This window comes from Rattus norvegicus, chromosome 1, assembly GCF_036323735.1.
Source record: "Rattus norvegicus strain BN/NHsdMcwi chromosome 1, GRCr8, whole genome shotgun sequence".
NCBI classification, from domain to species: Eukaryota; Metazoa; Chordata; class Mammalia; order Rodentia; family Muridae; genus Rattus; species Rattus norvegicus.
This window is the reverse complement of record NC_086019.1, coordinates 9,034,564-9,100,094: the sequence shown is the minus strand read 5'-3', so window position 1 is coordinate 9,100,094 and position 65,531 is coordinate 9,034,564. Positions and strand designations below refer to the sequence as shown.

General features: G+C 45.6%; 1 protein-coding gene, 1 long non-coding RNA gene and 1 other non-coding gene across 11 annotated transcripts in view; all 3 read left to right on the top strand.

Annotated features, from left to right (window-relative positions):
- Nucleotides 1–7,014: 7,014 nt before the first annotated feature.
- Nucleotides 7,015–33,813, top strand: LOC134482578 (uncharacterized). Of its 6 annotated transcripts, none has more exons than XR_010058831.1 (5): nt 7,015–7,943; nt 8,573–8,680; nt 14,569–14,647; nt 22,275–22,376; nt 25,422–33,813. It is a non-coding gene; the product is annotated as an uncharacterized LOC134482578 (long non-coding RNA). The 6 variants fall into 6 exon arrangements; XR_010058829.1 differs by having other exon boundaries at nt 17,595–22,376; XR_010058830.1 differs by having other exon boundaries at nt 22,275–33,813.
- Trnal-uaa1 (transfer RNA leucine (anticodon UAA) 1) lies at nt 7,864–7,946 on the top strand. The gene has a single exon. It is a non-coding gene; the product is annotated as a tRNA-Leu (tRNA).
- A 21,794-nt stretch (nt 33,814–55,607) lies between the features above and the next one.
- Utrn (utrophin) overlaps nt 55,608–65,531 on the top strand; it is a 503,427-nt gene continuing 493,503 nt past the window's right edge. The window contains exons 1-2 of one of the 4 annotated variants that reach the window (NM_013070.2): nt 55,608–55,706; nt 63,621–63,788. In NM_013070.2, the coding sequence (NP_037202.2) occupies nt 63,710–63,788 (79 nt within the window). In that variant the 5' untranslated portion in view covers nt 55,608–55,706; nt 63,621–63,709. Of the gene's footprint in view, nt 55,707–55,780; nt 55,909–56,164; nt 56,382–63,620; nt 63,789–63,842; nt 64,721–65,531 lie in introns of those variants that run through there. The other 3 variants (XM_008758594.4, XM_008758593.3, XM_063281961.1) reach the window with 3 other exon arrangements.

Here is a 65,531-nt window from a genome sequence, read left to right as displayed (position 1 = left end):
CCCCAAAAGAACAACAATATCAACCAGCCAGACTCCCCAGAGTTCCCAGGTACTAAACCACCATCCCAAGAGGACACAGGGATGGACCTATGCCTCCAGCTGCATATGTAGCAGAGGATGGTCTTGTCTGGCATCAATGGGAGGAGAGGCCCTTGGTCCCCAGTGTAGGGGAATGTCAGGGTGGGGAGGTCGGAGGGAGTGGGTGGTGGGTGGGGGAGCACCCTCATAGAATCAGAGGGAGATAGTGGGTTTCTGGAGGGGAAATTGGGAGAGGGGATAACATTTAAACCATAAATAAAAAATCCAATTAAAAACAAAACAAAACAAAAAAGCAGGGGCTGGAAAAATGTCTCAGTAGTTAAATACACTTGCTACTTTTACAGAGGACCTGAGTTTAGTTCCCAGTCACCACATGGGGTGGCTTACAATCATTTCAGGGGATCCAACGCCACTGATGTCACTTAATGTGTATATACCCATATGAAGACACACATGCCTGTGCATAATTTAAAATAAAAACAATTAAACAATTACAAAATCCCGCAAATCCAAGGCTGAGGAGCTCCCAAGATCTAGGTGTGAACTGTTACTTTGCTCACTGGACACAGTAGCAAGATGCACTCTGTGTTCACCTGTCTCTAACCACGCTTAATTGTAGTTCTCAGACAGAATTGGAGAGGTGTCTTTGTGTGGCGGCTGGTGGCTAATCCAGAAACCCGCAGCTGAGTTTGTGAGTTTAAAGTATGGAGAATAAGCGACTAAGTAGTGCTCAGCCACAAATGACACAGCTGTATTATACCTCTGGTCCCTAAGACTCCAGGACCATCAAGGAGGAGGGGCAAAGGATATGTGTTAACATTCCTTCTAGGTTCCGCCCCACAGTTACTTGGCAACAGCTAGGTGTGCCTGACTCAGTAAAAAGGGGGTTATTTGACCCCTCCTCACTTTTTACCGTCTTACTCTCCTACTCTCTTATCTTTTCGGTCCCTTTTCTCCCCATTCCCCTCCCCCTTCTCTCTTCACATATTCCTGGCTGGCCTCCCTCCCGCCCCCTCTCCCGCCCTTCTCTGTCTCTACTCTCTCCTTCACTCCCCTTTCTCATGCCCTAAATAAACTCTATTGCATAGTATACCCACCGCGTGTACTGAGTTTAGGCCTTTGTTTATAGCTGCCATTTCTTCTGTTTACCCAGTCAGAGTCCATCCTGAGCCGAACCCAGACTGTCATTCAGAACACTGTCAGAAACACTGCCATTTTGGGAGCCCGTTTTGGACCTAACATATTGCCTCGCTATAACACTGGCCAGAACCAACTTAGTGAAGAAATGCCTTGTGTGGTTTGTAGGTCTCAGATCATCACTGAGGCAAGTCAGAGCAGGAACCCAACGCAGGAACCTGAAGGCAGGCACCGAAGCAGAAGCCATGGAGGAACCTGCTTACTGGCTTGTTCTCACGGCTCACCCAGCTTGCTTTTCTATACAGTGCTGGACCCCTTGACCAGGTGTGTTAACACCCACAATAGGCTAAGCTCTCCCACATCAATCCTTAAACAACACCCCCCCCACCCACACACACACACTTGTCTACAGGGCAAACTGACAGAGGAATGTTCTCAAAGGATGCTTTGCCTCCCCCCATCACTCTAGCTTGTGGCCAAACTGACAAAAAGTTAACCAGCTTAAAGGAGAACATTATGAGCAGACTTAGGAAGACACACATTCTTTCTCTCAAGTGTAGTCTAGATTTGAATCGCATTCTCTCTGTCTCTGTCTCTGTCGATCTCTGTCTCTCTTTGTCTCTGTCTGTTTCCCCTCAGCCCCCCACCCCGGGGTGGCATGGGGGAGTAAAAAGAGAACCATGAGAGAGGAAGAAGAGGCTTTAGGGGAGGGAAACAGAAGAAGAAAGGACAATAAAATACATCTAAATGAAACAGAAAGGTGAACTATTTGGGGCAAGAATGAGAGCCAGAAACGGAGGGTCATGGAGTCACAACAGGAGGTCCATTGGGAAGAGGGATGAGCTGTCACACAAAGTACAAGGACGCATATGTATTAAAAGGTCATGATGAAATTCATTGCTTTGGATGCTAATTTTAACATCTTTTTTTTCTATTTGAGTATTCTTTTTTTTTTCTCCATCTTTATTAACTTGGGTATTTCTTATTTACATTTCAATTGTTATTCCCTTTCCCTGTTTCCTGGCCAACATTCCCCTAACCCCTCTACCTCCCCTTCTATATGGGTGTTCCCCTCCCCATCCTCCCTCCATTACCGCCCTCCCCCCAACAGTCACGTTCCTGGGGGTTCAGTCTTGGCAGGACCAAGGGCTTCCCCTTCCACTGGTGATCTTACTAGGCTATTCATTGCTACCTATGAGGTTGGAGCCCAGGGTCAGTCCATGTATAGTCTTTAGGTAGTGGCTTAGTCCCTGGAAGCTCTGGTTGCTTGGCAGTGTTGTTCATATGGGGTCTCAGGCCCCTTCAAGCTCTTTCAGTCTTTTCTCTGATTCCTTCAACGGGGGTCCCGTTCTCAGTTCAGTGGTTTGCTGCTGGCATTCGCCTCTGTATTTGCTGTATTCTGGCTGTGTCTCTCAGGAGAGATCTACATCCGGTTCCTGTCAGCCTGCACTTCTTTGCTTCATCCATCTTATCTAGTTTGGTGGCTGTATATGTATGGGCCACATGTGGGGCAGGCTCTGAATGGGTGTTCCTTCATGTTAACATCAATTTTAAAAATAAATGTAAAACCAGAATCTGAGTCACACAGTGTGTGTGTGTGTGTGTGTGTGTGTGTGTGTGTGTGTGTAAATAAACACACAAAGCAGTAACATAGCCATTTATCATTTTTATTAATGCTGATTGCTGTGGGTAAATATGATGAATCAGTTATTGCACCTCTGGCTAAGACAGAGAGAGGGTGTGTTCACAGCAGCCTCACTACCAATGCAGGAGTCACATGCACAGTGGCAGCCACCACATCCTTGGCCATCAGAAACTCAGCCTCATTCTCCCTCGAGAGACCACTGCTTCTTATGCTACCCTAATGGAAATACTGTTGTATGGACTGTGCCTCAGTGAAATCACAGACACAGACCACAAAGCCTTAACCCTCCCTTCTTCTCGTCCCTTGTTCCCAGTAGCCTTGTTATGTGGTGATGCTAAAACCCAGCCCTTACTTCCAAGGGATTAAGAGTTTATTCTGCAGCCATAGCTGAGTAGCCATAGCCCAGGAAGACAGATTTGCATTACTTTGAATATCAGATTCCAACGTGGTAAGGGTTGGTGAAGTTTTTTGTTTGTTTAATTAAAGAACAAAAGAAAGTCATAAATCAGACACTTTTCAAAGACATCGATAGGAATAACTGGTGGGCTGTTGCCACAAGCATGGACTCTTTATTTGCCTCAAATGATACCTGATGATTTTAAAAATATATTTAATGCATTGGTGTTTTCCCCACACCTATGTCTATGCAAGAGTGTCAAATTCCCTGGACCTGGACTTACAGAGCTGCTATGTGGGTGCTGGGACTTGAACCCAGGTCCTCAGGAGGAGCAGCCAGTACCACTGAGCCATCTCTCCAGCCCCTCTGGCTGAGCTTCAGTGGATGTAGAAAGCATTGTAGAAGCCACATTTGGGAAGTTTGAGGGGCAAAAGTAGAGAGGTAGAGAGAGAGAGAGAGAGCTCTGTAAATTAGAGGCTAGCCTGCTCTACATAGAGAATTGTAGGCTAGCCTGACCTACATAGTGGAAAACCCAATTAATAAGAAAGACCCATGAAGAAGATTCTAGAAAAAGCTAAGGATAGGTGCGTAGGCTTAGAAAGTACAAGCGATCAATTCACTCACGAGTCTCAAAACAAATGAAACAGGAAAGTTGAATGTTAGGGGCTCATCACAATTGACATTGCGAAAGAACATATATCAATGCTAGGGAAATGCATTAACGATCCACAGGCATGTAAGAAATGATGCAGACAAACAATCACAAATGCTGGCTTTCTTTCACAGTTCTTGGGGGCTGGGGAACAGAGTCTTAGCTGGATGTTTCCAGCTCAGGGTCACTCACCAGTTGCAGGCAAAGTTTTGGCTACAGCCATGGCTATCTGAAGGTTGTACTGAGCTGGAGAATTCTAGCCAAGCTTGCTCATGGAAATCTTGAGTTCTGGAGTGGGGACCGGGGGCTGGGGACTGGGGACTTGGAGCTTCAGGTCCTCACTGTGGGAGCCTCTACAGTTATTCATGACAGAGCAGCTGGCATCCTTTGCAGGGAATGATCTGAGAGCAGGCCATCAAGACGGCATTGAAGTAAGTGCTTTTGATGATCATCTGCCTCTATCTGTTTAACTCTATTGTTTAGAAATGAGACCATGCAGCCAGTCCAGGCTCAAGGGGGAGAGGAAGTAAGCTCTGTCTATTGAAGGGGGAAGTGTCAACACATTCATAGACTGTGTATGACTGGATATGCCAGTGTACACCTGTCATCCTAACAATAGGGAGGCTGAGACAGGAGGATTAAGGGTGAAAGGCCAACTTGGGCCATGGAGTAAGACTGTCTAAAACGCACTCAAGGCCATTTTAAAAAAATTTTCAAGACTAGATTTCTTTGGTAGTCCTGACTGTCCTGGAACTAACTCTGTAGACAAGACTGCCCTCCAACACAGAGATCCACTTGCCTGTGCTTCCCCAGTGTGGGAATTAAAGGCATAAGCCACCACCTCCTGACTAGGGGCAAAAATTTTTTTAAACCAATTTATACAGCATATCATAGCTTAAATAAACACACCTGCATAATGGAAATAATTTATCAGGAAACTTCTTTTTAAGAATCATGCCCAAACAGCTTCTTAACCTGGCGGTCATTACAATGTTATAAAATCTAGCTAATGTTGCCATCTGTAGCAAGTGCCATCATGAAAGGCTTTCCATGTTTCCTTCAAACACTAAAGTGGGTATTTTTTACACCTTCAGATTCTTAGCCTCACTTGAACACCCTTTCCCTGTACTTGGGGAATTTCTCACACTTGAGGACAGCATCCTAAAACAAACACTAGAACTTGTGCTTCCTGGACTCCCTTGCAGCTAGTGGTTAGGGATGAGACTTTTGTTCTCACAGAAGATGTAGATATGGAGAGCATCTTCCCTCAGAAACAGGTTTCCAGTGAAGATGGTGGGCATACCTCCCGTGAAGGATTCTGGCCTTTGGCTCTCTGCATCTCAGAGTGGTGTCATCCCCTGCCTTGCCGTATTCTTAAATCGCCTGTCTCCCATAATACTCCCAGTGCTTCATCACAATGCTCTGAGATGTCGGCCTCAGAACTGCTTCACTTCAGCACACAAACTTAAGTGTCACCAAACAACAGTGATTTTTATTATGTCACAGATGCTGGAAAAAAATCAAGAATGAAAAAAAATGTACAGGGGCTGGAGAGACAGCTCAGAGGTTAAGAGCACTGGCTGCTCTTCTGGAGGTCCTGAGTTCCATTGCCAACAACCACACGGTGGCTCACAACCATCTGTAATGGGATCTGATGTCCTCTTCTGCATGCAGACAGAACACCATAATAAATAAATAAATAAATAAATAAATAAATAAATAAATAAATAAATCTATCTTTAAAAAATGTACAGTGAGGCCAGTGGATTTCTCTTCTAATGGTCTCTGGGCACGTAGAGGATTCAGTGGCTGGGGGTGAGGGGCTGTCACTTGAGGATCTGGGACTGGAATCTGAAGACTTTTAAACACAGCCGTTAGAGCAGCTGATGGCTGAGGGCTTTTGGCTAAATAACTGCAGGAAGCTCCATGGGCTCTTCATATCACAGAAGAACATTGTATGGGGTGGGCATGACTGCTGTGGTGCCCCTTATACGACGTGCTCCATCGATGATTGACTGACATCTCTTCCCAAGAAATCCAAACCTACTTGCAACTCTGATAAAAAAAAACAAAACAAAAAACAAAACAAACAAACAAACAAACTCGTGCTCCAGACCGGTCCCTGAACCGTGGCCAGAAGAACGAAATGCAATCTAGAGCCTCAGAAGGAGTATTTCTGAGGAAAGTCCTAGACCGAAAAGCTGGGCTGGCAGTGAAATTCTGCAACACAAGGCAACGCCAGCAGTGTCCACAGGGAGCTCCCTCTAGTTGAGCAAGTCTGTAAGAGATAGCTACGGCCTCATCCAAAAGGAGGATAGGAAGGCCTACTTTACAGTTGTTGAGAAAATTAACTGAGCCGGGAGAAGTAGTGCTCACTTACCTTTAATTTTTTTTAATCTTGACATTTGGGAGGCAGAGACAGACAGATCTCTGTGAGTTTGAGGACAGCCTGGTCTATATAGTGAGTTCCGGGACAGCCAGAGAGCGGCATAGTGAGAACCCATCTCAAAAAAAAAAAAAAAAAAAAAAAAAAATCAACTTGTGTAGGGAGCTTAGAGCAATACTTAGGGTAGAGAGAGTACATGTTTCGTTATCATTTAACACCCATTGCACGAAGCTCAAGGCCTCTGATCATCTGATGGTGTAACGTGGTGACGATCCCACGTTATATTTATTCCTCATGCTGCCTCCAGAGTGTAGCAGAGTGTCCGCACAGCGCGCACGGCCTGAGGACCGAGGCTCCTGGGGTACTTCTCTGGGTACTACGCTCGATGCCCTAAAGGTACTCTTGAGAAACACGCTCAGGCAAAGGTCTTTGGAGTTCCCACCACTGGGTGGTAGACAGGAGCTGTGTGGGTTGCTGTAGTAGTGGCCCTCCTTGGACAGTCCGGTCAGACTTAACCAGGACTCAAGAGAACCAAAAGCTAGGTGTTCCCAGGGGCCGCGGGAGCTGTGAGAGCAGTTGGATCATTACAGGGAAACCGAGAAAAAGTTCCAAGGAGGCCTGAAAGAGTGAGGCGAGTGAGTGAAAGCTCCTGCTGACCTAGGTTCACAGTCAAAGACTGAAGCCACTGGACCTGTATAAACCAAACTTCGTGTGGGGACGCGGGGTTGGGGGAGGGGGGTTGGGGAGGAGGGGGACAAGATAGGACAGCCGGGGTAAGGCTTAGCCACCAGCTCCCTGCCTGCAGCTGCAGAACACCTAGGCTGGACCCTAGGGCAGAGCCAAGGTTTTGAGTGACAGCCGAAGTAATGTAAATAAACCGCTGTCCCCCTAAATTGCCTTTTGTTGAGGATATTTTTCACAGCAACAAAAGCCAAAGTAAAAGGTGGAACAAGTTAAAGCCAGGCAAGGGGTGGCCCTCTAGGGGAGCCATAGAGGTGGCGGGAACTCCGGAAATCTTGACCTTGCATCTGAAGCGCTGCAAAGGGGATAGTGCCAACTACGACCAGGGAGGGAGATGGGGGGTTGGGCCACACTGCCCTGCCCAAACAGTTTTCTCCAGAACCTCCTTCCGGCGGTCTAAACCGCACTGATGAGGAAGGAAAGGAGCGCACGGGTGCCGGGCCCCGGGAACCCATTCGATTTAGAAGAAACACTGAGGGTGGACTTGGCGGACCCGTGCTCACACCACCCGTGGGACTCCTTCCCACGCCCGCTCCGGAGCCCAGAAGTTTGCTGTGGAGTTTGTTTGTCGCGCCCGCGCACCTACTGTGGGCAAGAAGAGCCAGCGCAGGCCCGCCCGCTCGCCGGCCCAGAGTGCTGCCCCGCGCGCCGTTCATGCAGTTCCTTCGCCACCGCCGAGAGCTCGCGGCGACGGCGAGTCGCTACGGCGGCGCGAAAACCCGGCGGCAGCCACCGAGTCTCTGTAGCCGGGCCGGGAAAGCCGGGAGCGCCGCGCGACCCGCTCAGAAGCGTCCTTGAGTAACCAAGAAAACGAGGACGACGGTGTAAGCTTTGTAGGAAGAGCAGATGTAGTAGTGCACGCCTGCACCAGGATGGCCGAGTGGTTAAGGCGTTGGACTTAAGATCCAATGGACATATGTCTGCGTGGGTTCGAACCCCACTCCTGGTAATGTGAACTTTTGTTCTTTTCCGCGGTTCCCTCAATGTTTTCAGGTCCAGATCCCTGATTTAAAACCTGTTTTCTGTAGGAAGAAATGTTTAATCCTTGTAGGGCGCCGCTACAAGCCTAGTTTCCCCGCACTGAGGCCTCAGTGTTCCCGGAAACCTGTGCACGGCAGGGGAATACAGACGGAGACCCTGCGTGGAGCTCTGCTATTGGCCAACTTTTTGCAAATGTACAGAAGGAAAAAACAAGTCCCCTTCTTCCTTTCTCGTCCTCTGTCCCCGCTCCCCACTCCCTTTTTTTCCCCCTTTCCTTTCTTTTTTTTTCTTTTTCCCCCTCCAAAGGGAACTTGTTCACATGCATTCTTTCAAAAATGTGTACCATTTGACCGTGAAGACCCGGAATTTGAAATATTTTCGATTTTTTTCTTCTACTCTTTTCTTCAAAAGTGTTTTTAATCAAAGCAATGTAAGAGCTTAAACAGATTTTTGTAGGTGTGGCTCAAGGAACTACCCCGGCCTTTTGAATAAATTGAGCGTGCGACACTGATTAAACCCCTCACTACAATCAATCGCAAAACCTAAAACTTTGATTATTAGCACTGACCACTTATTTTCATCTCTTCCTCACAGCCATTTAATTATCTGGAGTCGCAGAAAAATATTTTTTCCGAAAAGCTCGGAACTCCGTGGGAAATAGTATCAGTCTATTTAAACAGTGACACCTACTGGTAAACTGAGGTAAATGTATTTGTTTGAATAAACCTTGGGTTTTGTTTTTTTTTTTTTTTTTGTTTTTTGTTTTTTTTTTTTTCCAGTTTATATCATAAGTTTTATTCCTGATGCGGGACAGATCTTTCCATCCCTCACATGTATTACATGTCGCCATGGAAGGGCCTAGGAGCAGCTCCCATCCCCCAGGGAAGGGTGAGAAGGTACAAAATGCTCCGGAGTCAGCCCAGGAAGGTTCTGCAGTTCCTGGTTCTCTCACCCTCCCTGCTCCACAGAGGGATTCTCTCTCATCCATTCAGTTTAAAAGAAAAAAACAATCATTAACAAAACAAAACACACTAAGTATTGGGCAGGGGTGTCCTTGTCCTCAGTTGGACGTCAAGTTATGGGTCACCAGTGGGGAAGTGGGGGGAGGGGAAGGTGCCATCACTGTCCTGCTGAAGGGCTTCCTCCCTTCCTTGCTGCATCCCGTGGCAGCTGTGTGTCCCCCCCATCTGCCGGCAGCCGCACATAACTGAGCCCCGGATGAAGCGGTTCTTGACTTGATAACACGTGAGGATATTTTTCAGGGTCTGTGAGTGACACTGATGTGGGTCCGCAGAGTGGAGGGTTGGTTCCACAGATGCTCAGGTCCTTCTTGAGCTCCACGACTACATTCTTGCCCACAAGGGACTAGAAAAGGGAGGAGAAGAAAACGGTGCTGGCGCCACGCGGGGCGGCCTGGACCGCGAAGGAAGGAAGGCGGGAACTGCGACTGCGGGGAGGCAGGGCGGAGCCTGAGCGCGAGCCCACGCGGTTTTTGGTTTTTTTTTTTTTTAACGGTCTTAAGGCGATGTCAGTCACAGACAGAAAGTTGACTTCCCTCCCCCCTTCTTTAAATCTTTTTTTTTTTTTAAAGAAATCTTCCATTAAACAGAATCACTCACCACTGAAATAATTTTCATGAGCATTGCTTTAACTGTATGACGGAAACCTTTCTCTGGCTTCAGTGATCTTTGTTTCAATTTAGCATTTTCCTTTCAAATGCTGAAGAGGACTGTGAAATTAGGGGGTATGTATATCTGTGTATGTATATCTGTGTGTGTGTGTACGTATGTATGTATGTATGTATGTATGTATTGGCCGTCAGTGTTAAGACAGGCGTCATGGTCAGTTGGAAGATTCCTACACATGGAGAAAGAACGCTTTCTCCATTCTCCTCAGTAGTAAGTTAGAACCTGGGGACTTTGTTTAGCTTTCTCATTTTTTTCACTTTTATTGATTTCTTTTTTTCCTAAATACTTTCTTTTTTTAAATTTATTTATTTAATGTATATGAGTACACTGTAGCTGTCTTCAGACACACCAGAAGAGGGCATCAGATCCCATTACAGATGGTTGTGAGTCACCATGTGGTTGCTGGGAATTGAACTCAGGACCTCTGGAAGAGCAGTCGGTGCTCTTAACCACTGAGCCATCTCTCCAGCCCCCTTATTCGTTTATTTTAAATGTGTGTGCACGCTTACCTGAATGTCTATAAGTACACTCACTACATAGGTGCCTACCTACTGCGGGCCAGGGGAAGCTATGGAAGCTCTGGACCTGGAGATACAGTGTGTAAACTGCCCCGTGGGCTCTAGGAACCAAACCCAGGTCCTCTGTGGGAGCACCAAGTGCTCTTAGCTACTGATGCACCTCCTCCGCTCCATCCGGGCCGTCGTTTATTTTTAGGTACAGTTCCAATTAGTCGATAAATACATCGAATGCATGCAGTGTACCTCAGGCATGTGCTAGTTATTCAAAGGGAGTAAATCTTAATGACTCCGATTCTTAAATGTTTTCTTAGCCTATTCAGAGCACAGCATGATGTAATTCATAGTGACATTTTTTTAAACTTGTGCGTCACGTGGTTTGCTTGTGCGCATGCCTGCTAACTCCATGTTGCTTGACCAACCCCTGCCCCAGTTCCATTTCTCTTCCCATATACCGCCCTGTTTACATTCAGGCTTTATAGATATCCGTTTCCAAAGTAGATTCCACACGAGAGAGAACCTGTGGTATATGTCTTTCCCAACTGGCTTATTCCAGTTAATATGAGCTCCAGTTTAATTTTTCTTCTGAAAATGGCATAATTTTGTTCCGCGATAGGGCAGAACAAAACCCCATTGTGCATGTACACTGAGTTTTCTCTATTCACTCATGCACCGTTCAGTGCCTGGGCTGACCCCTTTCCTTAAAGGCCGGGAAAAATGCAGCTGTAAACACATCTGCACACGTATCTGTGGTTGCTGACTTAGATTTCTTTGGTACATACCCAGGAGTAGTATACTATATGGTAGTTCTGTTTTTAGGTGTGTGTGTGTGTGTGTGTGTGTGTGTGTGTGTGTGTGTGTGTGTATTTGAGACAGGATCTCTCTATGTAGTCCTGGATATTCTGGAACTTAATATATAGACCATGCTAGCGTTGAATTCACAGAGATCTGCCTGCCTCTGCCTCCCAAAGCTAAGATTAAAGGCATGGGTTACTATGCTTGGTTTTGTTTTGTTGGTTTGGGGTTTTGTTTTATTCTGTTTTTGGTTGGTCAGTTGGTTTGGTTTGGTATGGTTTTGTGTGTGTGATTTCTTTTTTTTTTTTTTTTTTTTTTTGGTTCTTTTTTTCGGAGCTGGGGACCGAACCCAGGGCCTTGCGCTTCTTAGGCAAGCGCTCTACCACTGAGCTAAATTCCCAACCCCGTGTGTGTGATTTCTTAATGGTAGCCTTTCTGAGTGGGATAAAATGGAAATCAAGAAAGTTTAACTGTAGGGATGCCACCAAAGAGACAGAGAGCACACATCTCTTCACATCTGTACAATTAGGCACAAGATTATTGTAAATCTCGCCTACGTTTAATTTCCATGAACTAAATGTCAGTGTTCATCAGAGTACTTAGAAGGAAGTTATGGTTGTTTAATCATTTAAAAGAATGGTGCAAATGAATGTCTTTAATTAAATGTCTGTGCTTTTAATTAAACACTTGGGAGGCAAAGGCAGGTGAACTTCTGTGAGTGTGAGACCAGCCTGGTCTACAGAACACATTTTAGTCAAGCTAGGGCTAGATAATGAGACCCTGGTGAAAGGAAGGAAGGAAGGAAGGAAGGAAGGAAGGAAGGAAGGAAGGAAGGAAGGACAGACATAGTAACTTAATCCTAGGCGATAGAAGGCAGTGTTGCACACAGACTAAAGTCTGCGTAGAGATTTATGAAGTGGCCTGCCCGTGTGAGCAGACTGCCCCGGGCAGTGATGATCTGGGACACAGGAAATGAGTCAATCAAGGGCTGCACCAACTGTTCTGTCAGCCCTCTCAGTCCAGGGTCAGCACTGGGTGCCCACCAGTGTGTGTGTACTGGAAACTACACCTAACAGAGTGCCTCTGGAATGCTATATACACCCGCTCTCCACACACCAAATAAATGAATGGCCTCAAATGACCGCTGGAAATAGTTCACACCTGATTCTGTTCATTGTGTCCTCAATCGTCCTCACCCGGGAAGGTGTGGTAGAAATGTGCCACAAATCCATTCTAATCAGGTTTGGTAGACACACAGACACAAAAATGACTGCTGTATTAAAGCCAGCGAGGGGCTGGAGAGATGGCTTAGTGGCCAGAAGCACCAGCTGTTCTTCCAGGGGACCCAGGATCAAGTCCCAGCTCACAACCGTTTACAACTCTTAATTCCAAGGATCTGGTGCCCTCGTACATATTTACATGTAGGCAAAATGCCAATGCACATAAAATTCTTTAAAAAAAATAATTTAACGATGGCCTGGACCTAGTGGAAGTCTATAATCCCAGCACCCAGGAGCCCGAGTTACGTAATAGATTCCAGGCCAGCCAGGCTATAGTAATGCCTGTCTCAAAGGAGGAAAAGAAGACAGCAACAGTAATAGCAACAGCGACAGCAACGTCAACTACAGAAAGGGTTGGTATTTGCCTCCTGGACCTGGAGAGATGGCTCAGTGGTTAGGAGCTGGTTTTTCTTCTAGAAGACACAGGTTCAATTCCCAGCATTCACTTGGTGGCTCACAACTGACACTCATGTACATATACCTGCATGCACACACACACACACACACACACACACACACACACACACACACACACACACACACACCATTAAAATTAAAAGTAAAAACAATTTAAAAAACATTTATCTGAGTTCTCGTCTCCCTCCTACATAAGTATACATACTTAAAGAAGTAGGCATACTTGTAAAATCCACAATTCCTACACGCCCCATAAGGCCACACAGAAATGTGATTAGCAATCACATAGCACAAGAGATTTGGGGGGAACCAGGGTTTTTTGTTTTTGGTTTGTTTTTTGTTTTTTTTTTGGTTTGGTATTTTTTGTTGCTTGGTTGGTTGGCTGGCTTTAAATAAGGTCTTACTATTTAGCCTAGGACAGCCTCAGACTCACTATATAGCCCATGCTGGTCTTGAACTCAAGGCATTCCTGTCCCCTGCTGCGGTACTGAAGAACTGGATTTGGTGTAGGACACACCAAGACCAAGTTCTCAGCACAAAGAAGACTTATTTGCCCCCAGGAACAAAGGGCAGGGGGAAAAAAAGACAAAGACAGGGAATGTGGGAAGGAAAAGGGAGCAAGGGAGAAGGAGTTTAAAAGGGCAGGGGATATTTGCCCACAGGAACAAAGAACTGTCTCAGATAGAGACAGACCATGGCCATAGGCAGATGATGCAGTTTATAAAGGGAAAGGGGGAATCTGTGTTAGGGTGAATTGGTTTGTTTTAATTGGGCATGTTAGTTAGGTCAGCCTAAAGGTGGCTTTTGACTGTTGGACCTCAGTACTTCGATAGCTGGACCTTGGCGATCAGCCCTAGGAGGAGGGAGTGGATATATAAAACCTTGGAGGCTAGCTTCAGGAATATAATCTAATGGTTTTTAGCAAAAGGGGAGAAGGCAAACCTGTCGGTTCCCTGTTTGTCATGCTCAGGCCTGTTAGGCCCCCTCACTGAGATCCCGGCCCTGCTGCCCCGGGTTCTGCTCAGCTCAACTTTAACCCTAGATCCACTTCTCCTTGGAGGGGGCTTTGGAATCATCCCCCTTAGCCAGGCTCTTTAGCTTCTCCAACACTATGTGGTCTCGCCTATAAGATCTTCCTAACAAGGGATTGGGGGGGGGGGGGATCGGGATCGGAGGGCGTGGCCTAGCAGCTGTGACGAGGGCGTGGCCTACAGAGATAGCCCGCAGATTAAAGTATCGTTGCACTTGCAGGATTTACAAATCAGTTTTTAATACAACGGCAAGGTTGCTCACGGAAACTGTACGTCGTATCTTGTATTTCCATAACAATTTCAGGGCAATAAAAAAAAATTTCATTTCAAAAACAGGACTCTTGGAGGAAGGCATGGATTGTTTTTCTGGTTTGTCTATCGAGTTTCTTGTTTCGCTTAACAGCCTTTAAATGCCTAGTTTTCCAGCAGCGGCATCTTCAAAGGCAGAATTTTGGGTAATTCCTTAAATAATTCCTTGTTTTAAAAAAATAATAAAAAACAGTAACGTTCCGAAGTCTAACTTGAAAAGAAAAGAAAAATAAACTCTGAGTTTCCAAAGACACAGTGAGTGAGTTTATTGTGTCCCCCCCCCCCCCGGGTAACACACACCCACTGAGTTAGTCACAGATAGCTACTATATTAAGGATGTTGTCCACATTTTTTAAACACTAGCAATTCTAACCCACCCAGTTCAGTTATTTGAAATGTAACCTGACCTTAATATTTTTATTCTACATAAGAAAAAATAATAAATCTATTTCACTGAGAAGATGTAAAAAAAAATTATGTAACATTCTCCTTCGAATGTGCCAAGGTGACTTTGAAGTCCGATACTATACAGGCTTTCCTTTTTTCTGTGACTAGGTGTCAAACTTAAAATCCATCGGCACACGACAAAGAACGGCCCGAAAAAAGGATCATCTCTTAGCCTGAAATAACAAGTGTAAGTAAGAGTCTATGGTTTACTGAAGAATGATACCCCTGGACTCAAATAGAACGCAAACGCCAAGAGTGTTTTATTCCGCAGAAGTCCAGCATGCTGGGGTCTCCTAAGATGTAGACAACCTAATGAGCTTGCAGGCCTGATTTAAAGCACATTAGGGGACTCTGGGGTAGGTGATCTCTATCTCCATCCATCTCTAAGGGCATTCCATTACTGGGGTGTGGGGGCTGGAAACTGTTACTGAGGAAGTTCAGGAGAAGGTAGCCTTTATCTCACTCCTTCTCATGGGACATTCCATTACCCGGGTGTGGGGGGCTGGAACTTGTTACCCGGGAGGTCTGGAAACTTGCTGAGGACCCATTGTCCTGCTTTAGGCTAGGTGGCTGGGCTGCCTAAAGCCTGAGGTGTTTTTTAAAAAACTGACTTGCCCCGGTCTTGGGCCAAAGGTCAACTTTGGTGTCCTTTCTCCCAAGCCATCCACCTCATTTATTTATGACAGGGTCTTTCGTTGGGACCTAGAGCTCACCAGGCTAGGCTGTCTAGAGCTAACGGTACAAGTAGGTGCCAGCTGGCTTCTCACGTGGGTCCTGGAGAACCCAGGGACTCATGCTGAGCTATCTCCATAGCCCAAGGCCTGGCCGGATTCTAGAGCTTTGCCCTCCCCAGATCATCTCTCATAGCCATTCCTGGTTTTACCTTAGTCCAGTTTAACAGCTACTGTCAGGTTTGAGACTTGTCTCAGTTTTAAGGGCAATACACGTCCAATCTGGCTTTGTAGTTTTTTGTTTTGTTCTTTTTTTTCCGGAGCTGAGGACCAAACCCAGGGCCTTGCACTTGCTAGGCAAGCACTCTACCACTGAGCTAAATCCCCAATCCCAACCCTCAGTTTCTAAATGACATATAAGCAAGTCCTCCTTCTCGTCCCCTTCTTCCTTCTGCTCTTCCATTTTGCCACCCTCCTCCTCCTCATGTCCACCCGCCCCACCTTTCCCCCAACCCCTCCCCCATGAGGTCTCACGGATCTTAGAGGATTTCTTCTTGTAGCTGAAGAGGACCTTGAGTCTCTGATGTTTCTGTCTTCACCTGCCCAGTACTAGGATCACAGTTCAAGCCACCTGGCTCATTTTATGGGGTTCTGGGGAAGTCAGCCCAAGGACTTAAGCGTGCTACACAAACTTGCTAGCAACTTAGCTTAAGTCCCACCTCCATAGACAGCCATTTTGGACGGTGTCTTGGGTCTTTATCTGTAGGTCCTGCTGAATTGTCAACCATGTTCTTTTTAAGAGCAAATTGTGGCTAGAATATAACTATGAAAATAAAGTACTTGTAAATAGAATATCGGCATCCCAAATACAGATCTCAGGGGCGCTTGTAGTTCAAGGGAAGTTTTAAAATGTTTTGTTAGTGCTGTTTTCATACCTTTGTATGATTGGTTTTAATTTTTTTTTTCCGGAGCTGGGGACCAAACCCAGGGCCTTGCGCTTGCTAGGCAAGTGCTCTGCCACTGAGCTAAATCCCCAACCCCGTATGATTGGTTGTGTGTGTGTGTGTGTGTGTGTGTGTATGCGCGCGCGCGCGGGTGGCATGGGGGTGTTTGCTTTTGAGACAGGATCTCTTGCCTTGTAATCAGGCTGACCTCAGATTCGTGGTTCTCCTGCCCCAGCCTCCTGAGTGCTGGGATTGTAAGAGTCTTGTACCACACCCAGTTTTAATACCTTTAATCTAGGCTCCGGAAGTTTAGAGAGGTGATGAAAGTCACTAACCCGATAAAGTCTCTTTGCTCGACAAAAGGAGGAAGAGGAGGAGCAGGGGGAGGAGCAGCAGCAGCAGGAACAGCCGCGTAGGAAGCCTCTCTCTCCTTAGCTCAGAGCCACCCTTGTCTGATTTCACAGTGTTGTGTGCAAGCATCACATTCTTGAGGTTGTGGTTGTGTGGGAAGGGCAAGTACAGAGGAAAAGGGAAGATTCTTTCTAAATAAAGGGAGATTTGGGTGGACAATCGGAGGGCACGCTCCCCACAGAGGCGTCCGAACTTGAGTGGGGGAGGCAGCCCTCTAGAGGGAACTTGGGAGTTGAGCAGTGGGAAGTAACAGAGACGTTCTGTAGGGACGATGACAGGCTGGCAGCTGTTCAGAGAAGTCTGCCCACTGAGACTGCCACTTCTGCCTAGCTCTCTGGGCTCTGTGGCTGGGGTGCTCTGCCTGCCCTGCGACCTCTGCAGAATGCGGCTGGGGAAATGCCACACACTAGCTCTCCACAAAACCTCTCTTACAAAAGGAGCATCTTTATTCTCCGTCGCCATCAAATAAATCTAGACATTTTGCCCTCCTCCCCACCCAACCTCCCCCAATTATTTAGAAAATAACAATGACCAGACTGTTGGCTGTCTGTGCCTCTCCCGTCTACCCTCCGTTTCTTCGATAGAAATCTAAGCACTTTGTGTTTGGACACAAAGCCAAGGAAGAAGGCCACCTTGCTCCACTTTTTCTTTTAGTTCTCATCAGCCGTGAGACTAGGTCCTGCTCAGTGACCAAGCAGAAGTGTTTAACAGCTTCCAAGGGAACGTCCTAGAAAGACTTTGTGCGCATGCTCTTTGCCTGTTCCTACACAGACAAGCCGGCTGGCGCTTTTAACATAAATTACACCACAAAGATAGAGGGCACAGGGAAAGTAAGTTAGGAAAAGCTTCTTCTTAAATCTTACTAGACCACAGCGCCACTCAACCTCAGCAGTCCATTCCCTGAGCATCCACGAGGACTTACACACAGGAAAAAAAATGTCTTAAGAGAGTCTTCGCTTGCAGCTTGTGAATGCTAAACACTCTACCACCGAACTAGATCCAGCTCTAGTTTTTTTAGTTTTGTTGTTGTTGTTGTTGTTGTTGTGTTGTTGTTTTTTTTAATCACGTGTCTTCTCAATTCTACTCTGAAACTGACTTGCAATTTAAGGGCACTTATCAGATCTTCAATCCAACTACCTGAATATCGACCTTGAAGAAATTTTATCAGACTGAAAATACAGCCAGCGGTACCAGCAACAAGGCATCGGGACAAAACAGACAACAGCCTGGGCATGCGTTTATCTGACAGTTTCCGAGGACACTACAAGGGACAAAACTGCAGGATATGGTCCCAGTAATGCAAAGCCCTCTCGAGATTTCCCATTCTCTGCTCTCCTCAAAGACTAAATATGCAGGAGAGGCTAGAAGGGTAGAGAGTAAGAGTCAGAGTCATGAATCACATGTGGTAATAAAAGCTAAACAAAACAAAATCACCCTCGTGCGCACACACGCGCGCACACGTACACACACACACACACACACACACACACACACACACACACACACACAAAACCCAAAACAATCGGAGAGCTGGAGATAAAGCTCAGTTGGCAAAGTACTATACCCAGCATGCACCAAGCCCTGGGTTTGATCTCTAGACCAAAACAAACAAAAAAACAGTGTGTAGTAATTCATGCTTACCATATGAGCACTTGTGTGTGTGTGTGTGTGTGTAAATATGTGCATATATCACATAATACAATACTGAGAGGACTGATTTAGCCAGAGCTCCCAGATCCAGGAACTCCCGGTCATCGAACCACTGCCTCAGGCAGCCAGTCTGAGGACTTCTGGCCTAAAGTAAGAATACGTAGCTAGAATGAGTAAGCCACTCCCTGGAAAGTCTCCAGAGCCTAACCAATTATAGAATCAGTCAGATGCCCTAGAGACAGAACTAACTTATCAAGGTAAAAGGGCACTCACCTCTCCCTGGAATTCCCCTAACTGACAATAAAGGCTGGGCCTGCAAATCCACCAGGTAACTCCATTCCCAAATGGGGAGACACCTGCATGTGGGAGATTCAGCTGAATAAACATTCTTTGCTTTTACATACTGTTTGAGTTCAGGGTCTTCCTTCAGCGATCCTTGGACCCTAACAATACCATTTAATATATATTTTATGTCATATATGTGATATAATATATATATCATATAACAAGTATATAAGCAGAAGCAAACTTACTTCTGATGACATTATCCATTATTTGTCTACTGCTTTTCATCATTGTCTTAGATTATGCTTTTCCCAATTTCTCAGTTGCTTCATTTTCTCTTATTCTTGGTTTAATCTTATTTTGCTCCTTCTGGCTCTAGGAGCAGAAGACTGATATATTTAAGTATATAAACACATACGTGTATACACTGTGTGTGTGTTAGTATGTGTGTGTGTGTGCTAGTATGTGTGTGTATGTGTGCATGTGAAAAACACTTAAACTGGCAGTCACACGGTAGGCTATGGAATCAGGTTTGTGGGCATTCCGTCGTATAGCAACTTCCTGCAAACTGAAGCATTTCACTCTGGAGAGAAACTCCTCTAAGACTTCGGAAGTTTGAAACTGAGTGTGTCCCACGTTCCTTTAATCCTAGCAGCCAGGAGGCAGAAGCAGGAGAATCTCTGGGAATCTGAGATCAGCTTGCTCTACACAGTGAGTTCCAGACCCACCAGGGCTACATAGAGAAACCCTGTCTCAAACAAACAAACAAACAAACAGACAAACACAACAAACAAACAAACAAACAGACAAAACAAACAACACAACAAACAAACAAACAAAACTACTTAGGAAGTTTTTAAAGGAGGCTTGTTAAGAGGAGAGGTAACAACTCACTAGTCTCAGGAAGAACCAGAAACTGACCATATGTACTCTGTTGCCTGCTTTTTTTTTTTCTAAACAGGATTCACAGTGTATGTGTCTGTGTGTTTATATGTCCGTGTTTGACATGATTCCTGTGAGAACAAACGTGTAGTCTACTCACTTCAGCTAGGGGATAGACAACAGACCAAAGTAATGATACCCAACATCCAGTTAGTGAACGAATGAGTTTATTAGGGTTACTCATTGAAATATGAGTACGAGATTACTTACAGTAACATGAACTTAAAGGCACGTGCATCACCAAAACGCCCAGCCCACTGTCAATCATTACACAGGAAAACTCAGCCTGCTTTTTTTTTTTTTTTTTTTTTTTTTTGAGATAGGGATTCACAACAATGCAGCCCAGGCAGGTCTGGATCTCACTATACAAAGCAAGCTGATCTTAAACTTGCAGAGATCCTCCTGCCTCTGCCTCCTGGCTGGTAGACTAAAGGGATGGGCCAGCACTCTCATTAGAACTTCCAGAGTCTTAGGTCATTTATTTGAAGCTGAGTGTAGCAGGGGACACTTGCCACCTCAGGATGGGGTGATGCAGATTGGAGGAGCAGAAGCTGAAGCTGAAGCTCATCCTTGAGGACATAGGGAGTTAGATGGCAAAACGACGACACACAGACAAAAGTAAGTCATTTATTCAGGCTGGAAAGGTAACTCAGTTGCATAGAATTGCTAGGCATGCTCGAGCTCTAGGTCTTAGTTAAGAGGCCAAGAAGCGATCAAATCCCAGTCTGAAAGAGAAAGCTGGTAAGTGGGAGTCTTACCAGAGTCCTGACAGCCATCTAAGGGAAAAAAGGAACCACAAATAGCCACCACTAGCTTGAAGGTTCGAGTTGGCCTTGAGGCCATAGCAATCAAAGCAAGGGCTTGGCTGCACTCTTACCAGGTGGGGAAGTCCGGAAAATGAGACAGAAAAAGTAGCCTGAGAAACGGAGCTACTCTTATGGTGGTAAGGGATGGGGCGTTAAAATCAAGATGGATGTTTAGATCTTGGGAAACTTACAGTCTTTACCCCTCATTCCCATTTATAATCTCTATATTTATTTCCACTTTGTTAGAACTTGGTGTTTGTACATTTCTTTAATCATAAAGAAATGGTTTCTTCTTTTTTTTTCAAGTTCCCAATCTTTTTTTTGACATTTTTTTTCTTTTATTGTATTTTTTATTTGCATTTCAAATGTTATCCTCTCTCCTGATTTCTCCTCCAGAAACCTGATATCTCCCCCTGATTCTATGAGGATGCTCCACCACTCACCACCCACTCCCTCCTACCTCCCCACCCTGACATTCCCCTACACTGGTGCATCGAGCCTTGATAGGACCGAGGTCCTCTCCTCCCATTGATGCCAGACAAGGCCATCCTCTGCTACATATGCAGCTGGAGTCATAGGTACATCCCTGTGTTCTCTTGGGATGGTGGTTTAGTCCCTGTGAACTCTGGGGAGTCTGGTTGGTTGATATTGTTGTTGTTGTTCTTTTGGGGTTGCAAACCTCTTCAGCTACTTCAGTCCTTTCTCTAACTCCTCCACTGGAGACCCCGTTCTCAGTCCAATGGTTGGCTATGAGCATCCACCTCTGTATTTGTCATGCTCTGGCAGAGCCTCCCAGGAGACAGCTATATCAGGCTCCTGTCAGCATTCACTTCTTGGCATCCACAATATTGTCTGGGTTTGTGTCTGTATATGGAATGGATCCCCAGGTGGGGCAGGCTGTGGATGGCCTTTCCTTCAGTCTCTGCTCCACACTTTGTCTCCATATTTCCTCCCATGAGTATTTCTGTTCCCCTTTCTAAGAAGGACTGAAGTATCCACACTTGGGTCTTTCTTCTTTTTGAGCCTCATGTGGTCTGTGAATTGTATCTTGGGTATTCTGAGCCTTTGTACTAATATCCACTTATGACTTCTTCTTTTGATTTGTTTGCAGGTCCCTGGGCGATCACTTGCTAAATATAGTTAGTTTACCATTTTATCTACTATCCACACACAAAGATGAATCACTGTAATTATTTATTCTCTTGAGAAGGAACAGGAGGTGTGCATGTCAAAGTAATATGCACCTTTAATCCACCCGAACGATAAACTGGAGAATAGATGCTGAGAACCCTTAACTATGGCTCAGATTTCCAGAGTCTCCCAATTGTAGGAGATAATTTAGGTTTGTGGGATGTATTGAGAAGATTTTATTAGTTTGTTTGGGTTTTTTTTTTTGAGACACGTGTGTGTGTATGTGTGTGTGTGTGTGTGTGTGTGTGTGTGAGAGAGAGAGAGAGATCTGTATTGAATTTCAGCTGTCAATTCTGAAGGCTGGTCAATTCTTCAATGTTCTCCAAAATGAGCAGAAAGCTAGAGGGTTTGAATTTATACAAGTTTCTGAGATCAGGCTATAGACGCCTTTCTTACATTGCCTTGATTCCTTTTCTAGAGGCCTGTTTGTTTGTTTGCTTGTTTAGCAATTTCCTTAATTAGAAGTACAAACACTAATGCTCTTCCCTTCTATTCACTGAAATATAAGGGGATGGGGGTTGTGCTAAACTTGTTTTCTATTCTACTATGAGGCAGAACACAATATTTTCTGAATCTTCCCCTATCAGGTAGATGGATTTGAAAAATGGTCACATAAGGAGCTTGGACTGACGTTATGGACAGAGCAGGCAGAAACCCAATGCTATTTTTATTCAGGGAATGCGCCAGACCAAGGTGGAACACAGCCGTCTGCGGTGGTCAAGTCATGCTTCCGAGTACCTTTATTCCTCTGTGGTAGGAGTTTCTTGGTTCGTCATTATGGAGCACCTCACGAGCTCTTGCGGGAAGTCTTGGTTGGTCAGAATATCTTAGGATAATCTTCCCTGCTTAACCATTCTTTCTTATTTATTTTGATTTTGATTTTGATTTTTATTATTTTTTTTTTTTTGGAACAGCCCTGGATGTCCTGAAACTCTCTTTGTAGACCAAGCTGACTTCAAACTCAGAGATCTGGCTCCTTCTGTGCTGTATGTCCATGAATCCAGCAAGACATTCTGGTTTTTTTTTTTTAAAGATGTATTTATGTGAGTTCACTGTGGCTGCCTTCAGGCACACCCAAAGAGGGCATCAGATCCCATTACAGATGGTTGTGAGCCACCATGTGGTTGCTGGGAATTGAACTCAGAACCTCTGGAAGAGCAGTCAGTGCTCTTAACCACTGAGCCATCTCTCCAGCCCCCTCTGTTTTTTTTTTTAATATTTATTTACTTATGTTTATGACCACACTGTCCTTCCAATCACAGATGGTTGTGAGCCACCATGTGGTTGCTGGGAATTGAACTTATGACCTTTGGAAGAGCAGTGCTCTTAACCACTGAGCCATCTCTCCAGCCCCCACTGTAACACATTCTGGCAAACTATTGAACCTAACAAAAGTAGCCCAAGTTCCCAAATTTGTAGGCAGATTGTCAGCTGTGCAGGTGGCCTGGTGAGTCCTCACTTGTAGCCGGCATCTGAAGTGAGAGCCATGTAACCGGGACTGCTCCTTACACTTATGGAGTCTGACGTAACCTGCAGGTGGCTAGCGTCAGAGCTGAACTGCATATATTGTAGCTGCCAAGGGCCAGAACCACTCTTCCAGCATAAAGCGGTTGAGAACAGCACGAGAGTGACTGTACCAGATAGTTTTACGTCACCTTGACACAAGCTAAAGTCATCTGATAGGAGAAAACCATGCTTCCATATGATCAGGCTATAGACAGTACTGTAGGACATTTTCTTAGTGACTGATGGGAGAGGGTCCAGCCCATTATGGGTGCTTCCAACCCTGGGTTGGTAGTCCTGGGTTTGATAAGAAAGCAGACTAGGCAATCCCTGAAGAGCAAGTCAGTAAGCAGCACTCCTCCATGGCCTCTGCATCAGCTTCTACCTGCAGGTGCCTGTCCGGCTTGAATTCCTGTCCTGACTTCCTAGCATGATAAACAGTGGTGTGGAAGTGTAAGCTGAATCAACCCTTTCCTCCCCAAGTTGCTTTAAGAGTCACGGTGTTGCATCACAGCAGTGATAACCCTAACTAGTGCCAGAATCAATAGCTTCATCCAGGTGAGGTCAGGGCTCACCTTGGTATCACCGGAGCAAGGGAGTTAGGGTAGGAGCTGGGAGCAGGCAGCAACGAAGCCTGGGGCTTGGTGTGCAAATCCTCAGAGAATGACATTGAGACATTGTTGCTCATGCTCAAATAAACATTCCCCACTATGCCCCGAAACAAGACTTGGGTACAGAGCCAGGCGCTCCTGCTAACATCACCATCACCAAATCACTGGAAGGAAGTCTCCTGGCAACTAACCAGAGTGTCATGGAGTCATCTGGCGCTACAATTATTATTGGTACATCTAGATGGATCTAAGGCCGGAGATTTTGTACAAGGAGTAAAGAACTTAAATTCTCCCCGTGGATCGCTTCTTAAATAAAATATGCTGAGCTCACCATAATCTCAATACCGTCTGGTACTTTGGATTTCTTGATAATGAAATATGAATGAGAAATGCTTTACAGCACCGGGCTGTCTGCACAAGGGTGAGCAGCTTGGCTGGCTTCCAAGCAGTCTCCCAAGCTGATACTGTCTTTCCTAGCTTCTGGGTGGGTAAATCCCAATTCGCTACTGTTTCAGAATTCAGCTAGGTGAACCTTAGCGGTCTGAAGGATATAAACCAGAATGTGTGCTTATTAAAATGTAGCATACTGGGACAGGAAAGATGGCTCAGCGATGGATAGCACTCGTTGCTCCTGCAGAGGACCAGGGTTCAATGCTCAGCATTCACAAGGTGGCTCACATCCATCTGTGATTCTGGTTCCTGGGGCTCCAGTGCTGCCTTCTAACCACTGTGGGCACCAACCATGACCATCATACATATACATACATGCAGGCAAAACAGTTATAATACAAAATAAAAATTAAAAAATATATACACATATGTACATACTCATACATATACACATACATATATGCATAATGCACACACAGTTCTGTTCACAGGTTAGCAGGCAGCGGCAGCTTGATCCACTCCAAAAACGCGTTATGGATACCCAGCAGTCCAGTTTGGTAGAGTCAGGATAGCAAACATGAATCAGTGGCACTTACGGTGGCAGTGATGGCACTGCCTAGCAGAGACAGCCAGGCCTCTGGACAATCAGCAGGAGGGACCAAGAGGAACATCAGGAGAAGTTCTCCTCTGTACCCCTCTTGGGGAAGTGAAAGTGGGAGATCCATAAGTATTACATGGCTAGCTCTATAACCAAGCCAAGCTCAGCCTCCGTCACTGTCAGTCAGACCCTACTTACACCCTCCAAACATCACATGTCCTCCAAGGGTCTGGCCTCAGTCTGCCTCAGCTGACGTCACTCGGCCAATCAGCCTGAGTCCGAGGGAGTGGCCAGACACTGCAGCACACCACCAGAACTTTTTAGATGTGTTTCTTTCTACGAAATCCATTGCAGCTCAACTATGCAATGTAAGGTGGACCAATACATGCATTGTTAACGAAGACTCCTTCATCACGTGTCCTTTCACGTGCTTGCTTTAGCAGACAACTTTTCACCTGTGTCTGCTTCAGAGAAACATTTCTTCACAAGTCTGCCTTAATCTTTCACTTGTGTTCACTTCAGCTCAATGTTCCTTCAAGTGTTTGCCCCAGCAAAACACCATCCAACCAACTTTCCAAAGAACCCATAAGTTTCCACTTCACACACACTTACACCCACATACGCCATACACACACAATCACGTACATATATAGACACACTCACACACGCATACATCACACACAGACATATACACACATATTACATGTAAGGCACACACATGCGCATGCACACATACACATGCATATACATGCACATGTGTGTACACACAAACATATATATGGGCACATGCACACAAAACTTCCTGGTTCATCGTGGTCATTTGGATCCATTCTACCTCTGATGAGTCACCTGAAACCCTTCTGGGAGTCAGAAAACAGAGTATCACCACAGGCCATCACATTTCCAGACAGACTGGACTGTTAAGAATGTCAACATCTTGACTTCAAATCTGTTTCCAGGACCTTCCTAACACGGATTCCAGTCCATCTCCATGGAGCCCAACACAACACAGGTAATCACTCTCACAACACAGTTTCTTTGCTATTTGAAGAGACATCTCTTTAGTCCCTACCCTGCCCCTTTAAAATACCACCTCTCCAGGAACAAGTGCCCCCAGGACTGTTCTTCAAGCTGAATCTCTTTAAGGCTTGCCTTCAGCACAGCCCTGCCCGCACTCACTACTCCAGACTTTTCCGTATTGTTAGAACCCCTCATAAACCATGTGAATTTGTGGAAGTTCAGCCTAAGCTTAGCCTGCCCAGATAAAAACTTCAGCAGGAGCTCCAGGAAAGACATTGGAGTTCACAGAGATCTCAGGCGTCAGGGTTCACTGTCCTCCTCATTCCTCAGCTTCATGTTCTTTTTTTTTTTTTTTTTTTTTTTTTTCGGAGCTGGGGACCGAACCCAGGGCCTTGTGCTTCCTAGGTAAGCACTCTACCACTGAGCTAAATCCCCAGCCCCCTCAGCTTCATGTTCTTATAAGGGTCTATATCCCAGGCAGGCTTTTCTCTTCTAATAGCAAGCTGAGAGAATTTTAGCCTTATACCACACACTTCAGTTTAGCAGAAAACAGAGGAAATCTGGTCACCAAAGGAGGATGTGGTGGCTTGAATAGGTTTGACCCCCTTAGACTCGTTGTTTGAATGCTTGGGCCATAGGGAGTGGCACTATTAGGGGGTGTGGCCTTGCTGGAGTAGGTGTGGCTTTGTTGGAGGAAGTGTGTCACTGTGGAGGGGGGATTTGAGGTCTCTTGCATACTTAGATTACACGCAGTGTGGAACAGAGTCCTTTCTGCTCCTTATGGAACAAGATGTAGAACTCTTAGCTCTTTCCCTAGCACCATGCCTGCCTGGATGCTGCCATGCCTCCCACCATGATGATAATGGACTGAACCTCTGAAACTGTAAGCCAGCCTCAATTAAATGTTTGCCTTTATAAGAGTTGCCTTGGTTGTAGTGCCTTCACAGTAGTAGAAACCCAAACTAAGACAAAAGGGGACACACTCACTGGCCAGGAGTCAAGAATAAACTCTCAGAAATACACAGACTTGGGTGGGGAGAGCTGGTGTCCAGGAGGAAAGTAGGTTAAAAAATGTCACATGGTGATGTCCACACATGGTCTTAGTACCTCAGGTGTATTGTGACCAGGGACACAGCTGTCTCCATCTTTGCTATGAGCTTCATTGGTAAACATGGAATGGAGAAAGGGATGGGGGAAGGAAGAAAGGGAGGGAAGGACAAAGAGAGGTAGGAAGAATTCTCCAGGTTTTAAAATGGATGTATTTATTTATTACATATAAGTACATTGTAGCTGTCTTCAGACGCACCAGAAGAGGGCATCAGATCCCATTACGGATGGTTGTGAGCCACCATGTGGTTGCTGGGATTTGAACTCAGGACCTCTGGAAGAGCAGTCAGTGCTCTTAACCGCTGAGCCATCTGAATCCTCCATCCTTGGTAACAGCTCCAGAGGCTGTCACAGCCTAGGACTCCCTCTGCTAGCAGCTGATGCTTGGTGGATGTGCAGAGTGCCTTCCACTCAAATAAAGCCTTATTCCTCAATTTCCAAACCATAGCATATAGTAAGGAGAAGGAGAGGAGGAGGAGGAGGGGAAGGAGTCACTGGCCTAGTATCAGGTACTCTGAGAGAAAGCATGCCATGGCAGGGAAGCTGGCAGCAAAACAGGAGCAAAGTGGTAGCTATAATTCAAAATGCAGAGCAGAGGTGTCACAAGAAGATGAACACAGTTCCCACTTTCAAACCTAATATAGAACTACAGCAATCAGGACAGAGGGGAATTGATACGAGAAGACACAGAAATCAATGGGAAACACCGAGAGCCCAGAAATAAACAGTGTAGTCATGGCCAATTGATTTTTGAAAAAAAAGGGGCCAAGGTAACTCAATGTGAATTGCCTTTGAAACAAATGGTGTCGGAGCAATTAGATGCCTACACATAAAAAAATATGAATTTACATCCTTCCCTCCTCCCGTATGCGAAGATGAAGATGAGGAATACAGGAAGACATAATGCCTGGCCCATTGAAGAGTAAATTAGAAACCAGCAAAATTACCCATCACAGGCTAGGTGTGTAGTTCCATGGGCAGAGCCCTAGCCTCAAATGCAAGGGTTTATTTGTTTGGTAATACATGCCTATAATCTCAGTAATGGAGAGGTAGAGACGGGAGAATCAGAAGTTCAAGGTCATCCCCAGCTACATATTTGACTTATTCCCCAAAACAGCAGCAGCAGCAGCAGCAGCAGCAGCAGCAGCAGCAGCAGCAGCAGCAGCAACGATGACAAATTATCTTCACAACTTCGAAAGACAACCATTTAGGAATAAGGGGAAAAAAAACCCACAGGATGGGGGGAAATATTTGAAAAGCGTACACCTAGCAAACAGCTAGAGCTTCTGTAGAAGAGAGCAAACAGTGAAAGGCAATGCAGTTTTAGAAATGGGGGAAAGGATGTGAAGATGGGAAATCTTGTCACTTCTTAGGAAAACAAGAATGAAAGCCATAACGTGGCACTTCTTGATAACTACTAGCATGATGATGATGATGGTGATGGTGGTGATGATGATGATATTGTTGGCGACAATGACGATGATGGTGACAATGATGGTGGTGATGATAGTGATGATGGTTATGATGATGATGATGTTGACAATGGTGATGATGATCGTGATGATGATGATGATGATGATGATGACGATGAGATGGTGGTGGTGGTGGTGGTGATGATGATGATGGCGGCAATGACGATGATGGTGACGAGGACGGTAGTAACGCTAAAGTCAGACAGTGGTGCCTGAGAGAAGGCTCAGAGGTTAAGAGCAACAGCTGCTTTTCCTGAGGACCAGGGTTTGATTCCCAGCACTGCATGGTCAATTGTGATGATTTACAACTCCAGGGGATCCCACAGCCTCTTCTGGCCTCTGTGGGCACTGCATGCATGTGGTACATAAAGATGCCTCCAGGCAAAATATCCAAACAAGTTTCTAAAAGTCAGCAGTAAACATGGGCGGTGGTGTGGAAGAAACTGCCATGTTCAGACGCTGCTGGTGGGAACACAAGTGGTGCAGCTGGTCGTAAGGAATCTGGAAGTTTCTTTAGAAATTAAACAGAGATCTACCCCACAGGAAAGCAATTTCACTTCAGGATGTGTACAGAGAGGAAGGTAGGACCTTTGCTTACAAACACAGATGCACACAAATGCTTGTGGGTGTCATTGTTCCTGATCATGAAGAATTGGTCACGGTCTAGTCCTACGTTAAATGTCAAATGGAGAGGCAAATGGGCTACATTCACATAAACAGACGAGGATCCTACAGAAAATTGGAGGGGGTGAGAAATTACCAGTACATAAGCCCCATTCGTGAGAAATGCTGGGAGAAAGAAGCCAGACTCGAAAGGCCAAATACCGTACGATTCCATTTTAAACGAAATGCCAGAAAGCAGCTAGGCTGTGTGCGCGGAAAGTGGATCAGTTGTTGCCTGGAGCTGGTGGCTGGAAAAGGCGTGAAGGATCAATTGGTATTGATAGGAATGTCCTGACGATGAATTGTGGAAATGTTTTCACAGCTCTGTATGTTTAGTAACAGCCACTGAACCGAATGCCTTAAATAGATGGATGGTCTGTAAACTTACCCACCCCCTTCTTAAATACTACCCACCCCACAGCCACCCCGAGACAAACACTGCCTGGTTTACAGTTCTTGCTTCTCCCTGCTTGAAGGACACACCTAGATGCTAACTTTATTTAAATGCTTAAATGCTTAAATGCTTTCTTTATTTAAAGAAGATGCAGCTATGATCCAACGATGGGGTACAATTATCAACAATTTTTATACCTTTTTTCACATTTTAAAATGAGCAGTAACTGGATGTGGTGGCGTGGACCTGTATTTCCAGTGACTGAGGGGGATGAGGCAGAAGAACTGTTCATTGAAGACTTGGGCTGGCTACAGAATGAGTTCAAAGCCGTCTTGACAACACTCATTTGTGCGTGCGCACACACACACACACACACACACACACACACACACACACACACACGAGAGGACGCTAAGGTTTAATGGTAGGGCAGTGTTGGCACGCACACCTTTAATCCCAGAACTTAGGAGGCAGAGGCATGGGGATCTCTGAGTTGAGGCCAGCCTGGTCTACAGAGTGAGTTCCAGGACAGCCAGAGCTACGCAGAGATAACCCGTCTCAGAAAACCAAAGGGAGAAAAAAGTTCGGTGTTAGTCTCGGCACTCGCTCAGCATGTGCGAGGTCAAAATTAATAAATGTACTCTTGAGTCTAAAGAAAACAAAACCCACAGTTTCTCCAGTTCCCACTGGGAGCTGGTGATTCACTTAGTAGGTAGAATGCTGGCCTAAGTATACATGAGGTCGTGGGTTTGATTCCCGACTCCCCAGCTACGGTGCACATAGCAAATCCAGCGTTCCAGGTGTGGAAGCAGGAAGACTGTGTTTAAGGCATCGTTGGCTACATAGGAAGTTTGAGACCAACCTGGGCTACATGAAACCCTGTCTCAAGGGGGTGGGGGGAGTAGTTGACGATATAACAGCATCGGATGGACTTATTTCATAAGAAAGTCCCAGAAGGGCTACAGCTGAATTAAAAGGAAAATAATCTTTTAAAATTGTCGTTGTTGTTGATGATGCTGGTGATGGAAACTGGATCTCTCCGTGTAGCTCTGGCTATCCTAGAACTTGCTGTGTAAGCGAGGCTGCCCTTGAAACTCACAGGATTCTCTCTGCTTCTGCCTGCTGACCACTAGGGTTAAAGGCAGGCACCACCAGGCCCAGTGGACATTGTTTTTCATTTTAAAATTACTGTTATGGTTTGTATATGCTTAGCCCAGGGAGTGGCACTGCTGGGAGGTGTGGCCTTGTTGGAATATGTGCATCGCTAAGGGCATGGGCTTAAGACCCTCACCCTAGGGCTTGGGGATTTAGCTCAGTGGTAGAGCGCTTGCCTAGCAAGCTCAAGGCCCTGGGTTCGGTCCCCAGCTCCGAAAAAAAAAGAAGAGAAAAAAAAATACCCTCACCCTATCTGCCTGAAAACAAGTCTTCCACTAGCAGCCTTCAGATGTAGATGTAGAACTCAGTTCTGGCTGCATCGTTCCTGCCTGGATGCCGCCATGCTCCCACCGTCAAAAGACTGAACCTCTGAACCTGTAATCCAGCCCAAATAAATGTTGTGTTTTATAAGAGTTACCTTAGTCATGGTGTCTGTTCGAATTTAGTAAAACCCTAAGACAATTACATTTACTTATTTGTTTAGGAGGTAAGTGTGCCTTGGCACAAGTGTATAGGTACGAGGACAACCTCCTGGCGAGGGTGGGGGTTAGAATCTTTTTCACTCTGTGGGTCATAGGTATTGAACTCTGGTCATCAGGCTTGGTGGCAAGCCCCTTTACGAGATAAGCCATCTGACTGGTCCTCCCAGCCAATTTTTAAAGCATTATGCCATGCCTGTGTACAGTTACAAACATCTATTATGCGAGGCCCACAGTTGGGCCATGGATACCACAACTGCCTTTTAACCCTTTCATAACTCACTCCCATGGAGAATGGCGCCCACGGGTCAATTAAGGCACTTGGCTGGCAGCACTGGGCTTTTTCCTAGCTAGGCAAAAATGGCAAAGGTAGGGGTGTGTGTGTGTGTGTGTGTGTGTGTTGAATATGCGAGAATATCAGAGACTTACAACTACCAACCATTACAAGACCTTTCTCTCAGTCAACTAAACAGCTTCAAATTTCCGGGAATCAAGCATTTAGCTTGAGGTAGTTGCTTTTCAAAGATAGTCCCGAGAGCTCGTAGACCGACTAAAGCATCATCTGTACCTTCTGGAAATTTCTCTTGTGGGGCACTTGGCATCTGTACATAAGATGAGTAGACGGAACTGAAATGTAGTTACTGTGTTACAACGAACTCCCTGACAGCCAAGGGGAACCCAAGATGTCTTCTCAACCCATTCACTGGAAAGTCTGACTCAGAAAATGTGGGGTGTGTGCGCCTGCGCGCATGTGCTTACTGAAGCCACACCCTCAAGCCTTCTAAGGGAACCGGTAGGAATGCTCCTTCATTCCGAAAACAATCGGTTCATTATAAAACAAACACAAAGGCAGGTAAGACAAAGTTGTCTTTAAGAGCAGCGGCAGGAGGTCCTTATTCCAAAATGTTTGGATGTTGCTGAGTTTCTCCCGGGCTCGACTCATGAACATCTGATGCCTGAGAGTCCTGATTCATTAAAAATGTTCAGGCTTCCTCCCACTGCCCCCTTTCATCTACTGTCTGTATCCTAAGGATTTTTCCACAAGCACGCTTGAAATTTTCCCGAGTGGACAGATTATTCCTCTCAGAGTTCATGTATGTTTGTCCAGCGCCATCTTTTTTTTTTTTTTTTCTTTTCCTCTAATTTTGAGCCCCTGCTGTGGGACTTTTGAGTTTCTCTCTTGGGTGGCCAATAAGTTTTGGCTTCTGGCTGGAATATCCTAGAATAACCGCCGTTTAAAAGTCTCCTCGTGCTGAAGTTTTCAGGGCCTCCCATGACTGAGGCCATTCTGTAGCTACAGAGACCAAGAAGAGAAGAGGGATGTATGAGCTGAATGCTGTTCAACAATTCTCATCACTTCAAACACTGTTAACCCTGGACTGGGATGCTGGCCCAGCAGGTAAGACCTAAGTTCAGCTCCTAGCATATGTGTATGTGTGTGTGTGTGTGTGTGTGTGTGTGTGTGTGTGTGTGTGTGTGTGAGTGAGTGTGTGTGTGTGTGTGTGCATGCGTGCATGTGTGTGTGTGTGTGTGTGTATATACACACACGCGCTCCTGAGCATGCGCGCTCCCTGCAGCTCGCTGCAGGTGCGCTTGAATAAGTACGCATGTGTGCTTGAATAAGAATGGCCGTCCTAGGTTCTTATATTTGAATACTTAGTCCCCAGTTGATGGAACGGCTTCGGAAGGATTAGAAAGTGTCCATTTGTTGGAAGAGTTATGTTACTAAGGACCAGGCTTTGACTTTTCAAAAGCCCATGCCATTTCCAGTTAGCTCACTCTGCCTCGAGCTTGTTGATCCAATGTAAGCTCTCAGCTATTGCCCCAGAGCTGTGCTCCCTACCATGATGGTTACAGAATCAAACCCTCTAGAACGGTGAGCCACTTCCTTTTATAAGTTGCCTTGTCGTGATGTTTTGTCCCAGCAACAGAAAGTTAACTAAGACACATACGCATTTCTAAAACAATGAAAAGGAATCTTCAAAATAAGGAAGCTTAGTTCTCTGCTCATAGAAGCATGGCAGTGAGTAGCATCTGAAGACATGATGGTCAGAAGCAGGATTAGGCGTTTCAGACTCAGCAAGTCCCTGATGATGCTGATGCCGTTCCTCCCGGGTTGGAGGTAAGGTTGGGAGGCAGGCACAGGCTAGAGTCTTGTCCAAATCAGCCTGAAGGTACGACTTCATATTTTATGCATACTCACAGAATTTTTTCCGTTAACAACCAACCTTCGGAGGTCTGTCCCAGGAGGAACCTGTCAGGTCCAGAGCCACCTCCAAATTCTGGTTCCTAGTCACTTATTCAGCTCACCTGACCACATTCCTTTACTCTTCCGCTCGTTCGTGTTCCTCTCTCCTGACAAGTATTCGGTGAATATATCCAGTGTTTAATGCTGGTATAGATGTCTAAATAAAAAAATGAGGAAATAAACAGGAGCAAGAATTAAGGTTTGCAATCCATGGGGGTGGGGGGAAAAACCCCACAGTGCTATGAGGGGAAGGAATAAGGAAGTGGGGAATGGTTTGTGCCGAGGTAATCCAGGATGCTTCCTAAGGCTAGGTTGATGTTCACATCCACACTACTTTTCACTGTGCCCCGTGTTTGGGGGAATACGTTGCCTATGATCAGGTAGCTTCTTTTGATACTGAGTACTTAGCTTCAACAATGAGCTTGACAGCGTCTAGAATCACCTGAGAGATGTGCTCAGAGGCACGGTTGGGTCATCTTATTACTTCATTGATGTGGGAACACCTATCTTAACTGCAGGCAAGACCTGAGCTGCGTCAGTGGAGAAAGAAAGCGGAGGACCCTGGCATGAATTCACCCTTCTCTTCTGATGTCTCTTCCCGATATGTGCTCACAGATTTCGAGCAGCTACCTCGGCATTCCATGATTTTACTTCAGCACCGTGACAAACCTTAAGCTAGAACTATAGCTAGAGTTAAGTGTCTCTGTGTCACATGTGAGCATAGATGATTCGTTTCTACACGGCACCTTGAATTGGGTAGCAACACCGGCAAATGATGTTATTATCTCTATATTATAGACTGAAAAAACTGAAACCCACCCGAGGCAGGGGTGGGGGTGGGGATGGGGGTGGGGGGCTGTATGCTTTGTAACCTAACCAAAGTTACCCATCACAGCAAGGGGAGTGCTGAGGGTCAAGGCAGGCATTAAAATTATAATTTCATTTTGTGAATATTTTTAAGGTTTTTTTAATATTATTATTTTGGTCTTACTTTTTTTTTCCAAGTACTTTGTAGCCGTCAGAGAAGATGTCTGGTTTCAGATGCTGGCCAAGGGACCGAGGTATGTATTTTATATATCAAAGCAGACCTTGTCTCCAGGTTCTCCCAGAATCCCTCAGTCCCCACCTGGCATACCCTGCCCCCACGCCTGAACTTTCCAGCCCAGAGGCTGGACTGCCCTTCTCCCAGAGGCTCTTCCCTATAGAGTCTGTACATTTCGGTCTCTCTTTTCTTCTTCTCTTCTCTCTCAGTGCTAGCATCCTTTCACTCTTTCTCCCCACTCTTCTCTCTACATGGCACTCCCCTTGCCTCAATCCTTGGGGCCAGTGAACTCACCTGAGACCAGCTTCCCGATATAAACCTGCATTTACCCTTATCTAATCTGGTTTGTATTGGCTCTTCTCACCGGACGAGAAATAGCCTATCAGAAAAGACTACTGACTTCAAAGCTTTGTTTAGAGTCAACAGCACAGAAAGGTTTTCCTTAGGGGAACCATTTGGTGGAAATCTACAGGAAGAGCTCAGTTTGTGAGAGAACAAGTAAATGAACAACCTAGGAATCTCCTGAAAGCCTGCTTCAACAGAAAAATAACAGAAAAGGGCCACTGGGCTTAAAAATACCAGAGAGAGAGAGAGAGAGAGAGAGAGAGAGAGAGAGAGAGAGAGAGAGAGAGAGATCACATGTTTGCAGAAAGAAGTCCAATGCTAAAAGTCCATTTATGTGACTTTTTGTTTGTTTGTTTGTTTGTTTTCCTTGTATTTGTCACCCTTCCTCACAGAAGAGGGGACGGGGACTTTGGATCTCACAAATACCCCCATCTCAAGCTACCCAATGTCGCTGGTGCTTAAGGAACTAACTCGGCATCTCTGTTGAGTCTACAATCCTTTTGACTGACAACACAGGCAACGAGTATATCGATGCCGCTAAAATAATCAGGTCATCTTTGGGGTTAATTTACTTATTTACACAGGGTCTCTTAAAGCCCAGGCTGGCTGGCATTCTCTTTGTAGGCAAAGATGACCTTTAACTCCTGATCCTCCTGCCTCTACCTCCCAAGTACCGGTGTGACAGGCATGGACTGCTCTACTTGGCTTTAGGCCATGAATGTGAATAAATGTCAACTTTCTGAACCGTGGAGAAGTTGCTCGACTTCCCCGGCTCTCCTGTGTGGTTTTAAGATGGACAAAATATTTTTTTTTTGAATCACTGGAAAAACATGAAAGCAGAGGTTGTGGCCCACACCTGCCTATCATGCACTGCGGTCTGGCATGAAGATTGGAGGTGGGGCTGAAAAGGAGTGAGGCTGAGCTGAACTTTCTGGAAGTTTTGCAAGGTAATCACACAAGTTCTGCTCTAAAATCCCAAGGGATGCCTGCAGGAAATTGATGGATATTCCATGAGTAATGCACAAGCCTTGTAGGTCCTATATCTTGAGGACCTATGCGCTGTACAAAAATACACTGTTGCTGGGCAGTGATGGCATATACCTTTAATCCCAGAACTCAAGGGAAGAGGCAGGTGGATCTCTGTGGGTTTGAGGCCAGCCTGGCCTACAGAGCAAGTTCCAGGACAGCCAGGGATACACAGAAAGACCCTGTCTCAAAACACACACAAACACACACACAAGAAAGATAGGAAGAAAGGAAGGAAAGAAGGAAAGAAGAAAGGAAGGTTGGAAGGAAGGAAGGAAGGAAGGAAGAAAACACACTGTAGGTGGCTTTTATTCCCATCCTTTAAAGAGTAATTTGAGTTGGCCAGGGCTATAATGATAAAAGGAATAATCCTAAAATGTACTTCTAGAAAGGCATTCTTCCCTGTTACTGTCATCCATTTGCTTTTGGCTCCTGCAAACCCTGGATCAAAAGCCAGTTCCTGTCACTGTCTGTAGAATGTCCGGACTGATACCATACTTGGTAGACAGCTTGCCTAGGGTGCATAAAGCCCTAAATCTAATCCCCAGAATGCCAGGGTGAGAGGAGGAACTTAAACTGTCTCCATGTAGGTTTTGTCCATGTCTGAGATAAAGAAATGAGGTACAAGTAACAGGGTGGGAGTGTGATTTAGTGTCGGTGGGGAGGGTCTAATGCTGGTGTCAAACACTTCCACAAGTTCTGGCACAAGCTTCTACTAGCTTTGTGCATTTGGATGACTTTTCTCAGCCTTGCTAAGTGCCTTCCCGTCAACTGAGGCTGATATGACAAAGCGCCATAGATTGGATGGCTTAAATAATGGGGATGCAGTTTTCATCGTTCTAGAGTCTGAAAGGTTCAAGATCAAAATCAAGGTGCTGAATTTACTAAGAGGCACCTCTGGTGGGGATTTTTTTTTCCTTGGTCTGTTTGTGTTTGCTATTTTTAAAGATTTTAAATAAATCTTTAATAAATTTATTTTAATAAATAAATCTTTAATGCATATGAGTACACTGTAGCTGTCCTCAGACACACCAGAGGAGGGCATCAGATCTCATTACAGATGGTTGTGAGCCACCATGTGGTTGCTGGGAATTGAACTCAGGACCTCTGGAAGAGCAGTCAGTGCTCTTAACTATTGAGTCATCTCTCTAGTCCTAAAGATTTGTTTATCCATTTTATGTATATGTATTCTCTCTGCATGTACATCTGTGTGCCAGAAGAGGGCATTAGATCCCACTACAGATGGTTGTGAGCCACCATGTGAGTACTGGGAATTGAACTCAGGAACTCTGGATGAACAGCCAGTGCCTCTTAACGACTGAGCTATCTCTCCAGCTGTGTGTGTGTGTGTGTGTGTGTGTGTGTGTGTGTGTGTGTGTGTGAGAGAGAGAGAGAGAGAGAGAGAGAGAGAGAGAGCGCAAGCGAGCGGTGTGGTAGATATTTAATCTCACGTCAGGGGTTTCTACCCAGCCTTGGTTATTCAGTTTCCAGATAAAAGACACACAACTTCTATATTTATAATAAGCCTTTAATGCACTAAAGCTAGGCAGATATCTACCCTCTAAACTTCCCTACTTCCCTATCAACCCCACGATATATAACTTGCCATGTCCTATCTGGGATGCTCTTCACTCCAACTGGAAGCTCTCAAGGTCATGTTTTCAAGATTCTTAACCCTATGACTTCTCCTCTCTCCGTCTTCTTCCTCATCCTTCTCATGTGCCTATGACCCCAAGCCCAGCAACCAAAAAACAAACAAACAAACAAACAAACAAACAACCCATCTGTCTCTCTTCTATGCAGCTATAGGCTGCAGGCATCTGTATTCACCAATCAGTTATAACTTGCAAGGCAAGGTTACACAGTATTGCTGATTCTCTTGACCTGGGGGCAACCAGGCCTTGGGAGCCAGGGTTACAATACTTAACAAAAGACAACACCACAGCAGAGAGAGAGAGAGAGAGAGAGAGAGAGAGAGAGAGAGAGAGAGAGATATTTGGGAGATAAAATACTCGCATTTAAAGGCGTAGCCCAGGTTTCAGTTTCTTATATCACAACTCTTTGAAAAGTTTTGAGAATAAAATGCTTACAAGGATCAGGCCCATAGGAAAAACAAAAGAAAGCATTCAAAAAATGTTAATTACCAAGGCACTTCTGGATAGAAGCTGAGGGCTGATTGCTGTTTCTTGAGTCTCAGTTTGTGTTCTAGGGGCTATGCTGGGTATGCACAGAATCCTGGGAATCCTCCAGCCTCACCCTTCGGAGGTCAGGTACAGGTACACTGTTTTACCGACAGGGAAACTGAGAAGTCAGAGGTCAGAGGTCATGCAGGTTGAGTGGCGGGGCTGAGATGTGGGCGGAGCTTGTGCTTTTTGGTGACACATTGCCTTCTGCTGTTTAGAAAATACGTGACATCGATTATTTGCAAGTTCCATTAAATAAACCTAAATGGGCATTTTGCTAAGGTATTTTTGAGATTGCAGCAAATGCAGACGATGAGCTCCGAAGGAGATCAAGTCCTGTACCTTACTTACAGAGTCAAATGGGGGGAATACCCGGCCTCCTAGGGAGACGAAGCCCGTAAAAGAGCCTAGCTCTGGCTGGTAGCCATGAGGTGGTTTAGCAGGTATAATCCCCACTACCTGTCTTCCATCCCTGAGGCTCCGTGCTGGAAGGCAAGCACCAACTCCTTAATGCTGTCCTCTGACCTCTCTATGTGGTGTACGCACACCACATGCATAAATACAGCATAAACAAATGTAGGGGCTGGGGATTTAGCTCAGTGGTAGAGCGCTTGCCTAGCAAGCGCAAGGCCCTGGGTTCAGTCCCCAGCTCCAAAAAAAAAAAAAAAAAAAAAAAAGAAAGAAAGAAAAGAAAAAACAAAAATTAAAAAAAAAAAGCCAAGGTGTCATATTTTTTTCTAATCTCCCTCTTCCTTCCACCCTCCCATCTTCTGTTCTTGATGCGTGTCCTGTGTGTAGCTCCAACATTACAAATACTGTTGGCGAAGAAATACAGCTTTCAAAACACCCGGCCTGAGGGCAGGCGTTCTTCTGCAGCAGGAATTCTTTTGTAGGGCACCCGCCACCAACTTCTGGGCGTCTGTCTCTGGTTAGTCAGAAGGGTGTAGGCATGTTTCCACTCTCTCTGGAAGAATTCCTCTGTGACCTCTTTAACCTCCACCCTAGCTTGTAGGCTTGAGTAGTTTTGCTTAAAGAGAAAGAATTTTGTTTTAGGAAAATAGGCAACGTAAGCTGGGTTGGAGTTCTCTCTCTCTCTCTCTCTCTCTCTCTCTCTCTCTCTCTCGTGTGTGTGTGTGTGTGTGTGTATGTGTGTGTGTGTGTTTGTGTGTGTGTTTGTGTGTGTGTATGTGTGTATGTGAGCATCCACAGATGTATATATATATATATATATATATATATATATATGCGCGCATGTATGCATTCATGTGTGTGCTTCTGCATGTGATCAACTTCATTCCCAAGAAGCCCTCTCTAATTTTATCTCTATCTTTATTTCTATCTCTATATGTCTGTGCATTATGTGCATGCCTTGTGCCTTGGGAGGTCAGAAGGCTCTGGATCCCCTGGAAACTAGAGTTACTCGTTGTTGTTAGCTGCTAGATGGGTGCTGGGAATCAACCGTAGGTCCTTTGCAAGAGCAGCCAGTGCTTTCAAACGTTGAGCTTGGAAGTTGTTGTTTGTTTGTTTGTTTTTGTTTGTTTTGAGACAGGAGTCCATTGTGTCCTGTGGCTGCCCCAGAATTTATTATATAGAATAAACTGGCTTTGAACTAATAGAGATCTACCTGCCTCTGCCTCTCAAGTGCTGGGATTAAAGGTGTGCACTACCACACCCGTCCTCCTGCCTTGATTTTATGAGATGTAATCTCTCATCGAAACATGGAGTCTATTTCGTTAGGCTGGCCAACCAGTGAGCATCAAGAATTCTCCTGACTCTGTGTGCATGGTTCTTGGGTGTCAAGTTGGCCACCGTGCACATTTTTTCACAAGTGTGTTGGGAATTGAACTCAGTACCATGAGCTGCAAGCACTGTGCTGATTAAACTATCTATTTTCCCTAGCCACTTGGGTTTCTTTTTAAAAGAAAAAAATATTTGGGAGATTACATTTTTTTTCTTGGCTTCCATATATTTTTTTTTTTTTCCTGAGCTGGGTATCAAACCCAGGGCCTTGCGCTTGCTAGGCAAGTGCTCTACCACTGAGCTAAATCCCCAACCCCTGGCTTCCATATTTTAAAAGTATATTGGTTATGGAATTCTTGGAGAAGATATGAAGCGGTATTGGAGTTATCTAAAGAAAGTACAAAATGGGGAGCTGGAGAGGTGGCTCAGTCGTTAAGAACACTGACTGCTCTTCCCAGAGGTCCTGAGTTCAATTCCCAGCAACACATGGTGGCTCACAAGCATCTGTAATTGGATCTGATGCCCTCTTCTGGTGTGTCTGAAGACAACTACAGTGTACTCACACACATAATTATATATATATATATATATATTTTTTTTTTAAAGAAGTACAACATGTTTGCTAAGTTATATTATAATGGGCGTCAGAAACAAAGGTCAGATGGGAATAACCCAACATAACCAGGAGCGAATGCCACTACTGAATCTCTATATGGCTGTCAAGGTAACCACTGGAAAGGCCAGATATGTTAAGTCCAGGGAAATGGGACCGAGAAACCATAACTCAGTGGTTCTCAGCCTGTGGATCTCGACCCCTTAGGGGGGTCATCTAAGACAACCAGAAAATACAGATATTTACATTATGATTCAGAACAGTGGCAAAATTACAGTTATGAAGTAGCCGTGAAAACGGTTTTATGGTTGGGGCTCGCTACAATTAGAGGAACTGTATTAAAGTGTCACAGCCTTGGGAAGGTTGACAGTTACAGCTGTAACTCATCCAAGCAACGGTAGCAGTCAACCCGTCAGTCGGGGTTACTATTGTGCGATGAACACCATGACTGAAGCAACTTGGGGAGGAAAGGGTTGATTCTCTTATAAGCCTTACTGGCTTGATTCCCATAGCTGGCTCAGCCTGCTTTTTTTTTTTTTTTTTTTTTTTTTTTTGCAGAACCCATGGATTACAAGCCCAGGGATGGTCCCACTCACAAATGGGCTGGGCCCTCCCCAATCAATTACTAATTGGGAAAATGCCTTACAGCTGGATCTTACGAAGGCTTTTTCTCAACTGAGGTTCCCTCCTTTCAGATAACTCTAGCGTGTGTCCCATTGACATAGAGTTGGCCATCCTAGAGAGAAAGCCTGCATCTTCTGTGCTCAGAGGTTAGCCTTTTGAATCCGGGCTCTGCTTCGACACCTTTCAAATTACTATTGGGGAAGCCACACTCTAGCCTTTACCTCAGTATTATGAGAAGATAAACCAGGCAAAGCAGGACTCTGAGACACTCGGAGTAAGCCACTTAATACGAACACTCTTGGAGAATCTTCCACTGTTGAGCAAAAGAATCTGGTAATGTTTTGTAACAATGGGGATTTATTCACATTGAGAAGTGTGTGTGTGTGTGTGTGTGTGTGTGTGTGTGTGTGTTCCCTTGATTTTACACCTTACTTTTTCTTTGTTAATCTATAGTTAGTTTTCCTTTATAAATTTTCCTTTATAAAGTCTATAGTTTGTCTTTGGTGCAGCTTTTCTCATTTACCAAGCTCTTTCTGTTTTAATCTTCTAAAACATTTAAAAGGTTTATTTTATGTGCATATGCGTGAACGCTACACCCTGCTTGGTACCTGCAGGACTCAGAAGAAGTTGTCCCGAATAATTTTAGCTGCTGTGTGGATGCTGGGAACCCAAACGGGGGTCCTCTGTAAGAGTAGTCAAGTGCTCCAAACCACTGAGCTGTCTCTCTAGCTCCCCTGTCTTGATCTTTACTTTACACATTACTTTAAACCCCATACCCAGGTCAACAGGTTATTAAATAATCACTTACAGCAAGACTGGTGCTAAGAAGTATTTTCTGTTTCTCTTCTCCTTCAAGGTAATTCTTTTTGAATTATTTTAAACGAAGAATGATTGACAGTGTTGATCCCTGGCCTCAAGTATTTGTCTTCCTCCTTTGTTCCTGCAAGCTTTGCTAGCAGGTGATTGACAGTTAAGATGAGCCCTCCACCTCCCTTCCTTTTGCTTTGCATTCAAAAGTCTGTAGGATTTCAAGACGTGCTGGCGCGCTTTGAAAGACTTATTTGTGTGGTTGGTTACCCTTTCAGTGAGCAGTTCAACAGCTCAGGTAGCCACCCGAGATAAGAGGTAATCCAGGGAATTTTGCAAAGTTACACAAAAACTGGTATTACTTGATGGGGGGGGGAGGGGACGTGGAATGTCAGCTTTATAACTAATTTTAAAGAAGGAATATAAGAACAGTACCTATTTCCCAAAGTGGGGAAGTTAAAAAAAATGTGCATTTATTTTATAGGCCTTTGGAACCACAAGGCAGACAAAAATCCCATCTCTTCGAATTTAAAGTTAATAATGTGTTCAAAAAACATCTCACTAAGCCAAAATTAGTAAGACCTATCTCTCCCGAACACACTGCAAGCTGAAGAAAAACAAAGGCTCCTTTCCCACCCCTCCCCCATCCGGTAGAGCCTGAGCGGGAGGTCTGGTAAGTGGACTCCAAGGGGAGGGGCGTGTGCCTTCCTTCCAGCCTCAGTGTTTAGAGTGTCCCTATGACGGTATGCAGGCTGAGTACTAGTCAGGGGGATTCTCACACAGAAGGCCGAGCGGGGTGGGGCAGATCCCACAGTGCTGCTGGGTCTCCAGGCTGTATCTAGACTATGCGGGGCCAGGGCTGGCATTGGACCAGATTACGCTGACTCAGCCTGCTCTGTGCCTGGGGTGGGAATTGAGTCAGGCACAGAGCATCCCCCATGATTCAGTGCGTGCCTTTCAGAGGCTAGAGGCTGTGAAGTCAGACTCTTAGGACCAGACCTTTGGAGACCCTCCAGGCAGTCCATCCACACATTACACAGTCAGGCTATGGGAGTTTGAAAGGCTCGGGGGCTCATATCACTTGTCTCTAGAGCCAGGACTTGAATCCAGGCTTTTCTTCCAACTCATTCATATTTAATAAACCAAGTAAACGATACATTAACATATTTATATATAATTTGAGTGTATATAAAGGTGAAGTTAGGTAAATACATTTGACTTTTGTGTATGCACATTAGTATGTATGCTGTGTGTGTGTGTGTGTGTGTATAGTATAGATGTTGATGTCCAGTGGCTTTCTTAACCCCTCTCCACCTTATTCTTTTGAGACAGGTCTTTCGGGGAACTTCCTACCAATTTGGCTATACTGCCTGGCCAGCAAGCCTCAGTCTCCATTTCCCCAGTGCTTACGATTCATGTACATGGCTTTTACCTGCATTTGCAGGCATGATGCAATTCAGGGCTTTTACATGGGTGCTAGGGAATCGAACTCAGGTACTAATGAATATGTGGCAAGCCCTTTCTCAGCTGAACTCCACAGCCCTACATTTTACTGATTTTTCTTTTCAAAAATGTTTGTTTAATTATTGTATGCCCACTAACCACACACCTATTCCATAATGGGAATGTGAAGGTCAGAGGACCTCTTGCAGGAGTCCATTCTCTCTTTCCACCGTGTACGTCAATAATTTGTGGGTGTACATCATGCGTCCAATACTGATTGTTCTAGATACCTCAGAGAACCTTATTGTTTGTGCTGGAGTCAGGATTCATAAGCAGAATAGAGTTAACATAAAAGACAACACATCTGCTATTTCTCCTTGAGCAACTGGTGCTGCCATGGTTTCGTATAGGCTTGTGATCCCAGCCACTGAGAGGTGCACACAGGAGGATCCAGAGTTCCAAGCTGGCCTCGGCTAAACAAAAAAGCACAAACCAGAATCCGGAAAGCACAGAGTGCTCAGAAAAGTTTCAGAGAAGATTCGATGATTTAGCTCAGGTGTTAGAGAAACTGCTTACCATTGATGAAACTCAAGGTTTGGTACCTGGCACCCTAGTCCCACATTTGAGATAGAGAGGGGAGATCAGAAGCTCAAAGTCATCCTCAGTTACACATTGAGTTTGAGGGCAGCTTGCAATACGTGATAGCTGGTCTAAAAAGAGATTAAGGGGTTGGGGATTTAGCTCAGTGGTAGAGCGCTTGCCTAGGAAGCGCAAGGCCCTGGGTTCAGTCCCCAGCTCCGAAAAAAAGAACCAAAAAATAAAATAAAATAAAATAAAATCACACTGATCGAAGGGGAGAGAGAGGGCCAGGGAACACTATGAAAGAAAGAGTGGAGCGACTGAGAGGATGTTAGTAATTAGCGACAAAAGTACATCAGATACAGATACAGAAGTCAGAGTAGAGCTGGCCATAGTACAGATCTTTGACCCCACCACAGGGGAGGCAGAGACAGGCAGATCTTCCTGAGCTTGAGGCCAGCCTGATCTACATATTGAGTACCAGACTGGACAAAATGTGATGGTGTGATCCTGTTTCCCCCCCACTCCCCCACCCCCCCCAAAAAAAGGAAAGAGAAAGAAAGAAAAGAAAAGGACTGGAAGACAGTTCAGTGAATAAAAGAATGCGAATGCATTCTCTCTCTCTCTCTCTCTCTCTCTCTCTCTCTCTCTCTCTCTCTCCCTCTCTCTCTCTCTGTCATTCAAACAGTGTAAAAGAAAAAAAAAAAGTCAGATTTGCAGGCAGTCAAGCATTTTGCCTAAGGTCATGTGACTGGCCTCTGACATAACTGAAGAAGCCCAAGAGTAGCTGCCTGACTCAAACGTTCAATTGCAGAAGTTAGGCCTGGTTCTTCCTCCCAACCCCATGCTCCCAGAAATAAGACTCAGACTCAAAATATATTCACAAACACCTTGGCCATACGGCTAGGCTCTTCTCTGACTAGAATCATAACGTAAGACAACCCATTTATTTTAATCTACATTCTGCCCTGTGGCTGGTTACCTGTGCTCAGGTACGAGACACCCATCTCCTTACATCTTCCTGGAGCAGATCTTCCCATGCCTGGCTCTATCCCAGAATCCTTTCTCCTCCTGGATAGCCCACCTCCCATTTTCTGCCTAAGCCACGGGCTATAGGTTTTTTTTTTTTTTAATTGACAGGTGATCCATCCATATAATACACAAGATATTCTCTCTACATTCAGTTTTACCCCATATACAACTGGGAGCTGTCTGGACTTTTCTTCTGTTGCTATAATAGATTAATGGAGACTGGGCAGTTTAATATGACAGATGGTTCTGAATGATGAAAGCTGAGATGGGGCTGCCATGTTTGCTTGGTTCCTGGAGTTTATCCTATGCATCTCATGACAAGAAGGTGAAAAGGTAAGTAGGATCCTTCGAGGGAGAGAGAGGATGACTTACCATAGACATTGATCCTCCACCACCCTGAGACTAGATACCTGCCAGGCTTCACCTCGAACCCCTGCCTCACTGAGGAGTGAAGCCTCCACATGAGTTTGGATGGGGACAAGCTGCAGACAGACATATTGGAAGAGGAGCCATGGAAGGCTCAGAAAACATGATTGCCGTGTGAAAAGGATGAAGGGGTGGATGAGGCCGACTGAATGAAGCAGAATGAAGTTGTTTAGAAGTCCTCTCCGATTCAGAGCAATGGTGGTACCTCCGATACATCTCTGTTGCTATGATACAATGCCTAGAGACAAAGCAACTTGAAGAAGGAAGCATTTATTTGGGCTCACAATGTTCAGTCCACCATGAAAGAGAAGTCGTGGCTGCAAATGTTTGAAGATGCAGTGGGTCACAGCCCGTCACAGAGGGAAGTGAATGGGCGCTATGTAGCATACTTTTTCTTTTTACTCTGTCCAGGATTCAGCCCGTGAAATGGTGCAAACTCATTTTGGGTGGATCTTCCCACTCCAATCAATCCTAATGGAACAAATCCCTCACAGGCACGCCCAGAGGCCAACCCAATCGAGATAGTTCCCCATGGGAGGCTTGTGATTCCTAGGTGATTGTCAAGCCTTTAGTGGCCGTCATCGGTATCAGTTATAGCGATGTTGGAACCGCTGACAAGATTAGAGAACCTTGCTGACGAATTGGACACGTTTGGGGATAAGAGGCAAGGAAGGTAGGCTCAGGGAAGAGTGAGAAGAAATAATATGTCAACTAAATGATTTGAATAGAGGGAGAAAAGGAGAGAACACTAGAGGGAAGTTCACTTTCAGATTCACTGACATGGCAAGAGGGAAGGACACTCAAGCAGAAAGAAAGCACTGTGTCCTGAGAGCAAGGAGCTCCTCGAGAACGGCTTTTGTATCCTTGGCAGCATTTGACTTCAGCTGCGTTGACCTCACTAAACTCAGCCAACATTTCAAAATTTGTAACCTTGAGAAACCCTGCCTAGAAAAGTTTTAAGAAGCAAATTTTTAGAAATTATCCCACCACCACCACCACCATCACCACCATCATCATCACCACCACCACCACCACCACCACCACCACCACCACCATCATCATCATCATCATCATCATTGTGTGCATGTGTGTCACAGCACATGTGTAGAAGTCAGAGACTGTCCTGCGGAAATCAGTTTTCTCTCGTTACCATAGGTGTCCTGTATATTGAATTCAGGCTATCAGGCTTGGCTCTAAGCCCCTTTATCTGTGGAACCGTCTCATCAGCCTGTCTATCCTGAATCCCTTCTGGAAGCTTTGAGCAGTTTTGTATCCAGGTAGGCTCCTCCTCGTGTAAGTGTAGCAATGCCTTAGCATCCATCCTGCATTGGATGTGATATTATCTCGAACCCTCCCGTGTATTGTTCTTGAGTTACTCCAGCTTACTGCTCCTGCCTCCTGGGACCATGGCCCTTCCCTGCTTAGGGTTACGGACTCTCCCTTGGGAGCAGTAAGGCCGAATAAACCCTTTCTTCCTTAAGTTGCCATTGGTCATGTTATTTTATCACGGCGACAAAAGTAACTTGGACACGTGGTTTCCAGAGACTGAACTCAGGTTTCCCAGGTCACACAGCAAGCATCTATGTCCACTAAGCCATCTCACCAGCCTCTTGTTTATGTGAAGCGAGCTTGCTGTGTAGCTGGGAGCTTGCTGTATAGACCAACTGACCTTGAATTTGCATTGATCTTTTTGCTTCTCCCTTCAGAGTGCAAAGATTACATGCGTACAACACTGTGCTTGCCAAGATTCTCCTATTTTCCTTACATCAGTTAAAAAATTTCAGCTTCCTGCCCATATATGTTAATACTTGCTTGAATTTTGGTTTTCCTGGCTCAGCCTCCCCGGTTTTGATGTTGTGGATGTAAACCACTACAACTGTCTAGGGTTTCAGGCCCCAAATTGAGACCCATCCCATAGGCAAGAACCAATCCCTGACATTATTAGTGATACTCTGTTATGCTTGCAGACAGGAGCCTAGCATAATCGTCCTCTGAGAGGTTCCACCCGGCAGCCAATGGAAAGAGATGAAGAGACTCACAATCAACATTTGATGGAGCTCAGGGAGTCTTAAGAAACAGTTTGAAGAAAGATTGAGGGACCCAAGGACAGTGACTCTATAGAAAGATCAGCAGAGTTAACTAACCTGGACCCTTGGGGACTCCCAGAGACTGAATCACCAACTAAAGAAGGAGCCTGGGGTGAATTAGGCACCCTGCACAGTGTAGCAGATGAGCAGTTCAGCCTTCATGCAGGTCCCACAAGAACTGGAGCAGAGGCTGTCCCTTCTGTCTGTTGCCTGCCTGTGGATCCCTCGCCCATAAATGGGCAGCCTTGTCTTGCCTCAGTTGGAGAGGATGCTCCCAGTCCTGCAGGGACTTGACGTGTTTGTTTGGGGGGGGGTGCTCTTCTGAGAGGGGATTTCCCCTTCTCAAAAGAGAAGGGGAAGGTGGAATAGGGGAAGACTTCTGTGAGGGGGTACTAGGAGGAGAGGAAGGTCTGATATTGGGTTGTAAATGAATAAATAAATAAGTGTAATAGATAAAAGACAATAGTTTGAAGAATTTGAAAGTATTACTAGAAATGACAGATAGAAATAAATAGAAAAAAATAGTTTGAAGAATTTATTTCTACTGACTCTGTTCCTTTGAGTTTTATTTTTCTGTTTATATTTTCTATTCCAACGTCTGTGAGAGGTTATCCTCAGGTGCTTGATAATTCCTAATTTTTTCCCCTATGATTGAGGGTATAGAAGAAAAGAATAAAGCAGAAAACCCCCAGTACAGGACACCTTTTATTTTTCTAGGATAGTCAGCCTTAAGCTGGTTCTCCCTGGGACATTAGACTCCCTGTAGAACATGTTCCCCGTGTCCTATGTGATGGATGAGTCTGGCTGCTTGTAACCTAGTTCTCCTGAGAGAGAAGCAGGACAGGCTAGCATGGAGTACACACTCGGGCCTTCTTGCTTTGAGTATCACTCCCTTGCCTTGCTTCCCAGGTCCACCGATCCCGTTTTCCCAGAATTCTGCTGGACATTTCAGGTGCCAAGTTGCGTGGACGGGCCGAGCGTGTGAAAGATCTAACATGTCCGTTTCTCCCAGGCGGTCATCGTTGTCATTTCTCCATCACTCTCTACAACCAGGGCAGGGATGGAACTGCAGTTTGATGGCGAGTTTTAACTGTTAAACTGACAACAACCCAAGACCAGCTAGGAAAAGAGCCTCAGCGAGGGATTGCCTTGATCAGGGTGGCCTCTGGTCACGTCTTGAGGATTGTATTGGTTTCAGGAGTTGATGTGGGAAGACAGCCCAAAGGTGGGTTGCGTGAGGCGCTGCTTTTCTACCCTGTCTGTAACCATAGAGAAAGCGAGCTAAGCGTACATGTATTGATCTCTCACTGCTCTTGATTGTAGATGTGGTTTGGCCAGCTGTGCCAAGCTCCTGCCTCTGACTTCTCTGCTGTGACGGAATGTTACTAGAAGTGAAAGCCAACACCCCCCGCTTCCCCAACTAGCTGCCTTAGGTCAGGGTATCACAGCAGCAGAAATGAACCTAGAACCTAGACAGCAAATTGAAACAAAAGAACGGCAGGTGAAGGATTACTGTCTATTTTCTATTACTCTAACCAACTAATTCTAAATGGTGGGAGGAGGATTTTCCCTTCCAATGTTAACAATGAGAACTCCCTCAGAAGGGTTCTGTGGACCTGAGTGGACCTCTATTCCCATGTTAACTTGACTACGAGGTCTCAGAGAGGGCCGTAGATAGGCATTCCTCGGGTATAAGTCCGCTCCTAAGCTAGGGAAAGAAGTGATTGACAGCTGCAGAAACTTGGAATGGAACAGAGGAGGTTAGTAATTCCCAATAGGGAGGTGTAAGGTTTCTTCAAAGAGAGAAGAGCTAGGGATGTGTCTCAGCAGTGGAGCAATGCCTGCAATCAATCCTGGTTACCACAAAAGAAAAGCAAAAGGAATCTAAATGGGTGGAGGCAAGGACAGGCAAAGAGAGCAGTTGTCCTTTACAACTCATCTGTTAAGGGGCAGCTCAGGTGACCCTCTCAATACGCACCCCAGTCCCATCTTCTCCTCATGGCTTAGGTGTCTTTGCTCTGGCTCACGCTGCATCTTGTCTAGACTGGTGGGCCATGTTAATTTACAACTGTCTACTTATGCGTGATCTCTCTGATGCTAGGCATCACGGCTTAATTCTCACTTGCATACCCAGGTCTTCTGAAGATCATGTGAGGTCTTCAGTGTGGGAGAGATGATCTGGAAGAGTTGGTAGGTCTCGCTATTAAGTAAAAATAAATAGGGGTTGGGGATTTAGCTCAGTGGTAGAGTGCTTGCCTAGGAAGCACAAGGCCCTGGGTTCGGTCCCCAGCTCCGAAAAAAAAAAAAACCAAAAAAAAAAGTAAAAATAAATAAATAAGTAAATAAATAGGGACTGGAGAGATGGCTCAGTGGTTAAGAGCACTGGTTGCTCTTCCAGAGGACCCGGGCTCAATTCCCAGCACCCACGTGGCAGCTCACGACTGTCTATAATTCTAGTTCCAGAGCTTCTGACACACTCATACAGACATAAATGTGGTCAAATCACAAATGAGCATAAAATAACAATAATAAGTTATGCAAAGAGGCCCAGCCTGGTCTACAAGATAGGAGAGAGAGAGAGAGAGAGAGAGAGAGAGAGAGAGAGAGAGAGAGAGAGAGAGAGAGAGAGAGAGAATGCCATCCAAAGAGAAGGAGCAGAATGTGACCAGTAGTTTTTAATAGTAGCCAACTAGCTTGACTCTCCCAACAGCACTCAGGTGGGTACCTCTCCTGTTTACTTATAAGAAGTAAAAATGTAACTCTTAAATACTTATGTAACCAATGCCTGTCCGGTATAATGAGCGCCTGCTCAGTTAGCTATACTAACTTTGTCACCACGCCTTCACTTCCTCCCTCCTCCCTCTCCTTGTTGACAATGAGCTGTCACAGCACAGGATCAGAGCTCTTCCCCCTCCAGTCATTTGGAAGCCTCCTAATTGTTGATATGCATTGTTATTAATTTATGCAATGTCCTTCCTAGATGATTCCTGCCATTCACTCATTTTCTTTCTTTTTTTTAATAGCCCAGGCTAGCCTCAAACTAGCCACGAAGCCAAGGATGACTTTGAATTTCTGATCCTTGAGTCTTTACTTTCCAAGTGCTGGGATTATAGGCATGTCCATGGTGTTATGTGCTTCTGGGGTTTTGTGCCTATTAATGGAACTGCATCCCTCACCCTAGGATAAAAACATCTGAATTCAAAACTAACCACAGACCTTTGTAGCCCTGGCTATCCTAGACTCCTAGACTTCAGACCAGATTGGCCTCGAACTCAGAGATCCACCTGCAGCTTCTCCCAGCACTGATCCGGAGCGCTAGGATTAAAAGTGTGTGGAGTGGACATTTCTGATTTCTTTGGAGACTCAGTTGTGCCCTGTGATGCTTTTCCGGAAGCTGTCCTTGTGAGAGGCTGTTTCGCTGAGGCAGACACTTGGGAGGACTTGTGATGTTCACAAAGCATAACCCAGCAGGCAGTGAACGAGGCTTTGCATTGGTTCACCTTGCAACGCTCTGCTGGCCTTCACTGATCTTCGACTTCGTAGAAAGAAATGCACCAGAGCTGCTTCTTGCTGCTTCTGCAGATTTGTGCCCATCCTGTGGAGCCTCTTGGTTTCTTCTGGATCGAGCCACTGGTACTGATTTGTGTTTGGCGTTTTGGACTGGACTGCTGATATCCTGACAATGAAGATTGGAATTGCCCTAATGAACTGGACCACATCCCCCTTGTCCCCTTAACCATCCTTCTCCTCTACCTTTGGTTGGTTGGTTAGAAGGGAGGTTAAAAACCCTTGGTGTCGGGGTTGGGGATTTAGCTCAGTAGTAGAGCGCTTGCCTAGGAAGCGCAAGACCCTGGGTTCGGTCCCCAGCTCCTAAAAAAAGAACCAAAAAAAAAAAAAAAAAACAACAACAACAAAAAAAAACCCTTGGTGTCCCACCAAGCCAGGTTGAGCGGTTGAGCATTGTTTTTTTTTTTTTTTTGCAGGGCGATTTCTAGGCTCTACGTGACCTATTTGAAGCTAGCTGCTTAGATTTCTCTCTCTCTCTCTCTCTCTCTCTCTCTCTCTCTCTCTCTCGTTGATACAGGCGATTCAACCTAGAGCCTTGCACATGCTAGGCAAACATTTTACCACTGAACCACACCCCTGGTCTATTTATTTACACAGAGCCTCTTACTAAGGTGCTCAAACTGACCTCAAACACGAACTCCTCACACCTCAGTTTCCAGGTAGTTAGAATTACAGACCGCCATGTCCACTTGTATTTATTTGTTGCTGTACAGGTTTGGTAGAGAATGCTTTCTTTTGGGCTCCTAGATTATATGCAGTCCCCTGTATTTATGTGGATCATGCCCATATAGTAAACAATATGATATACACATATACATATGTATATACTTTTATATATTACTCTCTCTCCATATATATATATTTCTTGTAAAAGATTCTCCTTACTTTAGTAACGCCAGTATAAACATCTTCAGTCTTTACTGTTCAGTGGCCACTTAAGGTAATTATTCTTCGGGTTAATAGTGAGCCAAGGGGCGTGTTCCTATCACTGTCTTCACATGCTCCATAGTGACCTTTCCAGCAGCCACTGAGGGCAGAAGCTTCTGTTGTCACAGGTCACTGACTGCCCAGCATGCATTGCGGGTGGCCTGCTGGTTACAGAGCATCAATGGTTCCCCATACCTCCTGGAGATTGGTGTCCACCATCCTTCAAAGTGAAGCTGGACTGTGAAGATCTCACGGTGACCGCTCTTAGGGAGACAGACCTCTGTAGTCTTAGTCTCCTGCCAGATGTGGTTTTTCTCTCCGAACAAAGGACAGGATCAGCTTGGGAATTCTTGGCCACTGCCAAGCTTTGTTTTTTGTTTTCTGTTTTTTTCTTTTCCCTCCTCTTTGACCCACACATATGTTTGCTTAGGTTGCCAGGTATCTTCTGTCAGTCACTGAGGTTGATGCCTCAAACTTGCTATATGGTGAAGCTTGTTCTCTCTCTCTCTCTCTCTCTCTCTCTCTCTCTCTCTCTCTCTCTCCTCTGTGTAGCCCTGGCTGTCCTGGAACTCCCTCTGTAGACCAGGCTAGCCTTGAACTCAGAGATCCACCTGCATCTGCCTCCCAAGTACTGGTATGGTACTACCACAATCTGACTTATTTCATTTTTTACTAGTGTGTGTGTGTGTGTGTGTGTGTGGTGTATCAGAAAAGGATGCTGTATCCCCCAGAGCTAGAGTTAAAGGTGGTTGTAAGCCGCCTAATATGGGTGTTGAGAACCAAAGTCAGGTCCTCTGTCAGAGCAGCAAGCAGTTTTAATCGCTGATTCATCTTTCGAGACCACAGATCATTTCAGAAGGAATAGCTTGACATTTCTACCAACTCTACCAGTATTACAGTTCACATGGGGAGTGCCTATGAGAAGACTCCTTGTTTTGGAGGCTCAGTCCTTAACTAATAGATCCAGTCAACTGCTGAAGGGCAATTGCTTTATGAAGCCTGCGACCTAATACATGGGTTAAGTCACTCGGTGAATGTGTAATTCAATGGTGGCCGGGCTACATGGAGACAGTAAGTTAGTGGAGTCGGCTCTTGTTCTGGGCCTCCTTCTGGCTGGCTTTCTGCTTGCTGACAGCCACGAGGTGTGCACACTCTGCCACAGGCTCTGCTACCACAATGTTCTTTCTGGCCTTGCCTTAGGCTGGAAGCAATGGATCCAGCCAGCCTCAGCCTGCATCCGCTGCTACCGAGAGCTAACATGAGTCTTTCCCGTCAGTCACAGTGACGGTAATCTATACCACACACTTGATCTGAAATCAGGAATCTTGAATGTTCTTGCTTGCACGTCTTATCTCACCTAAATGAATCCTACATTCTTCTAGGGCGAGATCTATGTTGGCTTTCTATGTATCGTTGGCCACAGCAAGCCTCGTACCGATGCTGGCTAATGGGAGGAGTGGAAGTGGACGAGAAAGTCAATCAGTTCCTACTAGGTGATTAGATTCTCTTCGGCTTGTATGGAGAGCATCCTCCAAGGTGAAGTTAAGTCAGACTTTATAAAGAAGTCTCTTCTGTCTCAGCCCTCAGTACTCGAGACCCCAGAGGTTTTCAACTGGTGATTAACACGAGGCTAGTGAATTATTTTCACTGGCTCATAAATTAACCCTCCAGGATTAAGGAAGCACATATAACACAGATTTCATTTAGTCCAAGATAGGTCTTGGCTAACCCTGTAAACTTGCAACAAGTTTTGCAAACAGATGTAAGTTTGCTTGAAAAAAAAAAAGAAAATAAATAAATAAATAAAGAAAGAAAGAAAGAAAGAAAAAGAAAGAAAGAAAGGAAGGAAGGAAGAAAGAGAGAAAGAAGAGAAGGAAGGAAGGAAGGTTTGGCAGATGGTGCCACTGGTAAGGCCCCTGATGAATATTAAAGTCTGAAGATTTGAGTCTGAACCCTGGATTCCTCATAAAGGTGTAAAGTGAGTGAGAACTGTCTCGACAAAGTTGTCCTCTGACTTCATGTGTGCACTGTCACCAGCACCCCAACACCATACATCATGTACACACACACACACACACTCCTACACACACACTCATACACACACATTCATACACTCTCTCACACACATTCACTCTCACACACACATTCACACACTCATACACACACTCATACACACACTCATACACACACTCATATACACACTCACTCATATACACACACACACATTCACACACACACTCATACACACACATTCACATTCTCACACACTCATACACACACTCGTATACACACTCATATACACACTCACATACACTCATACATACACTCATACATACACATTCACACTCACACACACATTCACTCTCTCTCACACACACTCATACACACACACTCACACACTCATACACACACACTCATACAAACGCATTCACACACTCTCACACATACACTCATACACACACACTCGTATACACACTCACTCATATACACACTCACATACACATTCATACATACACTCATACACACACATTCACACTCACACAAACATTCACTCTCACACACATTCACTCTCTCTCACACACATTCACTCTCTCACACACACACTCATACACACACTCATACACACACACTCATACAAACACATTCACACACACTCTCACACACACTCTAACACACACACTCATATACACACTCACTCATATACACACTCACACACTCACACCCATGCACTCACACCCACACACTCATGCACACACACTCACACACTCTCACACACATTCACACACTCTCACACACACATTCACACACTCTCACACATATATTCACACTCTCTCAGACACACATACATTCATACACTCATACCCATGCACTCACACTCACACCCACACACTCATGCACACACATACTCACACACTCATATACACACTAACACACACTCACACCCACGCACTCACATGCACTCACACTCACTCACACCCACACACTCACACCCACACACTCATGCACAGAGAGAGAGAGAGAGAGAGAGAGAGAGAGAGAGAGAGAGAGAAATTTAAAGGTTAGCACCGACGTTATTTGTGTATATGCACATATAAGGACACTTGGGGTTGTTTAAACAGCATTTAAAAAAGATGCTAAGAAAATTGTATAAAATAAATATACCCTTGGATTTAGAACCGCAAACTCAACAACCTCAGTAAACAGAAATGGGATGAGTTGGCCAGCAGGTCGAGATTTATTTAAAATAAAAACTAAAAGAAAAAAAAAAAAAAGCACTCGGTTAACAGACACCTAGTGTGCCTAGGGGGGCGTGACACCCATTTTCGGACAATTTGAATAAAAGGCACGGTGCGTGCGCATGGTGCCTACTCCAGCTTCTGCCTTCCAGCATGCACGACTGGTTCCGGGATTCCCGCACCGCGCACCGCACGGAGCGGGCGGCTGCGGCTGGGAGGGCGCTTAGGGCTAGTGCTGATTGACCGGGCGCGCGGTCAGGTGACCCGAGGCGCCACGTTCCGGGAGCCCGGCTCCCAGTGGCTTCCCAGGCCCGGGCAGGGCCGAACCCGGAGCCTAGGGGGACAGGTCTCTCCCGGAGAACAAAGTTGCTGGGCCGGGGCCCCGAGCCCGGGGCGCGCGAGCGGCTAGGCGTCTGATCCGACCCGTGGGATCCACGGCTCCGAGGCTGGGCGGTCCGTGCTGAGAGAAGCGAGCTCCTTCCCGGGTGGCGGGCCGACCCAGCAGCGCCCCACCCTCGCTCTCCAACAAAGGGGCAGGCGGCGGCCGGGGGAGGACCAGGAGGAGGAGCCGGAGCAGCGAGCAGCTCTCGCGCACAAAGTTGTGGAGTCGTCCTTCCCCGGAGGAGGGGAGCGGGCAGCGCCGGGCGCGGGATTTCTCCCGCCCAGGGCCGAGGAGGAACCTTGGGCTCCCTCAGCGGATCCGGCGACCTCCGGGAGAGGCGTCCCTTTTCTTTGGGGTCATTCCTGTAGAGGGAAAACTCCAGCGTGCGCCTGCCCCCCGGGCTAGCGTTTGGACTGTTTTGTTTTTGGCGGAACTACCGGGCAGGAAGATTGCACAAGTCAGGGGGCGTTTCCAATCGGGTGTCAATTTTGGATCCCCCCACCCCCTTTGGATTTTGTCGGGCTTTCCACGTTTCATTAAAAAAAAAAAAAAAAGGAAAACCAAAATTCTCCTAAGGTCCAACGCAAGCTCCCCACTACCCGAACACGCCCAGAGGAACCCTGGGGCCTCTGGGACTTGGTTAGCAGGTAAGCCCATGCATTATTGAAGCTTCGGGCTGGGTAATGTGACCGCAGTCCCGGAGGGAACGGGGCGGGGGCTGAAAGGAAAGGAGGTGGGTCCTTTCTGCAGTTCCACCGCCTGGGTCCCGAAGTAGCTGTTGCCAACTTCTGCACTTTCCCTGGAAGCTCTGCGTCTTCTGACTGGGCGGGAGAGAGCTGGGATGAGAAGGTGGGAATCTGTACTGGTCGCCAAGGTCTCAAATTCCTAGGTCTAGTTTAGCGCTGTTGTCTTGTCCCTCCCTTGAGAGGAGAGGGTGCTGTCGCCTGTCTGTTTATCGCCCCAAGCAGGGCAGCAGGACTAGCGATCTTCAAGAGGGGACGTGGCCTCTTTGGAGAGCTTGTCACACACCTCCGGTTCCCGGGAAGGCGGGGCCCGGGCGGTGTCCCGGAGGAGAGGGTGGGGAGGGCGGCTGTATAGTGGGAGGGTTGGGGAGCGCTTTCTAGCCGGCCTCCAGGCTGGGGGCGTGCTCGACCTCTCGGTAGTTGCCGTTCCTCAGGGTGGGGCCCCAGTGTGGCGAGGTGGCCAGCTCCCTGCCTGCAGCTCTGGAGAGACTGAGGGGTTAGGGATATCTCATTGGTGCGCAGTCCCGCGCGGCTGCCTGCTTTTCCGGACTCTTGGCATCCCTCACTGCAACTGACAAGGTAATTCTTGCCCCTCTTTGGCCTGGGTCTGAGGCTTTGCTTGCCCAAGGCCACTTTAAAAGCCAACAAAGAGCTAATTGTAAGCTGTGCAACTTTTAGAAGGCACTTTGTTCAAAGAGACTTTTCAAGTCCCTAGATTCCGACCGTGCGGCGTTCCAGGGTTATTTCAAGGGGAGGAGAAAACGTGTGTTACTCTTCAGAGTCAGGGACCCGCCTTTTTTAAACCCCCAAATTGGAGATCCTGGGTGTAATTCCGGGCTCCACTCTTTGGAGTCACTGAGGTAGCATCCTTTATTCGTCTTGCCTTCAGATACCTGGGTCACCAGTATCTGGAGAGGTAGGCTCTCCATGCATTTGAGTGGGAGGGTTTGCCGCGGCCAGAGCGCACGAATTCCGGAAGAGATAGGATCTCCAGGGTGGCGCGGTAGCAGCCTCATCTATTCCGTTGGAACTTGCCCTGGGCCTCTGAAGTCAGGCTGGACCCGCGGGGGCTGGCTGCTGCTGGGCGCTGGGGACGCAGCCTGCAGATTACACTGGTGCCTGCCTGTAAGAACTGGAGGAATTTGAAGCTCGTGGGTCGTTCAGTCCCGAAGACAAGGCAGTGAGGGGCATAGGCCATTCCCGCTGAAGCGCCCCGCCCCCCACCAGCATTTATGAGACCTTCGAGATAGCTCTTTAACCAAAAATTTATTGCGCCCGTAAACAGCATTAATCACAGTGGCATTAACCTTTCCTGGAGCGCTTCTAGTGTGAATGAATGGCAGTTCTTGGCACTCAGCGGTCTCCTTTACAAGCAGAATGGCAAACTTGTTCCTCGGCTTCCCTCTCCAGCATTCCTAGCTTTTGACCACTTGTGAGTGACTAGTGTTTGCAGGACTTAGCTTTTCTTCACAGCTGCTTGATTGAATATTCCTTTATGATGACACCTTTTGAATGTTGCAGATTCTTGAACTTTTGCCTATAAAGCCACCAACCCTGGCGTTCTGTTTTGATATGACAGAGAAGCATCCACCCTGAAGAGCCTGTGCTGTGGTGCGCGTCAGTTTCTGTGGGGAAACTGAATGGCATCGGCTGTTATTTTTGAGAGGAGAGCAATTATGTATAGGGCTCCTGTCCAACCTCTGGGTCATTCACCTCTAGTTTCTCCCTTACCCCCGTGTGGAATGTGGCTCCTTCCATTCCACGGGCGTGGGTGGAAGTGGAGTCTCTTTGGGACACATCGTTACTAAGAAAATTTTGATTCTGTCCCCATGTAACTCTACCAGCAGTTACAGAGTTACAGTTGCCATAGCGTTTTATTTATGTTATTTTGAGAAAGGGTTTCGGGTTGGGGATTTAGCTCAGTGGTAGAGCGCTTGCCTAGCAAACGCAAGGCCCTGGGTTCGGTCCCCAGCTCAGAGAGAGAGAGAGAGAGAGAGAGAGAGAGAGGGAGAGAGAGAGAGGGAGAGAGAGAGAGAGAGAGAGAGAGAGAGGGAGAGAGAGAGAGAGAGAGAGAGAGAGGGTTTCACTATGTGGCTTAGGCTGGCTTTGAACTGGCACTCCTCTTGCTTCAGCCTCCGAAGTAGCTGGGGTTATAGGTGTGCACCACCACACCTGGTTTGCATCTGGAAGTTTGGAAGGAGGTAACCTTTAACTTTCCAACTCAACATGGAGCTCCTGGAACATTCGCGGCCACAAGAGTTGGTGGCTGGTAAATGTTTTAAAGGACCTTCTCTTAATGTGTTCGTCCTCATTCTTTTCCAGTTTATTGATTTTTTTTTTTTTTGGTCCTGCTATGTTTTTGCAGTGTAGTAGGAATTTGCATTATCAAGAAGAGAAGATTGGAAAAAATTATCCCAAGGAGAATGACAGAATCAAACATTATGATGAAGAAGCATTATTGGTCCTATGCAAATGAAACCTGTGTACAAGAGTTAACTTTCTCTCAAAATGAAATTGGCGGCATTGTGTGTGTGTGTGTGTGTGTGTGTGTGTATGTGTGAGCATGTGTGCCTTTTTAAAATATGGCTCTGTGGTTAAGAGAGAGTTCAGGTTCATTTTCTTATGTCCATTTCTGGCATCCTTGGGCACCAGGTATACACACGAGGTAGACATTCACATATAAATTGAAAAAAAATGCATTTTTAGATATTTATTTATTTATCGAGTGTGTGGTGATCAGGCTTAGCGGCAGGTCCCTTCCTAATAGAGAGGACACGTCTTTGAGGAGCCTAACTGTGGAGGTCCCTGGATAAAACCAGATGTGAAGTAGCACAATAGACCTGTCTTTCAAAGGGACCTCATTCCAGAAAAGAGACTTTTTCTTAGGCAACTGGATTCCCCATAATAGAATGTTTACATAATCTGTGGATAAGATTTTGGTTCTCTAATATATTAAAGATACACATAAAAGTTTAGCAAATCTTTTACACTTTCAAGATAGGAATATATTAGCTTTTGATTGTATTCTTTGTGGGGAGGTGTTCCCCATCCCCCAAGCCTCATGTAGCCCAGGCTGGCCTCAAACTCTCTGTACAGTAGAAGGTAGCTTTAAACTCTGGCTTCTCCAGCTGGAGTCACTGGTCCACTCCTGGTGGAAGCTGCTAGGCAAATGGCCAGGCTGCCAGGCTTCTTGCCTGGTTACTTTTGACTTTAATTTCATTTTTGTAGTTCTGGGGAGCAAACCTAGAACCATGCCTACCCTAGGAAAGCAGAGAATCACATCTTCAGCCCTTTGGTTTATTTTTAATTTTTAAGACGACTAGTTTGGGATTTATTCTGTAGCTCAGGCTAGCCTAGGATTTTGAGAACCGTCTTTTCTCTGTCTCTTAAGTACTGGGACTACAGCTGTGAGTCACTATACTCAGGTCTGTGTATAGTCATAATAAACATTTAAGAAGTTTTTTTTAATGTCCTATAAAGTCTGGGAGGCTGATGAGCCCATCCATCTATTGAGAGGAAATGGTTCTTAAAGCTTTAACAATTTACCAGTGTTCCTTTCCTTCAACCGTTTTTGACTCTCATTTTGCTCTTATTAATGGACTCCTCTCACTTCCTGAGTTGCAGAAAAAGAAAGTTACTATGCGGTATAATGTTCATATTTATATAATAAAGAAGTGCTGTATGCTACAGTGATTGGATACTGAATAATAGAACATGCATCGTGATACAAATGTGAAATTTAAAATAACGGTATAGTACAACTCATTTCTCGAAATAACGATTGAGGCTGGAGAGATGGCTTCTTGGCTCAGAGCACTTCTTACTCTTGTAGAGGCCCCAGGTTCGCTTCTTGGCGCCCATTGTGAGCGGCTCACAATTACCTGTAACTCCACATTTAGGGAGTAGAGAACCCTCTTCTGGCTTTGACAGGCACTGGGTACTAGCATGCCCACTCGAACATACATGCAGGCACTCACGTGTACACATAAAAATAATTTTAGGGGTTGGGGATTTAGCTCAGTGGTGGAGCGCTTGCCTAGGAAGCACAAGGCCCTGGGTTCGGTCCCCAGCTCCGAAAAAAAGAACCAAAAAAAAAAAAAATTTTTTTAAAGTTGTAAAACAGAGCCTCTCAAGAATTGATTGGTCCGTTACTACCCAGGAAGAAATCCTAGTTCTGACATTTGTTTTTCTTTTGGTTGGTGGGAGTCTCATTTGGCAGTTCAAGGAGACCTAGAACTCTCAGTGATTCTGTCACCTCGGGGATTACAAACGTGAGCCACCTTGCCTGGCTCCGACACTTGTTTTTTTTTTTTTTTAAGTATTTATTTTATTTTTTAAGATTTATTTATTATATGTAAGTACACTGTTGCTATCTTCAGATACACCAGAAGAGGGAATCAGACCCCATTATAGATGGTTGTGAGCCACCATGTAGTTGCTGGGATTTGAACTCAGGACCTCTGGAAGAGCAGTCAGTGTTCTTAACCGCTGAGCCATCTCTCCAGCCCCCCGACACTTGTTTTAATGTGTGAATTAGTGTACTTTTTTTTCTGCAGATTACTGTTTGCATGTCTTGACTGTGCTATTCCTAAGTAATGATTAAGTCCATCGAGATTGGGAGGCACTGTTAAAGGGGGCTGTGGTCAGGAAGAGACAGATGCTGAACTTAAAACTGAACTCGGCTCCTTTGTGGGCAGGGTCATCCGGGAAGCTCGGGAGCGGAATGGAACAGTCCTTGGTGGCATCCTTAATGAATGGGTGCTACTGCAGGGCAGACCTTCAGTCCTTTAGGCCCTGAAGATATTTCTTACACTTAGTGAAGATTGGATTGTTTTATCCAAGTGGTACCCATGTGCAGCAGAGTTGGTGTGATGAACCTTCCAGAATAAAGTTTGTGTCAGTGGGCCACGTGGCTATCTAAGTTTCCACACATCTACAAGACGTACATACCATCCCTGAGATCCAGATCCGTGTTTCGACGCTCCTTTCTGTGTCTCAGAAGCAACGTGCACCGAGAAAATCCAATTCACACTCATTTCTCTCTGTCGAATGTCCTTTCTCAGTGGCTTCCAACCCAGTGGTATCTCATCCACTTCTGAATTGCCCAGTGCCAGCTGAGTCACTCAGCATGCTAGTGTCCTGCATATCTAATGCCAGGGCTCTTCCTGAGTCTTACTGACCTTCTATTTAATATCCTGTGTATCCACTCATTTTCCCCATCTGATCCGTTGAGGCCACAATCGCATATTGTTTATAATATTAGCAGTATTATGACAGAAAGATTAGCATAATAGATACAGAGCCACTTTTATTTTTTTTACAAGTTTTACTTCCTCTGCCTGTGTGTATCTTTGTATATATGCACATGCACATAGATATACGTATATAAATGCATAGACATTGAAGATCCTGTCACACTTTATTACTATTTCATCATGTCTCCTACAATGGGAGATAATTCTCCTACCTAGCAACACTGTTAACTAGTCCTGAGGTTTAACATTGGTATAATAATATTGCCTAAAGTAAACTCGAAAATGTTTTCTTTGGAAATTCTGAATTCAACCCAGGATAGTATTTGGTGGTCAGGTCTCTTTAGTCTTGTTTAATCCATGAAGAAGTTCCCTTTCTTCATGTTGTGTTTGTTTGAGTGACATTGGACCTGTGTGTGTGTGTGTGTTTGTGTGTATTAGTTTGGAGGCCAGAGATTGGCATAGTTCATCATCTAATGTTTACACCTTATTTTTTTTCTTTTTTCTTTTTTTTTCGGAACTGGGGACCGAACCCAGGGCCTTGCGCTTGCTAGGCAAGCGCTCTACCACTGAGCTAAATCCCCAACCCCTACACCTTATTTTTAAGACAGGATCTCATTGAACCTGGGGCTCGCTGATGGGCTATAATCCTGTTTCCAGCTCCTAGTTGGAAACAGGTGTGGCTGGCACGTGTCACATGCCCGCTCTCTCTTCTCTGTCCTTGAAAAATGGATATGGAGGATTGAAGTCAGGTTCCCAGACTTGTGTAGTAAGCTCTTTACCCACGAAACCGTCTCCTCATTCCCCAGGCCTTTTGTTTTGACATCGTCTGCCCAGTTTGTCTGCCCACGATAAGCCTCATGTTTGATACTCTGACAGAGACGCCCTACAGATGGTATGCTGTCATTTCCATTTATCACCAGAGGCCCCATTGATGCTTCTGTAAAGTTTTGTAAAGATCATTTTCCTCCAATATAGTAGCATGAGACAATTTCAGATGTAGAGAAGAGCTGAAAATTTTCCATTCAACATCTCCTTACTCGTGACTCAAGTTCTTTGATGAGTACACCTTAGTCCTTGGTGCTTCCTGAGTTACTCTGGCCTACTGACAAGCCCTGGTGTGAACAGGCTTATGTCACCTCTCTGATTGTCATTGTCCTCAGACAGGTAGCCAGGCCTCTCTAGGAAGCTCTGGCCCCCGTTTTCTTCCTCACCTGTGTGACATGCTTCCTCTTGGCTCACTGCTGTCCAAAAACAGGACTCAAACACCCCCCCCCCCCAATTCTCTGCCGCTCTAATAATATTTCACATACTGAGCTCTTCTCTTTTCTACTTCCCCCATGGCTAATGAATTTCTTCCTCTCTTTGAAGGATAGGCCCAAATGTCAGGTCCTCAGGAAGGGCTTCTCAATGGCCCTGGGCAGGTCAGATTTGTCTACTTTATTACTTTATTACTTTACATTTCTTTCCTGTACCATTGTCAGCCATCAGGATTGTAATGAAGTAATTCATTTTATAGTGAGTTTATTTCTGTGTCCATAAGCCTCGCTGTGGAAGAGGCTGTGCTAAATAAAGCCTTACATGGTATATATACTCAGTAAGCTTTACTGGTTATGATAACTGTATATGAGAATATATGAGGCTGGGAGACGGCTGAGTGGTTGAGTACTGGCCACCCTATTCCAGTACCCATGCAAATGCTCGGCGGATTTAGCAGCCTGTTTGTAATCCCAGCACATGGGTTCAGGAGATCCCTGGGGTTCAAAAAGAGACCCTGCTTTAGCATAAAAGGTAGAGTGTGGGCCTCCACATGGATTTCCACAGAGATCCCTGGTCCGGCTAGGTTCGCGGGTCCAGGAGAAAGGAAAAGAACTCGTGCAGGTGTTGTTCCGCCTCCATTTCAGGCTGGGCTTAGCCAGCAGAAGATGGACTAGCAGGCAAGGGGTGCAGGAGGGCTTCTGGCGGCCATTTTGGGAGAGCAGATCTCTTCTCCAAGTGGCAGTGACACCTCTTATGACAGAAGCTCTCAGACTACCGAGTGATTCTTGCACACCTTTAATCCTGAACACGACCCTTAAATACAGTTTTATGGGTGGGTTACCTCATCTACATATTCAGGGGCATGGTCCTGTATTTCCGACTAATCAGTCTTGAGCCTATGTGACCTGCGGTCACATTCTCACCTGTGGAGGAGGGGCTTGGGGCACTGCTCTATGTGACTGGTCTGTCTCAAACCTCTCTACAGGGGTTTGTGGGGGGCTGCAGCTAGTGAGACCCTGATCTGGGAGTCTGGGAATGCGCCTGTTATCCCTATTAGGGTTTCCACGGATTTGACCTGTCTCAACCAGGAATCAAGGTACCTTTCACAATTCCATAGAGAGCTGCAGTTGAGGCAGACACCCAAGTGTCAACCTCTGACATACACATGCACATGCACGTGCACACATATACATGCACTCCTACCCTCTTTCACATACACACACACAGACATATGCCAGAAGCAAAGAAAAAAAAATAAGGAATATGTTTCTGTATTTCTAGTCAATACTTTCTCTTTTCCTCTTAGGTATTCATGGTAGCCTGGACCATTATTCCGAGGTAGTCTTCAGAAGAGGATCTGGGAAAGCCTTTGGATTATATTGAAACTCATCCAAGATGGCCAAGTACGGGCACCTTGAAGCCAGCCCTGATGATGGGCAGAATCAGTTCAGTGATATCATTAAGTCCAGATCTGGTGAGTAACGGAAGGAAGCTCCGGAAGCTCCGGGTGGATCTTTCAGTGTCCGGAAGCTCCGGGTGGATCTTTCAGTGTAGAAGACAGAGATTTCTTAGCTTGTTGGGCATTGTTCCTGTTCCGCAAAGTTCTTCCGAGGCCCCGTGACTGTTGCTCTGTCAAAGGCAACATCCAGTCTCTGTGTGGCCTATCTTATCCTCCCAGCCTGCTTTTGTTACATTGTGTCTTCAGTAGCAGCCTGATGCTGCACTAATGATGTCAATAAGATAGACGAGCATAGTCTAACGTTTTCCCGTATTCCCTGAAAACAGAATCACATGCTTAGAGCAGCGAATACTATAGTTTCTGACAGAAAAATCTTGTGGTGGGATTCTGTAGCCTTCTGCCTACCTACCACATTGCTGTTGGATGCTAATACTGGCGTATGACCTTCTGTTTCCTTTTTGAAATGCCAACTTCTAAAGATACAGTTTCTCCCCAATGTGATCAAATCAGCCAGACTAAGACAGACGGATGACTTTCATGTGAACGTTTGGAACCTTGAACAGGTCTTTGGATGGCGCCCTGCTCCCAGCTTATTATATAACCACTGCTTTTCAATTCTGGTTCTCCAAATGAATCAACTGGGGAGTTTTTACAAATGCAGATGTGCTGGCACCACTCCAAACCCACTGAATGAAAATTTCTGTATTTTTAAAGAGCTTCAAACATGGCTCTGAGACAGGCTTAAAGGGGAGCAAGCGTGGCCTTTCTGAGCTCGGAAAATTGTATAGAGTTCTGTCCTGGCTGCGGACATTGTCCTCTTGTAACTCCAGCATTATAAACATTGCTTCCCGTGTCACTCTGAACAACAACAACAACAAGAGCAACAGTATCACCATCAAATAGAACTCAAAGCTGATATTTCCTGTTGTAAATGTCTCTGTGTCGTGGTAAGAGCTCATTTCTTAGTTGAAACTGCTAAAATACGTGCAGGAAATGAGATCTCAGTAGGATATGAGGTTCCATTCATGTTGCTGGTGGTGCTTGGTTGGTAAAATATCTGGATGTTTCAGATACGGCTGTGACTACACAATGATTTTTGGAGCTTTAAGGACTCTCTGGGAGATGCATTTCCGGCATGCCCTGTGGTGTATGCACTGTGAAGTGTACTCTGAGGAGGCTGTGTTCTCCTAAGTTTCAGTTTAAGGGTACTGACTTTCGTATTTAGAAAGGGGGAAAGTGTCAGGAAAGTGGAAGAGAGACAGTTAAATATCTCTGTGTGTCTTGTATTCTATGAATTGTGAGGACCGGTGACCCTTTGTATCTTTCTGAGTCAACCTTCATGACATCGAGACCTTGGATTTTGGGGTAGTGAGGTGACTCCGTGGGTAAATGCTGCAGAAGCCTAATGATGTGACCTCAGTCCTTGGGACCCCAGTAAAGAAAGGTAGAAGGAGAGAACTCTTTCCACAGAAACCGTCCTCTTACTCCATATGTGCACAGTGCTATGTGTGTGCACACACATATACAGCAATAATAAATAAAAGAGTAAAAAAATAAAGACTTTAGATATTTATCACTAGTTGTCTGTCTTTGTCCACTTGACAATAGTTATTATGCAAATTTTAGCTTTTAGAGTATATGCCGAGTATCCACACTTCCAAACTATTCCTTAAATTAAAAATGGCTATTTATAAAGGCTGGTAGGGTTCATATGACTGGGGTGTAATTTGTTACAGTGTATACATTGATGTTCAGGAT